General features: G+C 37.2%; 1 protein-coding gene and 1 long non-coding RNA gene across 3 annotated transcripts; one reads left to right on the top strand and one right to left on the bottom strand.

Annotated features, from left to right (window-relative positions):
* The first annotated feature begins 39,992 nt into the window (after window positions 1-39,992).
* LOC126376382 (alpha-(1,3)-fucosyltransferase 10-like) lies at window positions 39,993-52,813 on the top strand. Its single transcript, XM_050023707.1, has 5 exons — window positions 39,993-41,052; window positions 41,946-41,976; window positions 48,209-48,416; window positions 51,079-51,237; window positions 52,748-52,813. The coding sequence occupies exons 1-5, from the start codon at window positions 39,993-39,995 to the stop codon at window positions 52,811-52,813; spliced, it is 1,524 nt and encodes a 507-aa protein (XP_049879664.1).
* A 1,048-nt stretch (window positions 52,814-53,861) lies between these two features.
* LOC126375964 (uncharacterized) lies at window positions 53,862-55,750 on the bottom strand. 2 transcript variants are annotated; one of them, XR_007567661.1, is made up of 6 exons: window positions 55,313-55,750; window positions 54,862-54,996; window positions 54,643-54,777; window positions 54,407-54,541; window positions 54,191-54,317; window positions 53,862-54,074 (listed from the first exon to the last, which is right to left on the bottom strand). It is a non-coding gene; the product is annotated as an uncharacterized LOC126375964 (long non-coding RNA). The 2 variants fall into 2 exon arrangements; XR_007567662.1 differs by lacking the exon at window positions 55,313-55,750 and adding an exon at window positions 55,085-55,143.
* Window positions 55,751-72,089: the final 16,339 nt, after the last annotated feature.

The raw sequence follows: 72,089 nt of genomic DNA, 5'->3' as shown, positions 1-72,089 counted from the left end.
TTACTTGCAGTATTCTACATGAAATTCTTCAAAATAAAATAAAAAATCACAATGTTGCTCTTGCTAGTTCCCTATTGTTACATTGTACATTTAATAATATAATTTCCACCACTTTGAAACAGTCTTGCCTCCATTTATAGAAAAACTCGAAGAAAAACTACAAAACCATTGCACAAAGTCGTAATCCCGCCACAATGAAAGTGCCTGTGAAAAACTTTAACGACACCCCGATATAACCGGCTTTAAATTCAACGAGCGATTATCTTTTAACGCTTCGAGACTGCAAATTTACGACCAAGTCAGATACAAAATTGGTTGTGGCAGGAAGCTTGGGGTAGGGAATTAGCACAGAGCACGAAACCAAACCCCGCTTGGTTGCTAGAGGCGGCACTACTTTTTTTTAATATAATATGTTCGGATTTGATCCACATCCCCGATTTCCCTCAATCAGCGCTTATCGCTATCGACCCACTAGGGTCGATTAATTCTTTCAAATATTTTTTCCTCTCAGACGACTCCCTGAGCCGACGTTCGCGCCCAACTGGGTACCCTCAGGCCTGTTGTATTAAACGTTGTACCGGGTGAGAGCCATCAGCGCTCCCCGTTTGTCCGGCCAAGTAGTTAATGTCACCTGCGGCAAATCTACAATAAGCCACGTCAAATAAAAGGACCCACAGCCCCGAGACATACGTTTCAGAGGTATGTGACTAAACCCGTACAGGGCTGGTTTTTCCTTCGCGGGTTGGAAAGACAGACAGGCAGTCGCTTCTGTAAAAAACCGGAACTGTCAAATCTTCAGGTCATGTTAGCAAACCCCATGCAAAACGGGATAACGCTAGGGAGATGATGATGATCGTGTTTGACCACAGTCTTTTCTGAAGGCGAAGAATGCGGCCTAAGACATACTTATTTAACAAATTCGTATTCCTAGATACTTATTAGCTTAAAAAGTTGAAAATATTTAATAAACAGTTGTCATCATTATTATAAAACGAAGTACCTATGTATCTACTAAACTTTTTTGATATGATAGCGTGAAGTTATGTTAGGTTAAGTTTTATTTTTGTAATATATCTTTAGTTTTAATGTTGTTTATTTTTAAGTTAATTATGTTTTTTATTATTTTTATACCTACATATTATAAGGCTCAGCTGAAAATCTGCGTCTTAAGAGATTAACGCTGAGCTCTTTAAAAATTTTGTAATGAGTACATGTGAATGGGTAAATAAATAATTTATCTATCTTATTCTATGGCCGAGAGTAAATTGGTTCTGTACTCTGTGGGGAATTAGGCTGGATTCACGGCCTTTAGTGCGCTGCGTTTGAGATTTAAGCAGGTCAGTGGGTGACGTAATCTTGTAATAAATCAATTTGCTTATCTCCGTCCAGAAGCCAGTGTCCTGTACATTTACACAGATTGACAGACAACATTTAGGTTGAGTCTTAATAAATATACAGGGTGGCCCAGAAGTTCAGGATCAAAATGAAAAATTAGATAGAGGGGCTCATTAGCTACCAGAAACACCCCCATGTATGTTCAGCAATTATTTACGGTTTAGGAGATATGACCCATTTTGTATCTTTTTCTAGATTTTCTACCTTACTTCAGAAATAATCATTTTGTCGCTATCCCTTTCTTAATAATTATTTTATTTTACTTCACAACTATGCCTAAGGCTATGTACCGCTGTAAAAAAAAAGTTATCGGAAGTCAAAGTGAGAATTCGACCAAAATTGTTACAGTTGTTAATACTTCGCCGAAGAATAATAAACACATGAGATTGTCATGGACCCTAAAAGTATTTCTAAAAACTGCTCCATTTAATAGGCTTTTAGAAACATCCAAAAAAGTACCCTTAATACGGGCAAAAAACTAAGTAATTAGCCCTCAAAGGTTGCAAGACAGACAGATTTGAAGGAAAATTTGACATTCTCATACAATGTAGCTGCTACTTTCTAACGTTGTTAAAGGTGCTCAAAGACACATTTTATTTTAGTATCTAATAGTATGAATCACCAACAGTGTTTGGGGATAACTTTTTCCTTGAAATCTATGTACCTTCATTAAAATACGAATACCAAAAGTGACTGCAAGTTTTGTCTTCGGATTTTTGCTATGTCTACCCTGTTAGCGATTATAAATGATTTTTATTTACTTTTAATTGAAATGTGTCTTTGAGCACCTTTAACAACGTTAGAAAGAAGCAGCTACATTGTATGAGAATGTCAAATTTTCCTTCAAATCTGTCTGTCTTGCAATCTTTGAGGGCTAATTACTTAGTTTTATGCCCTTATTAAGGGTACTTTTTTTGGATGTTTCTAAAAGCCTATTAAATGGAGCAGTTTTTAGAAATACTTTCATGGTCCATGACAATCTCAATGTGTTTATTATTCTTCGGCGAAGTATTAACAACTGTAACAATTTTGGTCGAATTCTCACTTTGACTTCCGATAACTTTTTTTTTATACTTGATTTGACTTTGATTTATCTTTGATTGAGCGGTACACAGCCTTAGGCATAGTTGTGAAGTAAAATAAAATAATTATTATGAAAGGGATAGCGACAAAATGATTATTTCTGAAGTAAGGTAGAAAATCTAGAAAAAGGTACAAAATGGGGCATATCTCCTAAACCGTAAATAATTGCTGAACATACATGGGGGTATTTCTGGTAGCTAATGAGCCCCTCTATCTAATTTTTCATTTTGATCCTAAACTTCTGGGCCACCCTGTATAACATAACAAAGCATCACGCCAGTATCCCCGAAGGGGTAGGCAGAGGTGTATACTAAACACCCAACTCCTAACTATGTTTAAGACCCAAATAATAGGGAGTTAGCAAATAAATATACAGTATTATACAAAACCTGAACACTCGAGCTGATCTCAATAACGTCTGAATAAATTTTCATACAGTTTTTACTGCTATTGTCTGCATTTTCCCAGGACACTAACTGACTGATAAAGGAGGCCATCCAAGTCATACATACTCACAAACTCACGCCTATTTCCCATCGGGGTAAGCAGATACTATGGAAGTCCATTTGCTTTGATCCTAACATACTTCTCTTGCTTCCTCCACATTCATCAATCGTTTCATACGCGCACGCCGGTTCGGTGTAGATCTCCAATTTGGACAATGTACGTCCTTCAAGGTCTTCATTTGCCAGCCTTCGCTTTATAACTGCTTTCGTAATCCTATTATCCTTCCGCTCTATGTGTCTAAACCAACTTAATATTCAAGGCAAATCTGCAAAAATCACTTAAGCCATACCAAAGATGCGTCTTATGCTTTTACATTGGACATCTAATCTAAAACTAAATAAATATACTTTAACTAACTCTGTATCAGGGTTTACATCTATTTCATCCATCCTAAACCAATCATCATATTTCTTAAAACATATGCATCGCAACAACTGCTTTCAGTTTCAAAATTCGTCTGATTGGGACTTGTGATGTCTGCATAAAGGCTATCTAAAGTCGCTTTCGCTTCGTCAAGGCGTTGCAACCAATGACTTGCAGGATTCACAGAAAGTGTCAAAGCTGAAGTAGGTAATGGACAATCGTAATCTTTCTTTGTAACTACATTGATGCTATTGCTATCTTTGTTGTGAAGCTTCTCGCAAATAAAACACTCGAACTTATTAGTGGCTGCTTCAAAGTCAGTTTGATATGGTCGGGCTGTTAATTCTTTGATTAGCTTCTCGTTGGAAATGAGTTTTCTCGTTTTGTGCTCGAGATATTCTTCATATGCTGTGTCATTTTGCAGAAGGTAGTGCAGATGTTGGCTGAGCAGCTTCGGGGTAGGATAGTCTTCCAGCAGTATGGCTGACTTGTTGTTCGGCAGCCAGTCCCTGATCAGCGGTGAGCCGTAGTAGATCGGCACCACGCCCACTTCTATCGCACGCCATAACTTCTCCGAAATGTAATCATTGCAGACTCCATTCTCTATAGCTACTATAAACTTATACTTAGCTATGAAGTTCAACATCTTTTCATCAAATAGCAGAGACAAATATGGTTTAATACTTGTACCATCAGGGTAATATCTATAAACGTGTTCTAACGGCAAATCTTTGTTATGGATACAAAAGCCATAGGAATCTATTTGGATGTATTTCATAAGCTCTTCTACATACGCATCTCTTTCAGTTGCAGTGTCGCAATCCGATTGTAAATACATCACAGGAGCGAGATCAGAAAGGATATCGTTTTTGATTGTTGTATTTACAAAGTGTCTTGCACTCGTTACAGAGTCTAATCCTCTCAAAGACATCAATGGTAAGGGCACATCACTGTATCGGCTGATTGTTGCCGAGAAATTGAATAGATTCAAAGCGTCTTCATACATAAATATCAATTTCGAAATAGGTGATTCGTTATGTAGGAAGCCCCAAATAGTGCGGTCCCTTGGTAAAGGGAACTTGTCTAAAAAAGGAACGTAGAACAAATAAGCATCGGGATCATCCAAATACGAGCCTGGCCGAAAAACTTCACAACCATAAAATCTCGACCCGTTAAAGCAATTTATTTTATTCCTGCGACGTTTCGTGGAATAATTGCTGGCAGAATATATATCATTGTACCACACTATAGTGGGAAAATTCTTTACATTCCTGGTATAATTTTTTGAGTAGATCAAGTCCACACAGAAACCAGATTTGAGAAGCCAAATTACAAGTAAGAAGAAAACACCGAAGGCTATGAAGTATCCGATGACTTCTTGGATTACTTGTATGACAGCTCGATCGATCTTCTTTGGTCCTGGAGTATCATGTTGGATCCAAAGCATCATTTTCGAAATCTTTAAGTTAGTACGTTTATTTTTAATATCCTTCTACCGACGCACCAATGTTTTGCGTATTTCAACGTAAAAGCATAAATTTTCTTGCTTGTTTATAGAAGTTTAAATACAATCGTGATTTTCGAGTAATATTATCAACATGAATGATCAAATTATACTCCACTTTAGTTATGAAACTCAAATGATTAAACTAATTGACTCGAATGACAGAACTATAAAATTCGCGACATGACATACAATATGACATTAATAGAGAAAATAATATGTTTTATCCACAGACATTTTGTTTTGGATTTCCCCGAAGGGTAAGGCAAAGGGAACTATGCCCATACAGCCATGTCTTACGTATTTTTTTTCTTGATGATTGATGAAATGATGAAAGATGATGATGATGAAACCTAAGCCCCCACCCTCGGAGTAGACTCCTACTCCGAACCCCAAACGAATTAACTCAAAAGTCCGCATAAACTTTCGAGTTATGAAGCGGCTTCCTGGCACGAAGCGAAAATAGGCAGATACACTTTGTTTATTGAATACTTCTATATAATAACACTCGCGAATGTCTTCCGACTAAGTTAATGCGATCATTAACCACAAAACACCACTTCGTATTAATTATTTAGATCATTCAATGAAGAAAGCAACTGTCCCGTTCCCGTTTCCCGCCAAAAAGCCTTATCCACAGACATTTAATATAAAATATATCAGGGGGTTAAAAGGCCACATCGAAGCAATTCCTCTAAAAAAGCAATATTGCCGTTTGACATTTGTTTGCATTAGCTAAATTGCGTCAATGTGGACTTTTTAACCCCATGTAGTTTCATCGAACAGACATCAGACAGACATTACATACTCAGTACTTACCATTTTAACTTTATGTTTGTTTTTGGTATTCATCAACATTTCTTGAGTAATAAAATCATCCGTTCATATAACTCCAATTCCAATCTATATTATTCGTTGATTTGATACCAGTTCATACGTAGTAGCCTATTATTTTATATTATGATATATAATTTATGACAATACTTCTCACAAAAATAAAATTCCGTAGTAGATGTTATTAAAATGCTCGTTGACTGTCGAATTTGTTTTCGAATTCATGATTGGGTCATAAATGATTATCACATGCTCAGTGGTGAAGGAAAACATCGTGAGGAAACCCACATTCCCGAGAAATGCATTTTCGAAAGTATGAGACCTAACCTGTATTGGGCTGGTTTTCCCTTCGGGGGTTGGAAGGTCAGACAGGCAGTAGCTTTTGTAAAAAAACCAGACCTGTCAAATCTTCAGGTTAGGTAAGCGGACCCTGTGAAAAACGGGATAATGCTAGGGAGATGATGATATGTTATTAAAATATTCGTTGGCTAAGAACATTACAGGCTGATCACCTGATTGTCCGAAAGTAAGATGATCCGTGCTTCAGAAGGCACGTTAAGTCGTTGGTCTCGGTTACTATTTACTGATGTAAGTGAGTAATCGTTACATGAGCCATGTCAGGGGCCTTTGGCGGCTCAATCATACCAGGGTTGATGAGGTTGGTAATCTACCTCACAACCCACACGATAAGAAGAAGAAGTCAGCACCCTCACTTTTAGCTTTTTGTATACAACTTTTGTATGGTAGCTGGTGTCCTTAGCTCAGTTTTAAAACTTTTAGGGATACCAGCTGACTCATAATAATTATGTCACAGTCTGTAACTACATACTTGGAAATGTTAACTTCTTCTTCTTCTTTGCGAGTCGATGGCGATCGATACTAAATTTTTGCTGACCAATAATTGGCCACGCTTACGGCATTGTCAGTGGCTTCGTAAAGGTCTTTAATAGTGCAGGTGTTAGGGCACTTAGGACAGCACAAAAGGTGAGCCAAAGATATTATTATATACTATCACCACCAATGTAATTTTGACTGTCTTAACGTAGTGTCAGAACTTCTGATCTCTTCATAAATATTATCCACCTCTCTTCTGGCATCTTTAATATATTTTTGCCAATAATTGTTTGGACTCGGTGAGAATGTCAACGTTGATGTCGGCAGCTGACAATCGTGGTGATTCCTCGTCATCATATTGACACGATTGCTCTTTTTATCGTGGATCCTTTCACAAACAACACATTCCAACTTTTTCACGACTTCTCCTAAATCCGTTTGGTAAGGCCTTTCTGTTATCTCATCGATTAGTTTCTGGTTTGTTATGAGCCCTATAGTTTTATGCTCAAGGTATTCTTCATATGCCGTGTCATTCTGTAGAAGGTATTGTAAATGTTGGCTAAGCAGCTTTGGTGTAGGATACTCTTCCAGCAGTATGGCTGACTTATTGTTCGGCAGCCAATCCTTGACAGTTGGCGAGCCGTAGTAAATAGGTACCGAACCTACTTCAATCGCACGCCAGAGCTTCTCAGTCATATAATCTTTACAGATAGATATCTCAATAGCTATAATAAACTTATACTGCGCTATAAACTTCAGCAGTTCTTGGCCAAACATATGAAATCGATACGTTCTGCCCCCATCTATGTTGGCGTATATTTCGTGTAACGGTATCTCTCTGTTGTGAAGACAGCCACCATAGGAATCTACTGGTATATACTCCATCAATTTCTGCACATACTGGTCTCTCTCAGTAAAACTCTCGCAGTCTGTTTGCATGTACATCACAGGTGCATATTCTGAAAGGAAAGCGTTCTTAGCAGACGTTTCTATGAAGTATTCAGGAGAGGTGATATAATCCAGTTTTCTCATCCAAACTAAAGGGAAGGGTACATCACTATGTCTGCTAAAAGTTGCTGTGAAATTGAACAGTTTCATAGCATCATCGTGTACTAGCATCAATTTGTTTATTGGCGATTCGTCGTGAAGTAATCCCCAGATGGTTGCAGGTCGTCTTGGTAAAGGGACAGTGTCAAGAAAGGTGATGTAGAACAAATACGCTTCAGCGTCTTCTGGCTGTGATTCTGGTCGGAAGATGTCACATTCTAGCAATCTAGACCCGTTGGTACATTTTATTTTCCTATTTCGACTCACCCAGTTCACTTTGCTGACAGAAGAAAGTATCCCAGTATACCATACAATGGCGGGTGGTCTTAAGTTATATGTTTTCGGTGGCATAAATGGCACTAAATCGAAACAGTAACCATTATTCATTAGCCATATCATTCCAGCTACGATAATAATTGATGCAATACCCATTCCGGCAATTTCTCTTACAATAATTATTTTTTTCAGAAATGATAACCTATTATTGTTTGGTTTAGAAATGTCATGGTCCAAATTAAACCATTCTGGCTCCTGATGGTGCATTTCATTTTGCTTCGACACAGACATTGTTATTATGTTTGCAAACTAGACTGCAAAGTAATCAACAGCAATATTAATTATTGGGAAACTGAACGAGAACCTTTACCCAGAACGAGAGACTTTAGCTCAACATTGAGTCAAAACTTACCTAATTGAGCAAAATTTTGTTAATATTTTTATATCGTAACTCTCACAATATCCTTAAAAATAATCAATGTTGTTGTTGTTTAAATTCGCCTTATATAAGGCAGGCAAAGATCTGAGGACCATACAGCCTTGACTTTAGTAATTTAATATTCGAAAATCACGATCAAAATAGGCCTAAGCCTTGTCTTGACATGATGACACATTTTTGTTTGCTTTTCCCGAAGGACAAGGCAAAGAGAACTATGCCCATACAGCCATGTCTTACGTATTATTTTTTTCTTGATGATTAATGAAATGATGAAAGATGATGACGATGAATGATGAAACCTAAGCCTCCAACCTCGGAGCAGTTTCCTACTCCGAGCCCCAAACGAATTAACTCAAAATTCCGCATTTCGAGTTATAAAGCGGCTTGTTGGCACGAAGCGAAAATAGATAGGTAAATTTTGTTTATTGAATGTTCCGATATAATAACACTAATTCAAATGTTTTCCGACTAACTTAATGCGATTATTAACCACAAAACACCACTTCGTGCTAATTATTTCGATTATTCTATGAAGAAAGCAACCGTCCCGTTCCCGCCAAAAAGTCCCATGATTACACAGAGTAAACAGAAAATTGCATTATTCATTATTATGACTTGTTATGACAGTACACTGCCGTGCACTATCAGCTATACAGTTAAATACTCCTTTGTAGAGAGACTCAACGTGAAATGAGCTCAATGATCCCATTCCCCTGCCTCCCCTCATCATTATGCGGTACGCACGATCCATTTCGGTCACGTCTCCTCACTGTAATTGGTTTATTTCTTTCGAAGATGGCACACCTTCTAGTTTTCCAAATTCGGCTTTTGAATCGATTTTTCGAGGGAATCAATATTCTTATTTAAAAAGTCTTTTGATCTTAACCAAAGAAGACGGTCACACCAACGGTTTTTTGAAAATGTCCCCATAGAATTCGGACCTCAAGATTAAGAAACGAACACGCGGTTGTAGACCAAGACCTAAGCCATTGAATAAGGAATAATAATACTACGTATAGAACGGCAACTCTCCGCTCCCCACCAGCGGCTGAGCAAGGTTTACCTCACCTCCCCTCGAATATAGTTTAGACTTGAATCGTATGGTGTTAGACGTCACACACACATATATGCGCGTGTACGATAATGTCAACGTGTAGTGTTTGTGTAAAACGAGGTTGTTTGTATGAAGTGTCTGGAGTGAACCTACGCTTCTTCTTATCGTGTGGGTTGTGAAGTGGAATACCAACCTCATCAACCCTGGTTTCAGGGTTACCATTCAGTCGCCAAAGGCCCTGAATGCGACTGAATGGTAACCCTAAAACCAGGGTTGATGAGGTTGGTATTCTACCTCACAACCCATACGGTAAAAGAAGCTTAGGTACACCCCAGACACTTCATATAAAGAACCTAGTTTAACATGGCTCATGTAACGATTACTCACTTCATCAGTAAATAGTAACCGTGACCAACGGCTTAATGTGCCTTCGGAAGCACGGATCATCTTACTTTCGGACAATCAGGTGATCAGCCTGTAATGTCCTAACCAAACTAGGGACCACAAAGAATTTTTTGTGATATGTCCCCAACATTGTGATGTCCCGAACGTTGTACTGTACTAAACATGATAATGTAGTTTGCAATTGTTTATAATAAGAAAAAAAAAACGAGAATCGAACCCGGGACCTCCGGATCGTGAGCCCAACGCTCAACCACTGAAACACGGAGGTCGTTGAAATGAAAGAATTAATCAACCCTAGTCGGTCGATAGCGATAAGCGCTGAATGAGGGAAATCATAGCCACTCTTGGTCTGCAACCGGAACAATGCAATTACGCCAAATAACTCCACGTCATTTGAAAGCCCTCTCATTCTCACTCCACTCATTATAAATGCCTGGCTTGTGCTGAATTCCTCATTTAAGGTCAGGGATAAAATAAATCTGTCAAACATTCTAGGTATAGGTCACGTCCTAATGTTAAATTAAAGATACATAAGTATAACATAAATAAATCGATCGACGGATCGAGTCTGTTCAAAGAATACCAAACTGGATGGTGGCGGTGTATTAATTGCTGTATCCCGAGAATTGCTTTCATCACGTGTCGAAATTTGGGAATCGGAATGCGAGGACTTATGGGTAAACATAAAAATGCGGATTGCAGGCCAACAAAGAAATATTTCCATTTGCGCTGTGTATTTACCGTCACCTGCCAGACTGGAGACTCAACAAACTTTCTTAGACAATGTAGTAGATAGAGTGATGAACCATACGGAAACTGTTGTAATCTTAGGTGATTTTAATCTTCAGTTTATAAAATGGACGCGTGTAAGTGACAAACCTTACTTGATACCATCAAATTACGAAGGTAAGGCACTGGGATACTCATTTGTGGATTTTATTACTTTAAATAATTTGTCTCAAGCAAACCATATTCTCAATGACGAGGATAGGATTCTTGATTTAGTTTTATGCAATACAGATAATTGTTACGTTTCGGAACCCCTTGACTTGTTAACCAAATTAGATATTCGCCACCCTCAGATATTATTCACAATACCATTTTCGCAAGATACAAGAAATCTTGTGTTAAACAAACGAACAGACTACAATTTTTATAAAGCTGATTATGATTCAATTATAACTAAGCTTAATAGTTTGAATTGGCAAGAGATGTTTAACGAATATAAAGACGTTAATAAAATGGTTTTAAAGTTTTATGACATACTAAGAAAAATAATAGAAGAATTTGTTCCTAAACGCATAACTAGGTCCATAAAATATCCTAATTGGTTCAGTAACAATTTAATAAAACTATTGAAAGAGAAAGATCGAATTAGAAAGAGATATCGTAAGTTTCGTAACCCTCGAGACAAAATCGAATACGACTTGCTTCGCGATCGGTGTCATAAACTATATGAAACTTGTGGAAGGCAGTAAAAACAAAGAATTGAATCTAGTATATGTACTAACCCTAAATTATTCTTCAGATATGTAAAAGACAAACGTAAAGGTCTTTCATCACTTCCCGCTGTGATGAAAATGGATGATACCGTTGCTTCCACGGGAGGTGAAATTGCTAATCTTTTCGCGTCACAATTTTCTTCAGTTTTCGTTACTATGAATATTAATATTTCGGATTTCAAGTCTAGATAACATAAATAAAGTAAAAATATTAGAAAGTGAAGTTAATAAGGCTATTAAAGATATTAACATACAAAAAGGTTCTGGGCCGGATAATTTACCTCCTTTGTTTATTAAACGCTGTGGACCTGCAATAACACTCCCCTTGACGATTATATATAACAGTTCCCTTAGCAGTGGTATCTTTCCAGAAGAATGGAAAAAAGTAAGAATAGTGCCGGTGTATAAGAAAGGTGATTTATCAGACGTCAAAAATTACCGACCCATTTCAATTTTATCATGTCTTTCTAAATTATTTGAAACCCTCATATATCCGCACCTATATATACAAGTTAGATGTGAGTTATCAATGTACCAACATGGCTTTATAAAGGGCCGTTCAGTTGACACAAATCTGGTCTCGCTAATATCTACACTGTCACACGAAGTAGATAAAGGTCACCAGGTTGACACAATATATACCGACCTCAGTAGTGCATTTGATAGAGTGAGTCACTCAGCTTTACTGATTAAACTCAAAAGATTTGGAATCAATGGTTCACTACTAGACTGGTTTGGCTCATATCTGTCAGACAGGCCACAGGTAGTTGCAGTTGCTGGCTATGAATCACGAACCTACTTAGCTCAATCTGGAGTGCCACAGGGTTCTCATCTGGGACCTGTTTTCTTTTTAATTTTTATAAATGACATAATTAACGTAATACACCATAGCAAAGTCTCTCTGTTTGCCGACGACCTCAAAATTTATAAAACGATAAATAATTTAGATGATATTCAACTTTTGCAATCTGACCTGAATAATATCAAAGTCTGGTGCGATACTAATGGTATGAGACTAAACGCGCAAAAATGTTTTCATATAAGTTTCACCAAGAAATACTTGCCTATTAGATCTAGCTACTTATTGAATGACACCGTGCTAACCGAAGTGAATGAAATGAAAGACCTGGGAGTTACTTCGGATAGGAAACTTAAATTTACCAATCATATTGATACGATAGTCAAAAAAGCCGCACGTATGTTAGGTTTTATAAAACGGAATTCACGTGGGTTCAGAAAATTTCAAACGCGGTTGATTTTATATAATAGTTTAGTGCGCTGTCAGCTAGAATTTGCCTCTGTAGCTTGGAATCCCGTTTACAGTGATCCATCTCAAAGAATTGAGACAATCCAGCGTGCTTTTACAAGACATTTAGCCTACGTATCGCCTAACATACCAAATAATCTAACATATTATCAAAGACTAAATTTATTTAAAATCACCACCTTAAAAAATCGCCGCACAATTGCAGACCTTATATTTTTACACAAAATTTTAAATAATAAATTAAAATGTACTGAACTTGTTAACGCTATCAACATAACTGTCCCCTATAGATATCCCCGACATCCTGTTACAAAAACGTTCACATTACCACGATGTAGAACTAACTTAGGATTACATCAACCCTTATCCAGAGCATGTGCATCCTATAACGATTTGAACGCGAAATCTCTTCAACTAGATATATTTTCTGATTCACAGCGAGCTCTGAAGAGCAAACTGACAAGACACTATCTCCATCAAAAATTTGTTAAATAAGTATAGTTTATTTGTTTTTTGTACCATCTAGTGCAATAATATCATATATTAGTGTTATTAATAGACTGTTGAGAAGTTAGTCTCAACAGACTAGATGTTGTTTTCTTTTTATGGTGAATGTTGTGTTCACTTGTAATAGGCTTACACATAAGTACTGTTTTACTTTGTTTAATTATGTTCTAACTAAATGTTATAATGTGCATAGGTGTAAGTGATCCATAAATAAATAAATAAAAAATAAAAAAACACTTTGTGATCCCTAGTTTGGTTAGGACATTACAGGCTGATCACCTGATTGTCCAAAAGTAAGATGATCCGTGCTACGGAAGGCACGTTAAGCCGTTGGTCCCGGTTATTACTTATTAATGTAAGTACGTAGTCGTTACCACACCACACGATAGAAGAGAACTATATTCACAGGTTGTGAGAAGTTGCAGTAGTAATACGATTCAAAGTGTGACTATGTTACCTATTGAATAGAGATATTTTTGATTTTTTTGAATTTGAATATGTTATAGGCATAATTTGAGTCTGTCTATTTGTAACATTACTCAAAGCTCTATAGTACGAATAGAGCTCGGAATCATGTCAGTTACATCACATAAGACCCGGGACAAAGCAATTAAGATAGTACCCTCATATCCCAGAGGACATTAGCGGGTGACAAAGATAGTTGGAGTAAGTGTGATGTTGATTGTAAGCCGATATAAAAGGAAGGAGTGTTAAGTAAAAAAGTACATAAGTAATTAAAAAAAAATCTCTACCACAGTTGTCTCGACCATCATAGACGACAATACGGCTCACGAAAGCTCGGTTAGGTGTGGGTACTTAGTTCATCTTGCGATGGATTTACCTCTGACTACCCCAATTGGGATCTATATCCCATAACTCACGACTATTCGTGAGTTTATGCTGTGTTATGTAAGTTATGTAATAAAAAATATACCCGACTATTTGTCTTATAATTATATAGTAAGAAATAATATTTTGTTGAAAACAATGTAAGAATCTATATTGCATACACACATTGATAACCTCAACCTTCATCATCATCAGCCGTATGACGCCCACTGCTGGGCATAGGCCTCCCCCAAGGATCTCCACGATCCGTGTTTATACCTTATATGACGATAATTTTAAGTTATAATAGTAATTAGTTTTTTGTAATTAAGATGTTATTTTTAAATTTAAATTCTGATATTACGTAATTATTATACGTCAGGAACTGACTAAATGTGCAGATTAGATTAAATAACCAATCACATTATATCAATTTCCTTTTTTGAAGTCGAGTATAAAAAAGTTACTTACAAGTAAAATAAATGAAGAGTTTAAACGAGGCTTAGTGTGTTTGACCTTTTCAAGGCTCATTTCGATTGCTTGTTAGAATTTGTAAGAGCTTATTAGCTCAATTTACTCAAACATCATCTGAATTTTAAATTAATTCCACTGAAATGTCGAATTTACGCTTTGAAATTACAAATTGATGGAGATGTGACACAGTCGATGTAGATGTACTTAATTCTGCGCGACTACGGAAAAATTACGACACAAGAATATATTTCGTTGAAATTCTTCCTAATAGTGATGTTTAGGAGATAGCTACTTAGCAATAAGGCCGCCTATTGTACTGATTCTATTTCTTTTTTGTTTTGTATTTTGTTTTTTCCTGTTTGTGCAATAAAGTATTTGTTATGTTATGTTATAGCCGAGGTCGTATGCCGTGGTAAGCAAACTCTTAGCACAGATTGGCATTGTGGTCGAATGGCTATCTCCTAATTCGGAAGAATTTCAGGCATAATATTTTCTTGTTTCGTACTTTTCACAGTTTGATTTTTCCATAGTCAGGTTTTAGTTGTAACCTTTATCCTTAAACAATCCATAATCGTTTGTAACTTGGATAACGTTAGTCTATCACGGATTATAACATTTTTTTTTTCATATTTTATTCATTTTTGCCATTAAAAAGTATTTAAAGACTGCATTGTTAACATAATTTCTAATTTGTAGATGCTATGTACACTGTAATTGACGTAGGTATATAGGTCTTAATTTTAGTAATTGTCTTAGTTGGTAATCTTTTATGATTATATATGATGTAGTATTACTTAATAAATGAATAAATAAAAACCCAATAAAAATACACAATATACAAGCTGTTAGTGACATCGTAACGAATAACGGAGATGATTCAGACCATGATTCTGAGTTAATATCAATAGGAATTTTCCGTCGTAAAATTCATGATTTCTTTTAAGTTTTTTTTTAATTATTTTCACTTCTATACTTTAGAAAGAAAAATAAATAAAAAATCCACTTGATATTAACTTAGAATAATGAGCTAAATCATCCCCCTCAGTATTCGTTACGATGTATGGGTGTTAGTGACACTGTAACGAATACTGAGGGGGATGATTCAGACCATGATTCTGGGTTGATATCAATCCTTCAAAGTTTTCGTTAAGATGTCACTAACACTCTGTATAGTATACAGTCATGAGCGATATAATGTACCCACTTTAGGACTCTGTCGCACTAACATATTTGACATTTAGTGAGACTTACAGTTCAATTTGTCAAAAAAGATAATGTGACATGGTACCAAAGTGTACACACATCAATGCTCGTGACCGTACATGTAGTATACATGTGTAGTATAGTAGTGTGTGTGCATGTGTGTACAGTAAGTAGTTGTGTCAGACAAATGACTCCAAACTCGAGATAATCCGCCTTTGTCCACAGTCTGTATGTCGGTGTATTTAACGTGAGGTCCTACGTAACATAATGTCGCCGTCAGCTTTTGTCGTGTCCTACTCCGCAAGATAAATAGTTTGCCTAATATTTCACCAAGGCTACATAGATGTACTTCTTTTTTCATTTATTTTATTTATTTATTAATATATACACAATAATAATATACACAACACGTTACACACATAACTGTCTTATATTGGGCTGGTTTTCCCTTGGGTAGAAAGTAGAAAGCTTCTTTAAAAAACCGGACATGTCAAAACTTTAAATTAGGTAAGCGGACCCTGTGAATAGCTAGGGGAATGATGAGGAATTTATTCTTTACTAGCTTGTCACCCGCGATTTTGTCCACGTGGATTTCGGTTATCGCGCGTAGCAGATTTTTTCCCCTAAGCCCTTCCCTTTAGGAGATGATTTCTTGGATAAAAAATATTGTATATCTTCCCTTGGTATCAAACTATCTCCATAGCAAATTTCATCTAAACCGGTTCAGTAGTTTAAGCGTCAAAAAGTAACAAATAAACAGAGCTACTTTCGCATTTATTATATTAGTATGGATAATTCGTGGAAAGATGCAGCAATCCGTGTGATCTTTGCAAATTGCCCAATCACAACGCACTTAATTTAAAATTTATTATATACATATACTCACGTCCGTAATTCCATAAGACAACTTTTGATACGACGTCCTAAGTACTTAAGAGTCCAAAAGAGGAATCATAGTCTGACAAGTTTTGACGTAGATTTGACATTAACTTGGCCGAACAAATGGAGAGCGCTAAAGGCTCTCCCCCGGTACAGTGTTTAAGAGAACAGGTCTGAGGGTGCCCAGTTGGGCGCGAACCTTAGCTCAGGACGGCATATTTGAAGAAATTCTTTGTGATAACCCGTAGCCATACTTGTCCATCATGTTAAAAAGAACACAATCGCTCTGTCAGTATTCACGAGAGACGAGAAGATAAGCAGCTGAACCTGTTCTATGTTTTTTATGAGCTCCCACTCCAGCATAGAAGCAAATTTCCTCCGTCCGTTATTTAAATAAAGTCTAATAAACCCTATTTCCTGGGACCGCGTAAAAAGCTGGGGTAACCTGACCTAATCATTTTTCCCTCGCTCAAATAAAAAGACGTCTTAAACCAACACGGGACTCAATTTAAACTCAGTCTCCCAAGACGGAAGCACTACATCTCAGCACTAAGCAAACACAATGTAAAGTTAAAAAAAGAGATTCTTTTCGCAACGGATATTTATATATAGCATATGGAGAAATTCAAAAAAAAATTCAAAAATATTTATTTTTCAAAATTGTCTTACAAAGTTATTACGTTACGTTTAGTTATTAAGTTGTTAGTTATTAGTTAGGTATTCTATTTCTCTTTTGTTTTGTATTTTGTTTTTTCCTGTTTGTGCAATAAAGTATTTGTTATGTTATGTTAGCGCTTTTTGAACGTCAAAAAAATTAAATTACAAAAAAAATATTATGTAACTAGCTGAAGATAGTCTTAGAACTAGTGGTGTGATGATCCGTATCCGGGATATACATTTACATATTTAATGATCAGTCACATCTCTACTTAGAACCTAAATAGAACTTCATAAAATACGCGTAATATTCCCAAAAAAGGACTTTTTAAGGAAATATCTATATTTATTTATTATACTTTTTTAATGTGTACAAATACTCTGATGGTTAACCAACAATCTTCCGCATCATACCTACGCGCTGACAGAAATTTATGTTTTGGAATCATATTCGAAGTATGTATGTATTGTTAATTTGAAAAATTCTGATTACATCATCAGAAGAATTCAAAGCGTAAAATTGGATGGCATTCGAATTTTTCAAATAAATTAAACAGAAATCGATCTTCTCTGTTCTATCGTACCTAGTATTTAATTTTACAATCCCACACCTAGCAGATAATGCAGATAAGGGGGTCTAAAACGTCTACATTGTTGCAATTCATCTAAAAAAGCAATATTGCTATTTGACATTTGTTTGCATTGCGCACTTACTTTTATATGTGCAAATATCAAATTACGATATTGCTTTTTTAAGATGAATTGCTTCAATGTGGCCTTCTTAGCTCCCCTGCTCTTCTAAGAACGATTTAAAATGAATAGAAAAAAAACTGAGTAATCCGGACTATCTACTTATCTCATTAACATAGGCAACAGGTTCAGCAGAAAAAAAGAATCGGCTCCTCAATAATACGATTTATTTCTTATCAACTTAAGTACAATACTGCAAAGGTACTTATATAGTAAAATTACGTAATGAGGTACCTAATAAATAAATGAAAGCACACAGCTATAAACCAGTTGGGGTAGCTAGATACAGCCATCGAATTATGAACAAAAAGATCGTGAAACACCGAATTTTAGCACACTAACTTTATCAACCATAACGCTGTACGTAATGGTCGATAGTCAACTGTGTCAGCAAATATGTCGCTGTAAGACAGTCGTGAAAAAACTTCTGTAATAGACCACGGAATCTTGGGAAACCTAAGTAAAACAGACCGCACTACTAACCAAACAGAGTAGGTTTGAAACAGAGATTTTATTTTCAAAGCGGAGAGCTCTTTGCGCAAATGAAGGATGCAATTATAGCGCCCAGAGAAAACAAAGACGCTACGTACACCGCGGGCCAAAGTAAAGGGTACAGTGCTGTAATAAAATCCCTTTTGTTATTTCCCCGCGGTTTGAGTAAGTGTACGTTATTGTTACTCTTTTGTGATGCTGAACTTCTTTCAGAGGCGACACGAGTTCACAGGTTTTTGTTTTATTACAATGAAGATACGAGTATCTTTGTGAACATAATACGCAATCTTGGTGAATAACACTTGAATTGTGTTATGTTTGCTGGAGTAGTAGCTAATTATTTGAGTGAATATTTGCTAGGTATGCGTCATTCACCCTAGTCCACATCCTCACTTACCATTGGGTGAGAGTGTGGTCAAATATAAGCCTATATGCGGATTTTAAAGAAGTACTTAGTCGTAAATATTGCGTTATAGACTTTGAGAAGAGTCAACCCGAAAAACATATAGTTGGGTGAATGTGCGCCACCGAATCAATGTGTCTTTCTTTTCTATTTCCTTATTCCTTATCTGTTTACCAAATGGAACACATGCAATTTTAAACAATTTTAATTTTACAAACAACGTCTCAACAATTTTGTTATTTATTTTATTTTTGTAACATTATTTTACGTACCATTAATTAAAAACATAAGTACTGAATATTTTTATTTCTGGTACTTTCAACCTATTTTTAATTAGTTTGCGAAAATATTCAACTAATTAATTAAATCTATTCTGAAAACACGTTCATCGACAAGTTTCCCAAAAAAGGTGCATCATCATCATCCATCCTCCTGCCCATGTCCCACTCTAAGTTGGGTTAGGTTAGGTTAGACATATATTCTTCTCCTGTTCATTTCTGTCAGTCGTCATCTCAGTACTCACACTTTCCACACACATATTATGCTCCCACAAAGATGCATAAACTGGTGGTTTGTCTTCTGGGGGGTCAAAATGGCCAAATCGAAGCAATTAATCTAAGAAAGCAATATTGCAATTTGACATCTGCGCATCATCGTGCTTATAACCTCGAAGGGATGATCAGAGGTGCATAGTACACTCACTCTTCGCCAGCTATGTAAGTGTCATGTAATAGGGGGCGAGAATATTGCCATTAAATCACACACACAGACAAATCCGGGAAACAAAAGACAACTCAGTCAAAATGTTTATTCAATGCTATGCCGTTTATTTAGTGGGGAGTGTAGCACAAAGTGCTGACAAACAACGTCCGCTGCCCTAAGATAAGAGCTTCGAATTAATTATACCGTATTAGCCGCTTCTAGTACTTGTTCAATTTAAGTAAGAACTGCTCCGTTTGAGAGTGCAGTCTGAGTGGCGGCAGGTGGCGAATTGTAAGTGGGGAATGCAATGTGGGATACATTGCTTAGGGACGGTACCGAAAAGTATCGGCGTCCGAAGGACGTAATATACGATCCCGACGACCCGATTACTCTAGCCATAGATGCAGCCAATCAACTCGCGACACCAAACACTTCAGGACCCCTAAACCGACCCCGCCGGCGTGGTCGACGACTTCCCTCAATCAGCGCTTATCGCTATCGACCCACTAGGGTCGATTAATTCTTTCAAATATTTTTCCTCTCACACCACGCTCTGACCCGAGGTTCGCGCCCAACTGGGCACCCTCAGGCCTGTTGTCTTAAACATTGTAGCGGGTGAGAGTCTTCAGCACTACCCATTTGTCCGGCCAAGTAGTTAATGCCATCTGCGGCAAATCTACAATAAGTCATATCAATTCCGCGAGATCCATGCTAGTTGTATATATTTTGTCGTTGTCCTTTTTTATTGTCACCAAGTTGATGAGGCCGGTCATTCAACTCTCAACCCACAAGAGAAAAGAACAAGAACGCTTATCGCTTACAACAGTCCCAACCCAGACATAAACAGAATAAAGTATCCGTGAATACACTTAAATTGCTAGAAAGTGTATGCTTGGGAATGGTTTAGAATGTAATTTTCTCGTAATTATAAACTAAACGATATTTTTGTCTGGTGTTTTTTGTAATGTTAAATATTTATTCCTTTATAAATAAAACAAGAAATAATATTATGCAAACGTTTGTTTTATATCTTAGCCCGTGAATTAAGAAAAGTGCTTTTAAATTGAATTATGTACTCGTAATTATGAAAATGAGTTATTAACTTAGTGCAGTTTTCACGAACACAGTTGGCTCGACCATTATAGACGGCGATACGGCTCACCACCTAACACGTTGGTCTTACAGAAAGCTCGCTGAGGTGTCGGTACTTAATTCATCCTGTGATGGATGTGCCTCTAACTCTTCTATTCTTCTATCGTGTGGGTTGTGAGGGGGATTACCAACCTCATCAATCCTGGTGTCAGGGTTACTATTGAGCCGCCAAAGGCCCCTGACATGGCTCATGTAACGACTACGTACTTACATCAGTAAGTAGTAACCGGGACCAACGGCTTAACGTGCCTTCCGAAGCACGGATCGTCTTACTTTCGGACAATCAGGTGATCAGCCTGTAATGTCCTAACCAAACTAGGTATCACAAAGTGATTTTTGTGATATGTCCCTACCGGGATTCGAACCCAGGACCTCCGGATCGTGAGCCCAACGCTCAACCACTGGACCACGGAGGCCGTTAGTTACCTCTGACTACCTCAACTGGAATATAGTGGTGATTTTATGTTATGTTAATTATATAATATTGGGGTATTTTGTAATGCTATGTCAGCGGGTAACTTCGTTCCATATTCATTTTTTTTATTAAGGGGCTTTTAACAAAGTTTGTTATGCCAGCCCCGTCCCTCAAGACTGTCCAGAACTGGTAAAAATCTCATTGTTCTGCAATATATCTGAGCACGACACGTCTGATAGAGGAAAACGAAAAAGACAGACCCCAGAAACGGCTAATTGGGCAGTTTCCTAGATCAAAGATAAATTATGAAATTCTGATTACTAAATGGAAAGGGGAAGTGGTTCGTATTGCCCCGATACCAACCCCGCCGGCATGGTCGACGATTTCCCTCATTCTGCGCTTATCGCTATCGACCGACTAGGGTCGATTAATTCTTTCAAATATTTTTCCTCTCAGACGACGCCCTGAGCCGAGGTTCGCGCCCAACTGGGCACCCTCAGGCCTGTTGTCTTAAACGTTGTACCCGGTGAGAGCCATCAGCGCTCCCCATTTGTCCGGCCAAGTAGTTAATGCCATCTGCGGCAAATCTACAATAAGTCACGTCAAAAAAAACAAAAAAAAAGGTCCGTATTGCCCTATGCTAAACAAAGACAGATCTAAAGGTGACAAAAACGTTTTCTTTTTTCTAATTAACTTACTTATAAATTTTAATAAAGAAAGAAGTAATAATAAGTGCGACATTTTATCACGTTTTCTATGACGTCACAAGTTGTTTTTTCATACAAATTACATAGTAATTTCGTGTTTTGACGTTTAGTAAAAAGCAACTGATTTGACTAGTTGGAAACTACCCTATTACTAAATGTCAATGAAAGAGAAGCAGGTAGGTACTGTGTCTGAAGAAAACCACTTAAGTACCACCTAACTAGCGTGACACTTTGCGATTCAAATGCGGTTTCTCAAACGCCCGCCGTCGCGTCGCATCGCCTTAACTATGTAGAGACAGACAGAGAATAGGATAGGAAATACCTTCTATTCCATAGCGTTGCTTAAATATAGACTGAGGTCTGAGTTCAGACTTGCAAACGTCCAAAGTGGTAACTATCTTTGATATAATATAAGTTAACATTTGACATGTAAAATTAATTTTTTTATGAATAAATGAGTATGAGTCAAGGCTAGATTTCCAGTTTCAAGAAACGTATTTTGGTTTAAATTGAAATACAAAAAAAGCCAAGTGTGAGTTCGACCTTCCTTCTTGCCAAATAGGTACCCCATAGAATTTGATTCCCCTGCGAAATGCAAATTTATTAAAATATGGACAAAAAATTACGTATCTTTAGATTGCAGTAAAATTCTAGCTTCTAATTCGAGGCAGACACAATTATTAAGTAGATGTAAATTTCAACTTGATAACTCGACGTGTTCCCGAAAAAAGGGTATTTACAATACAATACAATACAACACAATACAAATACACTTTATTGCACGAAAATAAAAACAAATCATTACAAAAATACTATTAATTAATTACATGGCAAATGGTGGCCTTATTGACAGACAGACTGACGGACAACAAAATGATCAGGACCCTAAAAATGCTTCTATGCTTGACCTTACCTCACGCCTGGGTCTAAAGTTGTCTTCTAACTTCCCCAAGTTCCACAAATGTGACTTTTATATAGGTACCTACTGTATAGATACATACATGTATAATCTTATTGTAATGATAATTATATTGTACCAATTAACACGTTCACTGTATAACTGTGAAAATTACATATCAACCCCTCACGTGCAATGTTATATCTTGATAAACACATTGGAATTTATGTACATAGACACACTATGGGATGAAAACATGTGCCCCACATATGGGCCATGCACGTATGAGTTTCAATTTTTTTGCCCCATATGTGGTTCATACACATTGCGTGTTAATACTATCATTGAATGGAATTCGGATCCTTCCAGCAAACATTAAATCGCTGTTTTACTCTTGGCACATTGCCCAGTGGACAATATTACGTAGATGCCATCTCATTAAATGGGGTTGGCATTTGCCAGAATTGTCTAAATTTTTATCAGGATTAAGCAAGTTACACGTGTAACAGACGGGTACGAACACATGAATAGACTGAATTGATATTTCATAATCATAGCAATTTATTGATAATAATAATTACACGTCACAGCTATTACAAAATTCAATTAAATTCATTTGATATTAAATATTATTACGGAATTATGGTTATTGAATAAAGAATAATATTACGTTAGAACGGTATTACGTCGAAGAGTCGTGGTAGCCCAGTTGGTAGAACGGTTAACTCTCAATTTGAGGTCGCAGGTTCGAATCCGAGAAGGCTTAAACCAATTGATTTTCGAATTTGTTTTCGAATTCACGTTTGATCATAAATAATTATCTCGTGCTCAGCGGTGAAGGAAAACATCGTGAGGAAACCCATATTCCTGAAAAATGCATTTTTGGTACGGTATGTCCTGTGTGTTGGCATCCAACAAAATATAATTTTATATTTTAAGTACGTCAATACATGCCCCTTGGTGGCCCCGTGGAGGTGTTTTAACGGCGAATAGCCTGGACCAACGGCTTAACGTGCCCTCCGAAGCACGGAATCATCTTACTTTTTCGGACAATCAGGTGATTCAAGCCTGAAAAGTCCTTACCAAAGAAAGGATAATCTCACAACGTGATTTCGACAATGTCCCCATCGGGAATCGAACCTGGACCTCCAGATCGTGAGCCTAACGCTCTAACCACTAGACCACGGAGGCTGTGACATTAAATTAAGTTTATCTTATTTTATTCACTCTTATGGTGGTATTAATAAACTAGTCTCAGCTTCGAGACTGCCCTCAAGATCATGTCAATGTGACAGTTCTCATATAAAAACAGAGACTTGAGCATGATCTTGAGGGCAGTCTCAGCTGAGATTCGTTTATTAATACCACCCTTAGTCCACCTTAGGAGGTAATACACGTGTTAAAGTCCTACATTACATGTAGAGGTATAAAATTATAACATTAGCATCTAAGATCCCTCCAGAGATTTCTAAAGCGATAAACTTGCAAGTGGTTTAATATCGGAAGCCCCTCTACTCTAGATTTCCTCCGACAACTCAGCATCTCTTTAGATCTGAAGTGATAGATAAGACTCGCCCAGATCCTAGCACTTGATCTCACAAAGGCGACATTATGAATGAGAAAAAGGCTTCGTTAATCAAAATTTCACTAATAAAAGCTTCCGAATAAAGAACACTTAGAAATCCCAATGCCGTGTTATAACATATTAATTCAACAAGTAAATATAAAATAATCATCATCATCATCATCATCAGCCGTACCACGCCCACTGCTGGGCATAGGCCTCCCCCAAAGGGGGGGTTTGGACCATAAGCCCACCGCGCTGGTCCAGTGCGTGTTGGTGGGTCGCCAGAGCCTCTTTCGTTGAACAGCAGGATGTACCGCGTGCAGGCGAGGTTGGCTTGGGCTCCGAAAGGTGTCATTTGGAGCCTCTTACATCCTATAAAATAATAATAATAAAAAATAACAGCCTCCGTGGTCTAGTGGTTAGAGCGTTAGGTTCACAATCTGGAGTTCCGGGTTCGATTCCCGATGGGGACATTGTCGAAATCACTTTGTGAGACTGTCCTTTGTTTGGTAAGGACTTTTCAGGCTTGAATCACCTGATTTTCCGAAAAAGTAGGATGATTCCGTGCTTCGGAGGGCACGTTAAGCCGTTGGTCCCGGCTATTAGCCGTAAAAACACCTCCACCAACCCGCAGTGGAGCAGCGTGGTGGAGTATGCTCCATACCCCCTCCGGTTGATTGAGAGGAGGCTTGTGCCCAGCAGTGGGATGTATATAGGCAGTTTATTATAATAATAAAAATAGTTTTTATAAAATATTTATCTTAGATACCTACTTATATATTTTGCACTACATACTAAATACTGACATATAAGAATACAAACATTTTTAGTTTTTTTTTTTAATATATATTTAATTAATTAGAAACTTCAAAATATGCTTAGACTTCGTGTCCATTTTTTTTGTATAATGTGTTACCTGATTACCTTATCGGTTCCAACTGAAAATCAGCGTCATAGTAGGCTATGGCATTATGCTGAGGTGGAACCGTTTCGGCACACATTCATAATTGTATTATTTTGTTTTAATATGTGAAACCAATAAGTATGTCGATTAAATATTTTTTCTTTCTTTCTAATAAAATAAGGTTTTTTTTTTTACAACGTCACCTTATAGTAAAAAATCACATACCAATGTGATTTTCTTAAAAAAAAACGCGATTTTGTAAATTAATTTTAATCCGGGTAAAACGACTACAAATTTTGACCTGGATTAAAGCAACTGCAGCATTCTCCACTCTTGTTTATCAAGAGTCAATTCTTTGAGTTCCTTAAATTCCTTATATATACGTAAGACACGACGTTCGCCTTCTCTTTAATTTGTTCCATGTGAGCTCTTCTTAGTTTTCCTTATTCCTTTCTTTCATTCTATCTTCTGTTCTATGATGTTTTTAATAAATTCGTCGTGTCTTATTAAGTGTCAAATCACCTTGCCTCTTCTGTCCTTAATGACTCTCAATATTCGTTTACTCTTTCTAGCACTTCTTCATTAGTAACCCGTTCCGTCCAATTAGAATCCTATCAAACAAAATTAATTTAAACAAATACGTAAACTTGAAGCAAAGCGAATCTTCCAAGATAACTCTTTAACTTCCAAACCCACGGAATCAATCAAGTGTTAAGAAACCTTTTCGGGTATATATCTCAAGCTGAAACCTCAAGTTAAATCTTCCATTAGAATAAAAAGGTTCTCGACATTCAGCCCACATTGCGTCGAGTTTTACTTAGATTTTTATCAAAATCTTTTCACACGGTTGGAAAATAAAAGGAGAAAGATATATTTATCGTGTTGCGGATAAAACCGTTTATGTACCTATTGTTTTGCAAACAGAGACTATGGAATTCCATTTATAATTAATTTTGATATTTGGGGATATTACTGATTGTGTAAGAAACTGGACACCTCTGCCTACCCCTTCAGGGATACATGCGTGATGCTTCGATATGTTATGAGTAACGTCCTCCGTGGAATAGTAGTTGAGCGTTGGGCTTACGATCCGGAGGTTCCGGGGTGGAATCCCGGTGGGGACATATCACAAAAATCACTTTGTGAGCCCTGGTTAATTAGCACATTGCGGGCTGTCAGCCTGTGCTGGATTCGAACCTGCGACCTCAAAGTGAGAGGCAAGCGTTCTACTAACTCCCAGCTGGTTGACAACTTGGTCGAAGTAAGTATATAAAGTAATCTTCGCTTCATATTTACCCTCTCAAGAGGTCTCAAGGCTCGCCCTCCATTAGAACTATCCTTGACTCTGTCGACCTCAGGCCTCCCTCCGAGATACAAGATCGATCGTTATTTACTTCCAATGGCAATTGCACGTGTCTTCGCGCTGTTCCTATACCGGGGTCGGCAGAAACCATGAATCAGGAGAATTTGATGATCAGCCTGCGTTATAGATAATGCAGGGTGTTAGTGACATCGTAACGAATACTGAGGCGGATGATTCTGACCATGATTCTGAGTTAATATCAAGTGGAATTTTCCGTCGCAAAATTCATGATTTTTTTTCGATGCTATACTTTTGCGATGGAAAATTCCACTTGATTTTAACTCAGAATAATGAGCCGAATCATCCCTCTCAGTATTCGTGTCACTTACACCCGGTATAAATACATACAGGTAACCAACTAAGTAGGTATGGGTGTTAGTGACACTGTAACAAATACTGAGGAGGATGATTCAGACCATGATTCTGAGTTGCTATCAAGTGGAATTTCCTGTCGGAAAATTCATGAAAATTTAAGTGTTTTTTTTAATTAATTTCAGTTCCATACTTTTCCGACGAGAAATCCATTTTGATAACTCTCAGAATGATGGTCTAAATCATGCCCCAAAGTTTTCGTTACGATGTCACTAACTCCCTGTAATTATGCGGGTAATTATGGAACGTTCCTCAGAATAACTAACTTTACACATCATAGAGCAAAAGGATATTCCATCGTGCCTTTTTAAAATGTAATCAGTAAACAAATAACCAATCTGTCATTTCATGAAGCCTCCAAGCGGAATGAAATGTTGCCAACGCGAACGGGAAATGCGCCGTGAAATTGTTGTGGAACCCGATAAGCTGTGATTGCAACGTCGTCGCTCGAAATTTTATTTGTCTTCACTCAACATCTATGGTTGTGTATGTCAATCACATCATTCACAACGGTCTCCGTGGTTTAATGGTTTGAGCGATGGGCTCACGAGATCCCAGGTTCAAATGTCCCGGGACACATCACGAAAATCACTTTGTGATCCCTAGTTTGGATCCATTTTCGGAGGTATGTGACTTGACCTGTATTGGGCTGGTTTTCCCTTCGCGGGTTGGAGAGTCAGACTGGCAGTCGCTTCTGTAAAAAACCGGACCGGTCAAATCTTCAGATTAAGTAATCGGACCCTGTGAAAAACGGGATAATGCTAGGGAGATGATGATGACTCATTCCTGGATACCTCCACGCTCATCAGTCTTCATGCATGCTCGCCGGTTTAGAATACCCTTGACCTGGCCTTTCTTTTAAACATCCTGTTTATATTTAGTAGAACATTACAGGCTGATCATCTGATTGTCCAAAAGAAAGATGATCAGTGCACGTTAAGCCGGTGGTCCCGCTGACTTCAATGATGTAAATTAGTAGTAACGACTACTCATGTAACAGGGGCCAATGTGTCAGGGGCCTTCAATCAATAGTAACCCTGACACCAGGGTTGATGGAGTTGGTCCACCTCACAACTCACACGATAGAAGACATCATTCACAGTGTTTCTGTGGTTTCAACCTTTCTAGGAGTTGTCTTATGGTCCATTTCCCAATAGCCAGATACGAGTAGCATCCATATACGTTGAATATCATGAAGTGTCAAAGGACAATGCTCAAAACCCAAAAACAATTTTCACTTATGCCAATCAATGAGTTATAATAATATCATTTATTTCAGATTTAAAATCCATACATTAAAATAGATACCACAAACGATTAAAATAGTAAAAACAGTTATAATGAATTATGAAATCAGTGAAAGTAACACGATTGAATCCATGGGGTTTAGAAGGGAAAACCAGCCCGATGGCTGGCCCGATGTGATAAAATTATCGATCGATTCAATCAATTTTTCGATATCGATAAGTTTGTTTTTTCCCTAACATGAGTGCCACGTGATTTTGTTCGTATTTTGACAGAAGGACATGTCTTATTAGAGGTCACATATTAGCACCAACCGACAAAACGACATAATTATATCGTCAGAATCGATAAAATTACCGTGACAAAATTGTATCACGTTGCCCATATATACTTATCCTGATCCATAAAATCGATGCAAGAAAAACTTAATAAACAATCTAGAAAATTCACAAACATGCCTTCGTCTAGTTCTAAATTCAAAACTCAGCCCTCCCAAGCGCACTTTAACAATGTGAGGAGGGAAGGCACTCCCTGCTTTGTTTTGTGAGCCCTCTGTCCTCCGTGAGGACTCTCCGTGTGTCTAAACAAACCAAGTGAAGGCAAATGCAACATTGGACCAGTGCCAAATGAGGGGAGTTACTTTAACGACCTTGCCATATTTTTTTTATAATATAGGGAGCAAACGAGCAGACTTATCGCTTGGTGGTAAGCAAATGGGTAGTTTCCTAGGTCAAAGATAAATTATGAAATTCCGATTACTAAATAAAGACAGATCAACAAAAAATGATTTATTTTTTCTATTTAACTTATTTATAAATTTAAATAAAGAAAAATGAAATAAAATGTGTGACATTTTGTCAGTTTTTCTATGACGTCACAGGTTTCTTTTTCATACGGATTCCAAAGTAATTTCGTGTATTGACGTCTAGAAAAAAGTAACTGATTTGACTAATTGGAAACTACTTTACTCCCATAGACTCTCGCAACACCAGGGGCCTTTCAGATGAGAGTACGCTCTTTTTGTTTAATTTGTTCAATATAAGTATTACAGCATAGAATAAGGTACCGGAAATCTCCGATCATTTATTTTGGGCGCCTCCATTGTGTATTTAATGTCTGTAATTATTTGTTTTTTTGTTTAGTTTTTTTTTTATTATTTCTGTAATTTAAGTTTGTAAATGTGGCGTCCAATATGGAAATAAATATTTTCTTTCTTTCTTTCTATTTGGTATTACATTATAATGAATGTACACCATTAACACATGTTTATGGAACACGATGTTCGTGCGTCACCCAACAAACAGGGTCCACATAATATCAGCGTCGTGGTTCACGCCGCGTCTTGTGCTGAGTGAGGCCCTTTTATCTCAGGACGTCCACCACCACCTTATGATCATTTCGACAAACATCCGTCTTGCTTTTTTTGTATTAATTGTTTAGTGGTGATATGATGTTGATTGTCTTTTTTTTGTGTGTAAATTTATAATAAACTATTTCTATTCAATGAAAGTTACCTATTTTGTCAAATTCCCCTTCCGATTGATTTACGGGAGGCATGTGCCATAATTAATCCTATATTGATTATAACAACTACCTTTGCTATCATATTTTAAACCCTAATTTCCCTAAACGACTTATAAAATTTATCGATAAACGCTCAAGCGACGAAATTCCCGGAAAGCTCTTTTCTTCGGTATAAGCCCAGCGTAGGAGCACATTGCTGGCAAATTATGACTAAGAAGCACAGAGCCTTTCAATTTTATCGTATTACGGTGTGTTAGACAAATAAAAGCGACTAAACAGCAGTTTTCACTAAATTCAGTAAAATTTTCACCAAATATCCGTTTTGGCAGTCTCAGGTACACAAGTTTGGTTCCGTGCCAATTCCTAGCCACTGGTGGTTGGCAGTATCCAAGAAAACCGAATGTAAACTGAGCTAATGCGAAGATATCTACGAATATTAAAATTGATATACCTTCGTAAGTCTCTTCTTCTCATCGTGGTTATGAGGTGGATTAACAACCTCATCAACCCTGGTGTCAGGGTTATTAAGCCCCATTACGGCCCTTGACATGGCTCATGTAACGACTACATACTTACATCAGTAAGTAGTAAACGGGACCGACAGTTTAACGTGCATTCCGAAGCACGGATCATGTTACTACCTTCCGGCCTTCGTACTTACGTATGTTACGTATGTTGTTAAGATGAAGGTAGTTACCCTCATCTTCGAAGTACTTACAGCGTGGGCGAACCCACAAATAATCAGAAAATAAATAAACAGGGTGTTAGTGATACCGAAAGAAAAACTTTGAGACATGATTCAGATCTTGATTCTGATTTGATATCAAGTGGAATTTTCCGTCAAAACAAGTATTTTGCGACGGAAAAACCCACTTAATGTCGATATTGTCGAACGTCTTATCCGCCTAAAACTATTGCAGCTTCTTAACGTGCATAATTGAGGAAAAGTAGCTGCAAGAAAAACATCAGCACAGGGCTCGCGTTATTAAAAACGTGGTAATACAATTTCAGGAATTTGTCTGACCTGGGAAAATCTGTCGCTTTACGCGCTCTGTTTTGCTGTGCCTTCATTCCAGCACCAGCTAGAAACACTGTTTCATAATGTTACTATACCTATGTACAGTCATGAGCAATATAATGTACCCATTTTAAGACTCCGTCGCACTAACATATTTGACATTTAGTGATACTTACAGTTACCACCTCCGGTTGATTGAGGGGAGGCCTGTGCCCAGCAGTGGGACGTATATAGGCAGTTTATGATACTTACAGTACAATTTGTCAGAAAAGTTAATGTGACATGGTACCAAAGTGTATACATATTAATGCTCGTGACCGTACCTACTTTTTAGGACCCTTTCTAACTATGACATAGGTTGCGCCGCCAACGGGAAAAACTTTAGGATTCGGTTGCCGGCAACAAAGTTGCGTAACCAGGGGCATACAATAAGGAATAATACTACGTACAGAACTGCAACTTTCCGCTCCACCAGCGTCTAAGCTAGGTTTCTCCCCCCCCCCCCCCCCTGTTGCCCGCTGCCTCTGTTGCCCGCTGATTGCCCAACCTGCAACCTGCGCAAACTGCGGGGGAACACACCCGGCGAACAGCCTTTCCTGCCCGGTCAAACTGCGCGAGCTGCGCAACACGAGGGCGGGTACTGGGCCCTTGACCAGGACAAGAAGAGCCGCACCAGCAGCCCCCACTGCGGTGGATTATTCCAGCGACCCGACCGCGCGGAACTCGTTCATGACCGCGGCGAACGGCCCAGACCACAAACCAAACTTTGCAGGCGCCACCTGGGTGTCCTAGTGAGATATAGCCCTTACGAAAAACTAATTTACAACGAAAAAATCTTCGCACAACTAACTTAATAAAGTGAGCAGATAAATTCAGGGCGTATTATGTTACTTTCTAGGTTTCTGCCTTTTCAGAAATAACCAGGAATGTACTTAATTCTCCGGGAAGACTAATTTATAACCGGTGAAATCTTCTGGCGACGAACTTAATAAAGTAAGTTGATATATTCAGGGGGTTGATATACTAAAGTCACCGACATAGCTCGAAGAATTGCAAAGCTGAAGTGGCAGTGGGCAGGACACATAGCGAGGAGAACCGATGGCCGATGGGGCGGAAAGGTTCTGGAGTGGCGACCACGTGTCGGACGACGCTCAGTGGGTAGGCCCGCTACAAGGTGGACCGACGATCTGGTGAAGGTCGCGGGAAGCCGCTGGATGCGGGCAGCGCAGGACCGATCGTCGTGGAGATCCTTGGGGGAGGCCTATGCCCAGCAGTGGGCGTCATACGGCTGATGATGATGATGATATTCAGGGCAACCTAGTACTTGCTAAGAACTCATTCTCGGAAATATATTATTCTTGTTCCCTTTTGCGTGCAATCTATCACCCTTGGATAATAAGCACTTCTTGTTGTGTATCGGTATCCTTTTAGGTAAGCGACCAGTGTTTCTATTTTGGGCCCTAGTTGGCTAGATCCTGCGGCAGCCTTAATACAATACAATACAAATCCACTTCATTGCACCAAAATAAAAAGAAATAATTACAAAAATACTCTTAACTAAGTACATGGCAAATGGCGGCCTCATCGCTGAATCCGATTTCTTCCAGACAACCATATGTGGAGGAAAAATTAAAAAAATTGAAACATTGCGGGTACAAACTATAAGTACGACTTACCAATAAATATATGCAAATAAATTAAAACACATAATAACGGGTTCTTACCGCGTTTAAATGGGGATATGAGACTCCCGATATTTCGACACTGTTGCAAGTGCCATGATCACGGGATGACTGATGAGATTGGAGTGGAGTAGGTAGATCCATAATTTTCTACGGGCAGACATATCTGTCTGTTTTAATTATGATAATAACCGCGTAAACTTAAAACAATGTATATGCAAATAAATATATAACATACATACAAATATGTATACCTAACCTATATATCTATATATAAGTATACCTACTTACATAAATAGAACACACAAAATACCTAATAATAAACAACTCAAGAGCCACAGAATACAGCTTCCTTCTTAGTGTTAGTTGTGTGTGGAAATAAATAAACCTAAATTTATATAGAGGTGATACAAGCAGTGTTACGGCACACACTGGACACTCCATAAAAAAATCTCATTCTAAACGCGTGCCTTAGCGCATACGCGTGCGTGAGCGAGATAGTCCGCGCGCTCCCACTTACTTCTTAGCGACTTACGACCACTTAAAGTGAGACGCAGAGGGGGTGAGGTAAATCTAACTTGAGGCGCGAAATGATTTGGTGCGGAGCGGAGAGTGTCCGTTCTATACGTGGTATTATTCTATGGTCCTGAGTCGGGAAGCGAGTGTTTGTGTAAAACCCCGATTGAGGCGCGCTAAGATGTAGGTTGTATATATCCTTGCCTTATAGTGAAAAACACAACGGCCTCTGTGGTCCAGTGGTTGAGCGTCGGTCTCACAATCCGGAGGCCCCGGGTTCGAATCCCGGTGGGGACATATCACAAAAATCACTTTATGATCCCTAGTTTGGTTAGGACATTACATGCTGATCACCTGATTGTCCGACAGTAAGATGATCCGTGCTTCGGAAGGCACGTTAAGCTGTCGGTCCCGGTTACTACTTACTGATGTAAGTATGTAGTCGTTACATGAGCCATGTCAAGGGCCTTTGGCGGGTCAATAAACCCTGACAACAGGGTTGATGAGGTTGTAATTCACCTCATAACCAACACGATAAGAATAAGAAGAGTGAAAAAAACTACTTAACGCCTTTTTGAAAACGTAAAACACGTTTTGTTGTTACATATTATATTTAGTGTAGGAAAGAAAGCTAATAGACCCCAACAACAATTCCTCAGTCGACGAGACTTAATTAGCACATTACAATTATTATACTCATTAATAATTAATTGGCATAAAACAAGTATAATTGCTATACGAATTCAACAGACAATTATTATTTTATTAAATATCAAAAGAAAAGAACTGTAACATTAGACAAACATTATAAAAAAAAAATATTACACATAAAATCTTAGAGAATGTATATCTTATACTTCCTTCAAGCGAAAATAGAAATAAACATACTTTATAAATATCCAAAAAAAAATGATACCGGAAGTTAAGTATTTTTACCTTAATTCATAAATCCTTCATATCTTTCTTCATAAAAATGCTTAATCTAATTTTCTTCGCCAGGAATATCCATGTTAAGTATGAAAATAATTTGTGAAATATACAAAAAATAACGGGCCTTCCCTATGGATGGATAGGGAGATCCTACCTTCTTTCTCCCTATCCATCCATAGGGAAGGCCCGTACGCCAGCAGTGGGGACGTTAATGGGCTGATGATGATGATGACAAAAAATAATAATTATGTTATTTTAATGTAACTTACCTCGGAAAATTGCTCAGTCAAATATTTTCACTGGATATGCGTTTTATTGCTATTTTATACTTTCAATATAAAAATAAAAACAATATACTTCTATTTATTTCTACATTTTTCAAAAAATTATGTACTGAGAAATTCAACGCAATATATTGAGGTATTTTTACTTTCAGGTAACTTCCTACTAATAAACATTTATTTCCACTTGTGTTTTTTAGGATTTTTCTATACAAGTTTCACATAATCCTAAACTACAACCTACATATTATGCTTCTGCCATTACATTGTATTTTGGAATAATTAATTATGTACCCGAGTAATGAGAAAATAGGTAATTATCACGTTAAAACAACGCCATCTCTATTGTTTTTGGAGAAAGTAGCCTGGAAAATCCTTAAACGAGGTTTTAATGTAGAAAATCGCATCAGAATGTGATTTTTCAAAAAGGCTGTCACACACACACACACACACAAGGCGACGATATGTGAAAGTGTATTTACTTACAAACGCGAACATTAGAAAAATTATAGGTTTAAAAGTAACATCGTTTATTTGGAAAGTACTAGGTACTTTATACACAGAGGACTACTTTAGAAACAGGTTACCAGCCCGATAGGTATAATAAATCCATCTCGTTAGACAAGCATATTTATTACATATTATTTATATTATTCGAGAATATAAACCACCAAAAAAAGCTCAATTACATCCCAAATCGTCAATTTGAAAGCTTTAGCGCGAGAAATTATATTCCACGGTAGACAGAGACGAAGAATGACGCTTTTCTGAAGTTGGAAAAGGATAGAGCACACTGAAAAGTGGCGGGCCGTCAAATTGTGGGGCTCAATTCAATTCCACAAGCAATTTATTTAAAAGACAGGTATAATTTGTAATACACAATTATTTATTACGTGGTTTGATGGAAGTTAATAAAATTTTGTCGTTTGAGTGCGCGGCCCTTGTTGAGAAGGAAATTAAGGCCTAGTTCAGGGAGATGCGAGTCGAGCGGCAAGAGGGGTAACGGCGGCGCAAACAAACATATGGCGATGTATATGAGCTTTCCCGCCACCGACACTGACTCGCTGGCGGCGTGGTGGACAAATTCCCTTATTTATCTCTTATCGCTATCCTCCCACTAAGGTCGATTGATTCTTTCAAATATTATTACGCTCTCAGACGGCGTCCTGTGCCGACGTTCACGCCGTACTGGGCACTCTCAAACCTATTGTCTTTATTTATTTTATTTATTTAAGATACACCATCGGTATATACATAAAAAATACATGTTTAATTCAACAGACAATGACCGTATGTTATATATACCATCATCTTTGCGAGTCGATGTCAATCGATATTAAATCTTTGCTGACCAGTAATTGGCCACGCTGGCATTGTCAGTGGCTTCGTGAAGTTCTTTAACACTGCAGGTGTTAGGGCATTTAGGACAGCATAAAAGGTGAGCCATAGTTTGTGGCGATACTCCACACTCACACTCATCGCAACCATCAGCCAGGTATCCCACCTGCAGAGATACCATTACAGGCGTATACAACATTCAAGTTAAAGTTTTAAACAAATAATAAAACAACACGTACACGTCTTAAATTTCTGTACCGGTTGAGAGTCATCAGTGCTTCTCATTTGTCCGGCCAAGTAGTTAAGGCCATCTGAGGCAAACCTTCAATAAGTCACGTCAAAAATAATAAGAATCAAAAGTAGATTTTTATGTTGCTTATGGTTCTATCTACCCTAGTAGCGATCAGGGGGTTGACTTTATAAAAACATTTAAATATCTATTCGAACCAAGGGGTGACTTTATGTAAAACTACATAATATTTATACGTACCAATTATGAAATGACTTATGTTGTTTGTGTAATAAGTAGGTAATTTATGTTTTAATTAAAGCACATAACAACGGGTTCTTACCGCGTTTAAATGGGGATATGAGACTCCCGATATTTCGACACTGTTGCAAGTGCCATGATCACGGATTATGATAATAACCGCGTAAACTTAAAACAATGTATAATTTATGTTTTTATTAAAAATACATAGTAATAAAATCATACTAAATTGTCACGTGTTTTCTGATTGTGAGATTGTTTGTTTAACAGTTTACTCATTTTAGCCGTATCACATTAGATTTTCTTGGAATTATCCCCTTACAAGATCTTCATATTTATTATCTCTCGTAAACAGGGCGCATGTAATCATGGCATATTTATTATACGCACTCCTGCTGGGAACGAATACACGATCTCCATGGATTTATATGGATAATGAATGACATCCTATCAAAGCATATTGCGGCAAACTTCATATATTATATTATTGAAGATAATAGCCGCGAGCGTTAGGCTCACGATCTGGAGGTCCGGGTTCGATTCCCGACGGGGACATTGTCGAAATCACTTTGTGAGACTGTCCTTTGTTTGGTAAGGACTTTCAGGCTTGAATCACCTGATTGTCCGTAAAAGTAAGATGATTCCGTGCTTCGGAGGGCATGTAAAGCCGTTGGTCTCGGCTATTGGCCGTAAAAACACCTCCACCAAGCATTGGAGCAGCGTTGTGGAGTATGCTCCATACCCCCTCCGGTTGATTGAGGGGAGGCCTGTGCCCAGCAGTGGGACGTATGTAGGCTGTTTATGTTATGTATATGTATATATATATATATATGTATGTATATGTATAACCCACACGATAGAAGAAGAAGACTTACTTATTATGCACAAAAGTATATATCAGGTGTGATCTTATGTGTTGAACAACTGCAGATTGTATTTGTATTTGCTATATCCTTTCCTGAAAACCTTACCTGAAACAAATATAAACGCAGTATTAGTAAAAGTCAATAAAAAAATAAAGACTCCGGAACACCAAACCTACAGGGTGTTAGTGACATCGTAACGAAAACTTTGAGGGATGATTCAGACTATGATTCTGAGCTGATATCAAGTGGAATTTTCCGTCGCAAAAGTATGGAACTGAAAATAATTAAAAAGACACAAAAATTTTAATGAATTTTCCGTCAGGAAATTCCACTTGATATCAACTCAGAATCATAGTCTGAACCATTCCCCTCAGTATTCGTTACGGTGTCACTAATACCCATACCTACTTGTATGGCTACCTGTATGAACTTGTATGGGGTGTAAGTGACATCGTAACGAATACTGAGAGGAATGATTCAGCTCATTATTCTGAGTTAATATCAAGTAGAATTTTCCATCGCAAGAGTATAGAATTTAATTAATTTAGGCCTAGCACCGTAAGCACGCGACTCTTTCTCGCCACAACAGAGATCGTCTGTCTCTTTCTGTGCAGTTCTGTGTGAGATTGACGGGTGACGTATGTCGAGGCGAGAAAGAGTCGCGCGCTTACGGTGCTAAGCCCTTTGGCGTCGTATGCGCCACATCAATAGCGATATAGAATCAGAATATACAACAAAAAATCTAAAGGGTGTACATCACCCTTTCTACGACATAGTAGGTAAGTAAGTACAGAAGAATTTGGTGCGGTTTTGAATATTGTACTAGCGCTCCGCTCCGGCTTTACGCGGTTAATTACCGAATTATACAGGGTATTAGTGACATCGTAACGAATACTGAAATGGATGGTTCAGACCATGACTCTGAGTTGATATTAAGTTGAAATTCCTGTCGGAAAATTCATGACTTTAGTGTTTTATTTAATTATTTTAAGTTTCGTACTTTTGCGACGGAAAATCCCACTTGCTATCAACTCAGAATCATGGTCTGAATTATCTCCTTCAGTATTCGTTAAGATATCACTAACACCTGTATACTAAAACCTTCCTCTTGATTTACTTAATCTATTGGTGAAAACCGTATGAAAATCCGTTTAGTAGTTGTTGAGTTTATCGCGTTCAGACAGACAAACGCGGCGACTTTGTTTTATAATATTTATTAGTAAGTAATATTACAAAAACGTTTTATTTAAATATAAGAACTCTCCAAAAGTAAACACGACCGGAGATAAGTATTTAATAGGATCCAATATAAATATTATAAAATATCACAACGAGATGAAATATTGAGTGCCTGCAAACAAGATAAACCGACCAAGTTAGATAATTTCCGAGATTGGAAAAGTTTAATGCTCTGCCGAAATATACGGCGAAAAATATACAGGCAGGTAACTCTTGGTATCTTCACCATAAGTCTGAATTTACAATGTCTAATCAAATCATTGTGTGTGTATGAGTACATATTTGTGTATAATGTAATCCTGTTTACGTTTTAGTTGCAAAACACAAGTATTACATAACATACTATAACATTATCTCACGCCTTTATTCTCATTATTGTAGTGAGAAGTATATCTATCGCAAGATGAACTAAGTACCCACGCCTCACCGAGCTTTCTGTTAGACCAACGTGATAGGTGGTGAGCCGTATCGCCATCTATAATGATCGAGCCAACTGTTAAAAGATAAAAAAAAAATATTGTGTATTTTAGGAACAGTTATAAATAAATGTTGCAATTATAGTTACGAATTACGTCTCACAAAATGTTTGCTTTGCAGGCATATATACATTTTACACATGCAATGGAATAACATACCTCATTGGTAACTAATAATAACAAATCAATATAATATACCTAATAACTCGGTGGATAAATTAATATCTCACTGGTGCAAGTCCGGTACCGGCGCTCCCCGTTTGAGAAGCAAGCCTGTGTACAGGACCATCATCATCAGCCCATTAACGCCCCCACTGCTGGGGCACGGGCCTTCCCTATGGATGGATTGATAGATCGGGCCTTAAACCATCACGCAGGCCCAGTGCGGATTGATGGTTATTAACGACTGCTAATGCAGCCGGGCCCAACGGCTTAACGTGCCTTCCGAACCACGGAGGAGCTCGAGATGAAAACTTTTTTTTGTAGTCACCCCTTCTATGACCGGCCTTTGCGAAAGTTGCAACTTCAACAATCGCAGACCAAGCGCGTTTACCGCTGCGCCACCGAGTTCCTCACAGGACCATAATGACTAGTTTTAAACATATCAGCTGAAACAGGAGCTAAAAAATGTAAGCGGCAGCACTCTTGAATGTTCCTAAATATTGACAGCTATCATGTGGAGCAACGTGAAGAGTATCCCGTCTGAAGCATGAGTTACGAAAAAGAAAAGCAGTCACTAGGAAAATAGCAGATTTGATTGAATATTTAGTTTTTCTAGTTCTTTTTCGATCTTTAGGGAATAAATATAACACTACAATTTTGCATTTAAACGCTGCGCAAAGAGTTATAGTGTAAAAATATAACGCAACAATATGTTTGTTTACTCAGCAAAAAGTGGCAAAAGGACGTATGTCAAACCTTAATTCCAAAAATGATTAAGATGACCAAAGACTAGGCTGTATGGGCTAAGTTCCCTTTGCCTGCTCGAATGGGCATAAAAAATAACATTCAACAGTAGCGACACATGGGAGAAATATGCAGTTTTCAGTGATAGAGATTTTAATCATCATTTTATTCTAAGTTCGAAGAAGCATCTATTTGTCTACTAATGTCATGCCATCAAAACATAGAGCAACACGGACCTTCGCGGACCGGCACTAAAGTCACTATTAATCAATGTCGTTTTATAATATTTTTCGAATATCGTGATTACATATACAAAAAAAAATACTTTAATAGATAGGAACAATGCTGCCCTTCCATTGAAGCTTATCCGCTTATACGAAAAACAGAGTGCGTTCACTGAAGGATATTAAAGTAGACGTACCTACTCCAAGATTTTGAAGAGGATGCTTTGGATTCAACACGATAGTCCAGAACCAAAGAAGATCGACCGAGCTTTCATACAAGTGATCCAAAAAGTCAGCAGGTACATCATAGCCTTCGGTGTTTTCTTGTTAGTTACGATTTCGCTTCTCAAATCTAGTTACCATGTGGACTTGAACCATTCAAAAAAATATACCAGGAATTTTAAGAACGTTCCGATTATAAAGTGGTATAACGACAGATATAGGTATTCCGTCAGGAATCCCGTAACCCGTCCCATGAACAAAATAGCTTGCTTTAACGGATCAAGGTTTTTTGGGTGTGAAGTGTTCCAACCGGGCTCACGAACAGATGATCCCGATGCATTGCTGTTCTTTGTTCCCTATTTAGACAAGCTCCCTTTACCAAGGAACCGTACAAATATTTGGGGCATCCTACACAATGAATCGCCTACGACTAAAGTATTGTTCATGTATGAAGAGACTCTGAATTTGTTCAACTTCTCGGCAACAGTTAGCAGATACAGTGACGTGCCTTTACCATTGATGCCTTTGAGAGGATTAGAATATGTAACAAGTGCACGATACTTTGTAAGCACGTCAATGAAAAATTATATGCTTACTGAGTTTGCTCCCGTGATGTACTTACAGTCGAATTGTGATACTTCCACTGAAAGAGATGCGTATGTAGAGGAGCTCATGAAGTACATCCAAATAGATTCCTATGGTTATTGCCTCAATAACAAGGAGTTATCTTGGATTAAACGTGGAACTTCGTATGATATTTATGATGACAAGCTGATGAATTTCATAGCAAAGTATAAGTTTGTAGTGGCTATTGAGAATGGAGTCTGCAATGATTACATTTCGGAGAAGTTATGGCGTGCGATAGAAGTGGGCGTGGTGCCGATCTACTACGGCTCACCGCTGATCAGGGACTGGCTGCCGAACAACAAGTCAGCCATACTGCTGGAAGACTATCCTACCCCGAAACTGCTCAGCCAACATCTGCACTACCTTCTGCAAAACGACACAGCTTACGAAGAATATCTCGAGCACAAAACTAAGAAACTCATTTCCAACGAGAAGCTAATCGAAGAATTAACAGCCAGACCATATCAAACTGACTTTGAAGCAGCGACTAATAAGTTCGAATGTTTTATTTGCGAGAAGCTTCACACCAAAGACAGTAATAGTGTCAATATAGTTACAAAGAAACACTACAACTGTCCTTTACCCTCTTCAGCATTGACACTTGCTGTCAATCCAGCAAATGATTGGCTGCAACGCCTTGACGAAGCTAAAGCGGTTATCGATGAACTTTATGAAGACATCAGAAGTACTAATCAGACGAAACGTGAAACAAGAAATATATTTTCCGGTAAATTTGTAATATTCTATTTGACTAATTAAGAATGGTTTATTTGATGTAAAGCCTAGGTGTAGGTTTAAGTATATAAAGTTAAAGTATGATGGTAAGCGATATCCTTATTAACTGGTGGTGTTTTAAGCCCAGTTTTAAAACTTTTAGGGATACCAGTTGACTAATACTGATCATGTCGCAGTCTTTTTATTAAATAAAAACATTACCTTCATAAGTTACAAGCGTATGGGACAACTCGGCATATAGGATATATTTCTTGCCTTGATTTATTGTTTGGATTTGAAAAGAAGAGAGAAAGAAATGTTTATTATAAAGGGACACCACAGTAACAAATATAAAACAAAACACGTAATAAGATCAACTTACACAAGAGAGAACAAATAAATAGACAGTAAGCATCAAGGCATTTGACTGGGATGGCTTTCAGTATTTACCCGACTGCGGCGAAGCAAAAGGGAGAGTTATGTATTTGACAGCTATACATATATATACAGGGTGTTAGTGACATCATAACGAATACTAAGGGGAATGACTCTGATTCTGAGTTGATATCAAGTGGAAATTCCTGTCGGAAAATTCATTAATATTTTAGTGTATTTTTTTAATTATTTTCAGTTCCATACTTTTGCTACGGAAAATTCCACTTGATATCAACTCAGAATCATGATCTGAATCATCCCTTAAAGTTTTCGTTACGAAGTCACTAACACCCTGTATGTACGCGTGTAACCTGAAATCTCGACTCTCTTGAATCTTGGGCAATCTCTTAAAAGCAAAAGGTAAACGGCCTAAGTGCGAACGTCCAAAAGTGTGTTTAGTGTCAGATGATCATTCTACAACCTCTCCAGAGGCCTATGTCAACACAGTTGACCAAAAGCGGTCAGCAACCCTAAGGGCCGCCGACTAAACTAACGGAATAGCCAATGAATGGGTGAATGGATTTGATAGGCAAGTATATACAGGGTGTTAATGACATTGTAACGAATACTGACTGAGATAATTTAGCTGTTCAGTGAGCAGGGAGGTTTAAAAAGCCATTTTGGTGCAATTCTAAAAAGGAATATTGCATTATGACATTTGCGCTTACAAAAATAATTGCGCAATGTGAACAAACGGCAAACAGCAATAATGTTTTTTAGATGAATTCAGTGCAGGAAAATAACAGCATCCCTAGTGTAGTGGTAAGAAAGCTCGGTTCGATCCGGAGGTACTAGGTTTGATTCCTGGTGGAGGCATGATTATGTCCTTTGAAAGGCAGATTAAGCTGTTATCGGTAACTATTTCGCTATGAACCTTTATACTACAAGAAAACCGCTATAGAAATATAAACACGAAAATTCCCACTTTGGGAGCATTTTCGAGAACGACACACCTCTGTAGCCAGCTGTGTTGAAATTACTGCAACAAAGGTAATTGAGGAGCTCGTTTCATCGAAATACTTCAATTAAGTACTTATTAATCAGTTGCACAAAGGCAAAAGTACTCGTTAACAATAAATGGAGAATGGCAAATGTTCAACACCTCCCATAATAATGTAGATTTGTAGGGTTAACGCAACGTGATATTTGTCACGGTCATTTTATCGATTCTAACGATATAATTATGTCGTTTTATCCATTGGTTCTGATATGTGAACCCAAATGAGTCATGTCGTTCAGTCAAAATACGAAGACATATCGCTTACCGCGTATTTTGGGGAAAATAATACTTATCGATTTCGACAAAATTCGTCATCATCATCACTAATTTAAGAACCACCTCCACCTTCTGACCCGCAATACACTGTCGGGTAATGCAGGACGGAAGGGGTAAGTCACAAGGACCGTAAAAGGACCGTAACCTGGAACCTGACCGAGGGCAGCAGTAACTGTCAGTACTAGTCACGGACGAATGACAGGAGTCCTAGTACGGCTTTTAAATACAAGGAAATACACTACTCTGGGCGCCATCTCACTCAGATTTGGTACATAATTATTTATAAGAGGGTGAGTGACTTAAACAATAATAGGGCTGGCAGCTATTTCTGTATAAAACGGACCTGTAATATCTTCAGGTTAGGTAAACGGACCCTTTGAAAACAGGAAATGCTAGGGAGATGAAATAACTTTTAAAGGTTGTTTCTGTAAAAAACCGGAATGGAAGGAAAACCTTCTTTTCTTCTCTTCTTCTACCTTCTTTTAAAAATACTTGCGTAACATACTCGTTCATAACATACCTTCATACAAACTCACCCTTACACCCACACATACTTATATTCACATACATAAATTGGAAAAACGTACACCCTCACACACATAAAATTATCCTAACTCTGACCCCCACACATACACTCTCACATACATAAATACATATGCACTTATTTTGATACTGACTTATTATTGTTATGATTACTTCTACTATTACACTGGCATACACTAAACTCGTATACTCACACATTCATATTGCTACTTAACACACACCCTTCGCTCTAATACTTAGATGTAAGTTTAATTTTAAGTTTCCTTTGGCAAACTATGCGCCAATATCACATGTACCCATTTTTTTACGGTTTCCCAAGATACAGGCTCCGCCTAGTTTGGGAACCTCTGTTCATTTGGATATATTTTTAATATAAGTACTCATCCTATTTTATGTGCCAATTTGTATTGTTTTCTGGTAATAAAAACATTTTTCATTTTCATTTTTCATTTTTTTTCACCAGCCCAACACAGGTTAAGTCACATACTTGCGAAAATGTATTTCTCGGGAATGTGGGTTTCATCACTGTTTTTCTTCACCGTTGAGCACGTGATAAATTAAAAAAAAATCAAAATGCTTATTTTTCAAAATTGGCTTACAAAATTAGCACTTTTTGAACGTCAAAAATTAAATTACACATTATGTAACTAGCTGTAAAACTACTACCACATCGGAATCTGTAACGCTGACGGAAAGACGTGGCCAGAAAACATCCTAATCATTTAAGATCCAAACATGAAATCGACAATCATTGGCACCTTTAAAACTTTAAAAGTAAAAAAGAGAGAAGAAACAACAAAGAGAACAAGAAAAAGAAAGAGATAGAGAGAGAGAGAGAAGTGTCTCTACTACTTAAAACCTCTGTTAAAACACGGTTACACTTACAATGAGGGACTTTCCATGCTACGTTCCCAAACAACAATATAGATGGCGCTGTTCAGATTTAACGAGATAATTACCTATTTTCTCATTGCTCGGGTTACACAACTATACAAAATTGTAATGTAATAGCAGAGGCATATATAAACATAATTGTTGCTTGATATTTGCATCAGATACGTGTAGAATGATGTTGCTACCTATATTTCTTCTCTTTATTTTCATCAGAATAATAATGGGTGGAAGAAGTGTTGTGCCTAGGTGTAATAACAAGGGTCATTATTTATACCCATAAAAAAAAGTTAAAGTTATCTGTGCGGGAATCTCAGGCGTTTTCAGCAATTAAAAGGCAAAAAGAGCTTGAAACGATGTAATGTGCGATGCACGATACAAGAAGATAATTATAATACCTTACAATAAAAAGATGACGATAGGTATGAAGCAATATCGACATTTGTAAGCTTTGCTCTGCTAATTTGAATAGGCGCTTGCGTTATAAAACGTGAACAATTTTTATTTATCGACATTATCCATGAAATTAGAAGTTTAAACGATGACAAGACTGTAGAGCGCCATCTACAATTTTTTTTGAGGAAAGTAGTTTTTCACGTTTGTCAAAGAGAAATGAAGACAATTGCCGTCTCGTTGCCTTCATCGGCACAGTTCTAGTTATTAATCACCTGTACAAAGAGACGTCGATTCACTTGTCTCAGAGGCACTACCTTTGAAACAATAGCCTTCCGCCTGCGGCTTTAATAATACTTGCTTATTCATTTCTTTTACCTTCTAACATGAGTTATAGTCTGATTTGCCCCGGGTTTTACAAGACACTGTAAGATATTTAAAACACCAAATATCAAGCAACAAATATTTTTATAAGTATATATAAAATCAGAAATCAGAATCATTTAATCAACGTAATTATCACGGATAAACTTGTTGAAGGTCAATGTAACATTTTTGAATTTACGTCATTTCGCAAAGTGTTATGGCTGAGGAGAAGAAATGACAAGAAACTGCAACAGCAACACATCTTTTAAAAACCAATGAGGGTGTACATTACAAGTTGTTTAATAACTAGAGGAACACATTCAATATCAGACATTTTTATCATTTAGGTAGTCATTAATCTTATAATAAGCTTCTTTACATAAAGTAAGCTTCACATGAGCTTTAAATTTATTTTCTGTCAAATTTAAAATATTATCTGGTATTTTATTGTAAAAACGTATACATAGGTAAGTAACCCCAAAAAAGATGAATTTAATTTACTTAATCTAGAATTTTGAATAGCAATTTTATTTTTATTCCTTGTATTGTAAGTATGCCTTTCACAGTTTCTCGGAAGGAGAGATATATTTTTACGTAATTACATACATAATGGTGCTAATTCCTGTAAATACCATCTAACTTTATTTTAAGTTATATCTGTCATTTTCTTATCCGCCGAAAAGGAAAGGGATGGGTAATCGACAAGCATAAAATTTATGGAACACACTTCAATTTTAAGCACAAATCTAAACCAACCGTCTAAAAATTTTACATCAGTCAATAACCCGACAGAGTTAAGTAGACAGCACGTCAAACGGATTGCATACCAGCGACGTACCTTTTTGATCCGCACGGGTTATTCATTCATTTACTCATTCTTCCTAAAATTAAGAGCTGTGAATCATCCGTCCCTTTCCTTTTCGACGGATATGAAAATGACGGCTATAACTTAAAATAAAATTAGGCGGTGTCTGCAGGAATCGGGGCCTTGTTTTCATAAATATATTGACTTGCGACCGTCAGTATATTTATTTCTTTAAAAAGCTCCCTCAAAGAGTCCCAACGACTATATAATTATGCTTTCTGCTTTGCTGAGAAAATAGGTAATTATCACGTGAAATCTTGATAGTGCCATCTATATTATTCCTGGGGAACGTAGCGTGGAACATTCCTCATTATAATATCGAATAAAATTTAACAGTGTTACTACAAAACACAAACTAAAAATAAACTAGGTTTGAAATAGTATTTCGCGCCACGAAAGAAGTGCGGCGGATTTTAATGAAACTAACTTGATAAGTCATAATAATTCTTTGCAGAATCTGCGACAGTAGCGCCGCGGCCTTCGGGACTTCTTTCGTATACGGATTATATTTTAAACATAGTTTATCTTTTAGTCTTTGTTTTGTAGTAACACTGTAAGTGTCTACTCTTTCAAAAGACATTTATGATCTGTAAAAAAATATAATAATGACTTGGCATTATGGGCAACGATCCCTTTGCCCTTTCTTGCTTTAACAAAAAAAAAAACAAAAAAGACATCAACGAATATTTTCAATCAAACAAGATTTTTGTTCATATGATTTAATTACAAGAATCAACTGGAAATGTTGCCTGTCGTGAAAAGCTCGAGAAGTCCTACTCGAATATTTTAAGTGTAGGTAAACCTTCCCAAATGTTGTACTAGGCAACATAAAAAAATGTCATTCGAGGAACGCAATCCAGGGGTAAGATACTCTTATTTTCCCTTAAAATTATTTCTGTAGGTAGCGATCGATATCCAAGGCAATAGCAGTGTCTTTTCGTTGGACCTTACATTCACAAATTTTAAACTATTCGGTGGCAGAGCAAAAATGACATAAATTAACAAACACTGTTTTATTTTCCTACAGCTTTGACAGAAGCAGGAATAATGTATGGATGATACGAGCAGGTACTAGGATAGTTTCGGTTATAGAGACAAATAGTATTATTAGAAAATGAAGACTGAAGAATAAAAACTAGGTTTAAAATATAGTCCGCGCCACGAAATAAGTCCCGCTGCTTCGGTGCCATTGTATATTCTGCATATCATACCGGTTGTTAGTGACAACGTAACGAATACTGAGGGGGATGATTCAGAGTTAATATGAAGCGGAATTTCCCGTCGCAAAAATAAGGATTTTTTGCTTTTTATTAATTATTGTCAATTCAATACTCTTGCGATGGAAAATTCCACTTGATATGAACTCAGAATAATGATGTGAATCCCCCGGATTTTTACAGAAAAGAAGGCAATATTATCCTTAAAGCCTACATTATTTCGTATGCGTTTCGGTGGTATGTGACCTACCCTGTATTGGGTTGGTTTTCCCTTCAGGTTGGAAGGTCAAACAGGCAGTCGCTTGTTGTAAAAAAACAGAAAATCTTCAGGTTAGGCAAGCGGAGATATGACGCTAAGGAGATGAAAAACAAGCCTTCATTGTCCACAGCCAGTACCGTTCGTATACAATTTTCCCGATGGATTCTATGCAGGCGACTACTTCTACACACAGGGTGACACACTTCCCTATGCGAACCGGTGAGCCGTCAATAGTTATCATCTTCACAACTGGGGGGTTAAAAAGACCACATCGAAGGAATTAATTTAAAAAAAGCAATATTGCAATTTGACATTTGCGCAATGCACACAAACGTACATGAATTGCTTCGGTGTGGCCTTTTTAACCCCCCAGGGTCGCTCCACAGTCGTTAGCATAGAATAAAGAATAATACTACGTATAGAACGGCAACTCTCCGCCCAGCACCAATTGGTATCGGGCGCCGATTTTTATTTGGCAGACAAATAAAAATAAATCTGGAACTTCAACTTAAAAATAATAATACTTAAATCTCCATTTACCCAAGAAAATCCTCAGCACAAAGCCAAGGGCGTTCTGAAATATATGTTGTACCACATTTTCAGTAATTTGACTACCTAATTCCAAGTAGTGAAGGAAAACATCGTGAGGTATGTAACCTAACCGGTATTGGGCTGGTTTTCCCTTTGCCGGTTGGAAGGTCAGACAGGCGTCTCTGTAAAAATCCTGTCAAATTTTCAGATTAGATAAGCGGACCCTGTGAAAACGGGATAATGCTAGATGATGAACTGCCTAATTCCTCGAAGTAGTCAGTTACCTTGTAGTAATGTTTGTTCAAAAGCTTCTGTTTAGTTATTTTAAGATTATAAAACTGTCCATTCCAGCTTCGCGATAAACCTGCAAATCGGTCCGGAAACGGACCCTCGGGACGACATAGCCCTCCACGTTAATTTTAACTTCGCAGAAATGCATGTGATCCGCAACTCTCTTGAAGGGGGAGAGTGGGGTATGTGTGAAAGCTACGGAGGCATGCCTTTAGAACAAGGAGCCCCCTTCGACATAACGATAGTGTGCGAGATTGAATGCTTCAGAGTAAGTCATAAACCTCGTATAACAAATAATAATTAAATAATAATTAATTTTAATTTAATTTAATTTTTATTATTTTTTATTGTTTTTCATGTTCATAGTCTTATTTTTCGTTTTGTTTCTTTTTTCATTCATTGTTTATTTTGTGTTATATTAGTTTTTATATTGTCTTTTTTTCTCGTCATACAGCGCATTGGATTACACTGTAATGTTGTATGTACCTTTATAAATAAATAATAATAATAATAAAAATTCGGTCCAACACACGCCTTCCGAAAATCCGGGACTCCATAGTCCCGAGATATGGAAATGACAAACATAATAATAATGAAATGTATTTATTGTTCCTAACAACTTAATAACTAATTGGTACAATTATATGATAATGCTAGAGGGTAACAATTTTAAAGCACTGCTGGCACTTACAATAGGTACAACCTGTGCTATAAGTACCAGCTATCTTCCAATTGTACAGTATTATATATTCTTGAGTTGAGCGGAGTTCTAAAACAAGTCATAGAAATAGACAACCAATCCCTGTAAAAAAGTGTCCGCCGCGCACCTTGTCACAAGCAAATTCAAATTCAAAAATATCTTTATTCAGTAGGTAACATAGTTACACTTTGAATCGTCAATTTTTACATAACGAACGTCTCATCCGCCTAAAACTACTGCAGCTTCTCACAACCTGTATAGCCGGGGAAAAGAAGCTGCAAGAAAAACCTCGGCACAGGGCCTTTACACAGGGCGTTCTTTAAAAAAAAAATAAAAAAATTAAGTACTTTCCAATCGACGTTTCCCCAAACATACGATAAATGACGTTCTTCACTTTTAACGTGATAATCACCTATTTTCTCATTGCAAACTAATTGTTGCTTGATATTTTGATCACACTATGTATAGAATGATGTTGCTATCTATATTGCTTGTCTTTATTTTGATCAGAATAATAATGAGTGGAAGTTGCAATTGTACTTTGGTGTAGTAAAAACGGTCATCATTTGTACCCAAAAAACAAGATAAAATATGCATATGTCTGTTATCCATGGAATTAGAAGTTTAAACGAAGAAAAGACAACTCAACGCCGTCTATCGTGTTTTTAGGGAACGCCAATGATGGTGTGATGAATGATGGAAAGTTTTTTGAGGTTCAAATCCTATTTTCGAATTTTTGGATCATAAATGATTTTATCATTTTATTAGCGGAATAATAGAGTTCCTTTGACCACCTTCCAGCTCCATCTTCAGACCCTGGATATCATTTAGCACTTTCGCAGCTTATCAAGACAAATCAAGCCAGTGTGAATTATTTAAAAACGTGATTATTCATTCAGCCATAACTTTTTAGAATTATGACATTTATATTGGTATTTATTACTCAGTATTTAGTGGTATATTTCGATACATAGTTCTCGTTAGTGGTGGATATTTGGACCAAGTTCCATACAATCGGTCAATCTCCTTTATTTTACCTTCAATCTCAGTAGATCCATTCTCCAGATCCATCATAGATTTAGTGTAAATTTTTTTCTTAGTAGATCTATTTTATGTTAAACTTGATCTAATGAGAATTTTTATTGGAAATAGATCTATTACAAAAATATGTTTAAATTGATTGGATCTATTGATTCTGTTCAGTGTCACTAGATAGAACGTGAATTGAATTAAATGAAAACCAAATCAATTTTAAAAATGAGATTTAATTATTTGCGTAATTTTTCCAGAAAGTGGCCAATGCCAATTTCGTCATTTAAGAGCTGCATTTGTGCGAATAAAATGCAATCGTCATTTTGGACGCTTATTTTGCGGCGTTTAGGTGATGACCTTTTCTTATATCTTTCCCAACGGTCACAATTGAGTGAAGTCAGTGATGATTCTTAATATCAAAACATTTGATCTACTGCAACAGAAACTTCCCTAAAGCTCCCTGACTGGATCTAGTGAGAAAGAAATTTCTCAGTAGCCCTATACATGAAAATCTTTGAAAATCTGAATTTTGTAACGGATCTAGCGAGAAAAAGACTTGTCAGTAGATCCTCCCTGTTAAAAATGGGATCTACTGAGAAAAAAAATTCACACTAGATCTATGATGGATCTGGAGAATGGATCTACTGAGATTGAAGGTTATTTTACCTTATTGAAGAAATAAATAACTTTTTAAGCTATTGCATAGCTTCTATCGCGGGCCTTGAGCGCGGGGACCGAATCCAGAAATTCCGTAACAAAAAACCTCACGCTCCCCACTCCGACGGACACGGAGGTGTGGCTTAAAGGCCGTGCATCGTCTAACGTCGTTTTAGTTCGGCAGTCTTCGACACCGCGTTGTGTGCTTGCGTGTAACTTGAATTAATATCAAAGAAAAAGAAATACTGCATGAATAAAAAAAAAATAATTATAATTGCATAAGTTGATACAAAATGATATGCAATAGCTTTACCGCGGCAGTCCCCGAGTGCCACACGTCTTTTTATCTTAATGTTACCTATTTGACATATAACTTTCTAACGTTCTATTTTAATTTTATTTGTAATTTAATAATCTGTTATGTTTTAAATTCGTATACTTACCGAAAGGTGCGACTTAGTGCGACATATGTATTATATTGTAACAACCCTTTTACCTATGTTGACGAATAAATGAATTTGAATTTGTTTCTTCCCCCTAGGTGGAGTGCAACGGTTACCATTTCTGCGATTTCGTGCACCGAGTGCCGGGGCTTATCGGCTACATAGCGATAGACGGCGACGTGGTGATTCACATGTTTGGCGTAGACAACTTGGACCACCCCGCCTCCGGTGCCACTACCGATCCGGCGGGCTATCCGGTAGGTTTTTTTTTTAATAATATAGGCTCGCGTTTGACCACATATCACACCTGATGGAAGTGACAATGTGATCTAGGGTGGATCACACGTTCCTAGCAAATACATTGTTTTAAGTTTACGCGGTTATTATCATAATTAAAGCACATAATAACGGGTTCTTACCGCGTTTAAATGGGGATATGAGACTCCCGATATTTCGACACTGTTGCAAGTGCCATGAAAGTGAGTGTGTGTGTGTGAGTGAGTGAGTGTGCAGTGTCGAAATATCGGGAGTCTCATATCCCCATTTAAACGCGGTAAGAACCCGTTATCATGTGCTTTCCTAGCAAATGCCTATTCACTATTAAGTAATCATAACATAAAGGTAACCCTTACTAGTGTTACCAGTGGCTTTCTTCGCGTCTTCTTCTATCGTGTGGGCTATGAGGTGGACCAACCTCATCAACCCTCGTGTCAGGGTTACTATTGAGCCGTCAAAAGCCCCTGACATGGCTCATGTAACGATTACTTACTTACATCAGTAAGTAGTATCCGGGACCAACGGCTTAACGTGCCTTCCGAAGCACAAATCATCTTACTTTCGGACAATCAGGTGATTAGCCTGTAATGTCCTAACCAAACTAGGGACCACAAAGTAATTTTTGTGATTTCTCCGGATAAGCCCAACGCTCAATCACTGGACCACCGTGGTCGTCCTAATTTAAACCCGTCTTCCCTATTGAAATTTGGCACTTGTAACAGTGTTGAAATATCGGGAGTCTCATATCCCTGATTTTAACTCGGTAAGAACCCGATATTGGTGCTAATTCCTGTAAATACCATCTAATTTTATTTTAAGTTATATCTGTCATTTTCTTATCCGCCGAAAAGGAAAGGGACGGCTAATCGACGAGCATAAAATTTATGGAACACACGTCAATTTTAAGCACAAATCTAAACCAACCGTCTATAAATTTTACATCCGTCAATAACCCGACACAGTTAAGTACACAGCACGTCAAACGGATTGCATACCAGCGACGTCCCTTTTGATTCGCCCGGGTTATTCATTCATTTACTCATTCTTCCTAAAATTAAGAGCTGTGAATCATCCGTCCCTTTCCTTTTCGACGGATATGAAAATGACGGATATAACTTAAAATAAAATTAGGCGGTGTCTGCAGGAATCGGGGCCAATATGTGTTTTAATTATGATAATGTAAACATCAAACGGAGTATATATAGTAGTAGGTAAATTTGTGTGCTAGCCCTAAGCATTCATGATTTATCATAATCCACGTCAGTGGCGCAACTCAAGTACATACCCATACATACATACATAAACTCACGCCTATTTCCCACCGGGGTAAGCAGAGACTATAGAATTCCATTTGCTTCGCAACACAAGTATTATTTCAAAATCTACGAATGAATATAAGCTTAAGACTATGTTCCAAATTGGGGCGGGCAGTCAGACCCATCCATCGCAATACATACTAAATACCCACGTATTACCGAGCTATGTCTTAAGGTGTGTCCAAACATCGAGCGGCAATCGAGCGCGGCTGCCGCGCGCGGCCCGCCGCGCTCTGTTTAGACGACAGCCGCGCGCGAACGCTTCTGGCTAGCTGCCGCGCGCGAGCATTCTTAGTCAACATTCGGCAGTAATTGTGTTTGGACGTATTTCTGCGCACAAACATGATTCTGATGCCAACAGAAGCGCGCGGCATATCTTGGTTGTGCCGCGCAGTACTGCCGCGCAAACATTAGTTGGCTTTGTCCAAACTAGAGCGCGGCAGAAATGTGTCCTACAAATGCCGCGTGTTGCTGCCGCGCTCTTGTTGCTCAATGTTTGGACACACCTTTAGACCAACGTAATAGGTGGGCCGTAGATATAACTTCAATCATAGAAATGCAGTTGTAGATATATGTTTTTATCATTTCAGGCTGGAGCGGCGGCGGGGGGCTTGTCTGGCGGACCGACAACTATGGGTGACAATGGCCCGGATTCCTGCAGACACCTCCTAATTTTATTTTTAAGTTATATCTCACATTTTCTTATCCGCCGAAAAGGAAAGGGACGGGTAATCGACAAGCATAAAATTTATTGAACACACATCAATTTTAAAGCCTATAAAAAAATTATATTGGCTAATAACCCGACAGAATTAAGTTGACAGCACACGTCAAACGGTTTGCATACCTTTTTGATTCGCCCGGGTTATTCATTCATTTACTCATTCTTCCTAAAATTAAGAGCTGTCGATTGACAGCTCTTAATCCGTCCCTTTCCTTTTCGGTGGATAAGAAAATTACAGATATAACTTAAAATAAAATTAGATGGTATTTACAGGAATTAGCACCAATGGTTGCATAAAATTATGCTAGATTTTCCTATAGTTTATTTAATTTACTTAGTGTCCTCCACCACCCATGCGCAACACCCACAACACAATACAACACTTCACAACTACAATGCAATGATGCAGCTTTATATTATACTAACTAGATGGTGCTAAGTGCGCTCGCTGCTAAAGCAGCTTCGCGGGCGTTGTACGTGGATTGACGTTTTCGTATAGTTTGTTTCGCATCACAGATTTGTAATAACTATTAAGACAGACACAAAAAGAAATAAAAAAAATGTGTAGGATATTGTTGGTTTATTTTATGTTATCAAAAAATAAAAATATAACATTATATTCTCTCTCTCTCTCCCTTGCATTGTTCCCATATGGTGGTGGGGTCTTTATTCCGAGTCTTTTCCTTCCACTTCGCTCTGTTGGATGTATCGTCTGCGGAAACATTGCAGGAACAAAGATCTTCTTTGATGACATCTGCTTCTTTGCCTTCTGTATTTCCTGTTAAAAATAAAATAATATTAATTTATTTATAATAACGTATAGGTATAATATCCTTTTCTTAGTCGATAGCGATACGTTTTTGCCAAAGTGGTCGTGGTCGTCATGTAACGTACTTCGATATTTTGTAACTTTTGATTGCTGGCTGTCACACTGCTGCGTGCATTGAAGGACTTCAGGCTTGGTCGATTTTATTCTATTGCAATCATAATCTCCTACACAGTTTATTACACTCTGCATTTCCTGTGAATAAAATATAAATATTACATTTTTATCCTTAGTCTATAGCGATACGTTTATGCCAAAGTAGTCGTGATCGTCATGTAACGTACCTCGACATCTTGTTACTTTTGATTGCTGGCTGTCACACTGCTGCATTCTTTGAATGAGCGGCCAACATCAGGCTTGGTTTATATAATACTATTGTATTAATGATCTCCTACGCAGTTTTTTGCCTTCTGCATTTCCTGTAAATAAAACATATAATTAAATATTATATGTAATTTATTTTCCTTAGTCGATAGCAATACGTTTTTGCAAAAATAGTTGTGGTCGTCATGTAACGTACCTCGATATCTTGTTACTTTTGATTGTTGGCTGTCACACTGCTGCATTCATTGAAGGAGCTGGCAACATCAGGTTTGGTTTATATAATACTTTTGTATTAATGATCTCCTACGCAGTTTTTTGCCTTCTGCATTTCCTGTAAATAAAATATATAATTTATTTTCCTTAGTCGATAGCGATACGTTTTTGCCAAAATAGTCGTGGTCGTCATGAAACGTACCTCGATATTTTGTAACTTTTGATTGTTGGCTGTCACACTGCTGCATTCATTGAAGGGGCTGCTGACTTCAGGCTTGGTCGATTTTATTCTATTGCAATCATGAACTCCTACACAGTTTATTGCCATCTGCATTTCCTGTAAATAAAATATATATTATTATTTTTTTCCTTAGTCTATAGCGATACGTTTTTGCCAAAATAGTCGTGGTCGTCATGAAACGTACCTCGATATCTTGTAACTTTTGATTGCTGGCTGTCACACTGCTGCATTCATTGAAGGGGGGGGGGCTGCTGACTTCAGGCTTGGTCGATTTTATTCTATTGCAATCATGAACTCCTACACAGTTTATTGCCATCTGCATTTCCTGTAAATAAAATATATATATATTTTTTTTCCTTAGTCTATAGCGATACGTTTTTGCCAAAGTGGTCGTGATCGTCATTTAACGTACCTCGATATCTTGTTACTTTTGATTGCTAGCTGTCACACTGCTGCATTCATTGAAATAGCGGCCAACATCAGGCTTGGTAGTACTATTGTATTAAAATCTCCTACGCAGTTTTTAGCATTGTGCATTTCCTGTTAAAAAAAAATAATGTTAATTTATATATATTAACTTTTATTTATAAATATATACATATATATATTAGGTGATTTCCAAACTACCCAGGAGGTACACCCAGTAGCTCGCTTTTTTTCATGTGGTTCCCCCGCTAATCGAGGCCGCATCCACCTACTTATATGAGAAGTAGGTTCTATCTAATGAGTTAGCAATAGTCATTCAATAAGCAGAGAAATGTGAAAGAAAAAGCAATTTTTAGCTAAGGAATTTAAAATAAAAAGCAATTTTCAGCAATTAGCATGCAATAAGCAAAGCAATTACTCAGTAATTGTCAAACATAAGCGAGTTGTATAATTTAAAGATATTATTGACAATAACAAACACGTACCGAGTTTGTTAATACTTACATTGAGTTATCATCGCTAAGTTGACCAAATTATTAGTACAGGTTATCACATTCACTAAATGAAAATATGTGTTTTTATCAATTGTAACAATGCTTGCATGACCTAACCAACCGTTGGTGTTGTGGACGCCAATCTTCAAGAGACAAGTGGACGGGTGTGAGGAAAACTGGCAAGATGAACACGTCGGTGTGGGTGCGACTGGTGCACGGGAGAGAAGTGGAGCTAGTTGGCAGATGGAATTAGGCATCACTCTCTTGCTTCAGTTAAGTTCCACTCAGATCAGGTGGGTTGTCGCATGGATGAACATCGCATGGGTTGGAGTAATTCGGAGTAGAACTGTCCATGTTGTTCCCTTCATCGTAGGCACTTCAGTGGACTGTGGGTCGATCAACAATAGTTACGTGAGTTGGCTGTCAAACCGATATGACGTGCCAGCCGAATCTAGCGACCAGGTATGCAGGGGATGGAGGTATCCTGTGGAGTAATCATATCAGCAAAGGTGAAAATGTCGGTTGGGAGTGAAATGGAGGGAGAAGGAGAGCTGCAGTCAGCGGTCACGATCTTGCTGTAAATAGACTACATGCTCAGTTTACGTGTAGTTGTAACTGTTCGAAGTTAATTGAAAACGATCGATATGCAAATTCCTGTTTAATGAAACAAGTAATAAATGAACAGGCAGGTGTTTTTTCGGTATTTAAACGCTAAGACCGTTGTTTGTTTATTGATTAGCAGTGGTATGATGAATCTTGGATACTGATGAATGCTAATAAGCTAAGTATTTAAAACAAAATCACATTCAGAAGCACTAAAAACACATTAAATTAAAGAACGAAATAATACCGTATGAAATATTATTTAATATAATATAAAGAATGGAAAGAAGAAATGACAAGAATGCTATTTAGCGTGACATGGCTCTAAAAAGATCCACTGGAAAACATAAAACAATATAAAACCTAAGTTTTAGTTTAGCTCATACACGATATTATGTTTTTTGAGGAACCGTGTCATGCGAAACAGTGTTCTATTGGAAAGAATAGTAAAAAGAAATACAAAAAACACCATTTAGCGTGACATAGCTCTAACCAGATCCACTGGAAAACATAAAACCATGTAAAACCCTAAGTTTTTGTTTAGCTCATACACGATATTATGTTTTTTGAGGAACCGTCTCATGCGAAACAGTGTTCCATTGAAAAGTATTGTAAGAAGAAATGTAAAAAACACCATTTAGCGTGACATAGCTCTAACCAGATCCACTGGAAAACATAAAACCATGTAAAACCCTAAATTTTTGTTTAGCTCATACACGATATTATGTTTTTTGAGGAACCGTCTCATGCGAAACAGTGTTCTATTGGAAAGAATAGTAAAAAGAAATACAAAAAACACCATTTAGCGTGACATAGCTCTAACCAGATCCACTGGAAAACATAAAACCATGTAAAACCCTAAATTGTTGTTTAGCTCATACACGATATTATGTTTTTTGAGGAACCGTCTCATGCGAAACAGTGTTCTATTGGAAAGAATAGTAAAAAGAAATACAAAAAACACCATTTAGCGTGACATAGCTCTAACCAGATCCACTGGAAAACATAAAACCATGTAAAACCCTAAATTTTTGTTTAGCTCATACACGATATTATGTTTTTTGAGGAACCGTCTCATGCGAAACAGTGTTCTATTGGAAAGAATAGTAAAAAGAAATACAAAAAACACCATTTAGCGTGACATAGCTCTAACCAGATCCACTGGAAAACATAAAACCATGTAAAACCCTAAATTGTTGTTTAGCTCATACACGATATTATGTTTTTTGAGGAACCGTCTCATGCGAAACAGTGTTCTATTGGAAAGAATAGTAAAAAGAAATACAAAAAACACCATTTAGCGTGACATAGCTCTAACCAGATCCACTGGAAAACATAAAACCATGTAAAACCCTAAATTTTTGTTTAGCTCATACACGATATTATGTTTTTTGAGGAACCGTCTCATGCGAAACAGTGTTCTATTGAAAAGTATTGTAAGAAGAAAATGCAAAAAACACCATTTAGCGTGACATAGCTCTAACCAGATCCACTGGAAAACATAAAACCATGTAAAACCTAAGTTTTAGTTTAGCTCATACACGATATTATGTTTTTTGAGGAACCGTCTCATGCGAAACAGTGTTCTATTGAAAAGTATTGTAAGAAGAAATGCAAAGAACACCATTTAGCGTGACATAGCTCTAACCAGATCCACTGGAAAACATAAAACCATGTAAAACCCTAAGTTTTTGTTTAGCTCATACACGATATTATGTTTTTTGAGGAACCGTCTCATGCGAAACAGTGTTCTATTGAAAAGTATTGTAAGAAGAAAATGCAAAAAACACCATTTAGCGTGACATAGCTCTAACCAGATCCACTGGAAAACATAAAACCATGTAAAACCCTAAGTTTTTGTTTAGCTCATACACGATATTATGTTTTTTGAGGAACCGTCTCATGCGAAACAGTGTTCTATTGAAAAGTATTGCAAGAAGAAATACAGAAAACACCATTTAGCGTGACATGGCTCTAACCAGATCCACTGGAAAACATAAAACCATATAAAACCTAAGTTTTAGTTTAGCTCATACACGATATTATGTTTTTTGAGGAACCGTCTCATGCGAAACATTGTTCTATTAAAAAGTATTGTAAGAATAAATGCAAAGAACACAATTTAGCGTGACATAGCTCTAACCAGATCCACTGGAAAACGTAATACCATATAAAACCTAAATTTTAGTTTAGCTCATACACGATATTATGTTTTTTGAGGAACCGTCTCATGCGAAACATTGTTCTATTAAAAAGTATTGTAAGAATAAATGCAAAGAACACAATTTAGCGTGACATAGCTCTAACCAGATCCACTGGAAAACGTAATACCATATAAAACCTAAATTTTTGTTTAGCTCATACACGATATTATGTTTTTTGAGGAACCGTCTCATGCGAAACAGTGTTCTATTGAAAAGTATTGCAAGAAGAAATACAGAAAACACCATTTAGCGTGACATGGCTCTAACCAGATCCACTGGAAAACATGAAACCATGTAAAACCCTAAGTTTTTGTTTAGCTCGTACAAGATTTTATGTTTTTTGAGGAACCGTCTCATGCGAAACAGTGTTCTATTGAAAAGTATTGTAAGAAGAAAATGCAAAAAACACCATTTAGCGTGACATAGCTCTAACCAGATCCACTGGAAAACATAAAACCATGTAAAACCCTAAGTTTTTGTTTAGCTCATACACGATATTATGTTTTTTGAGGAACCGTCTCATGCGAAACAGTGTTCTATTGAAAAGTATTGTAAGAATAAATGCAAAGAACACCATTTAGCGTGACATAGCTCTAACCAGATCCACTGGAAAACATAAAACCATGTAAAACCCTAAGTTTTTGTTTAGCTCATACACGATATTATGTTTTTTGAGGAACCGTCTCATGCGAAACAGTGTTCTATTGAAAAGTATTGTAAGAAGAAATGCAAAGAACACCATTTAGCGTGACATAGCTCTAACCAGATCCACTGGAAAATATAAAACCATGTAAAACCCTAAGTTTTTGTTTAGCTCATACACGATATTATGTTTTTTGAGGAACCGTCTCATGCGAAACAGCGTTCTATTGAAAAGTATTGTAAGAAGAAAATGCAAAAAACACCATTTAGCGTGACATAGCTCTAACCAGATCCACTGGAAAACATAAAACCATGTAAAACCCTAAGTTTTTGTTTAGCTCATACACGATATTATGTTTTTTGAGGAACCGTCTCATGCGAAACAGTGTTCTATTGAAAAGTATTGCAAGAAGAAATACAGAAAACACCATTTAGCGTGACATGGCTTTAACCAGATCCACTGGAAAACATAAAACCATATAAAACCTAAGTTTTAGTTTAGCTCATACACGATATTATGTTTTTTGAGGAACCGTCTCATGCGAAACAGTGTTCTATTGAAAAGTATTGTAAGAAGAAATGCAAAGAACACAATTTAGCGTGACATAGCTCTAACCAGATCCACTGGAAAACGTAATACCATATAAAACCTAAATTTTTGTTTAGCTCATACACGATATTATGTTTTTTGAGGAACCGTCTCATGCGAAACAGTGTTCTATTGAAAAGTATTGCAAGAAGAAATACAGAAAACACCATTTAGTGTGACATGGCTCTAACCAGATCCACTGGAAAACATGAAACCATGTAAAACCCTAAGTTTTTGTTTAGTTCGTACAAGATTTTATGTTTTTTGAGGAACCGTCTCATGCGAAACAGTGTTCCATTGAAAAGTATTGTAAGAAGAAATGCAAAGAATACTATTTAGCGTGACATAGCTCTAACCAGATCCACTGGAAAACATAAAACCATGTAATCCCTAAGTTTTTATTCTGCACTTACTATGTATATTATATTATCATTGTATATTCATGGTAAGTTGGATTTACTGTAGGTGTATGCAAATTAATAACAAGCATAGTTGTTTGTTATTTGCGTCATTATAAGTAAATAAATAACGAATGTAGACTTAAAAAATAAAACGTAGGTAGTATGTTGGTTATGACTGTACACATATGAATTAAACTATAAGCAGTTACTTTCATTTCTAATAACATTTGGTATATTTGGTAACATTTAAAACTAAACAATTTTACCAGAATATATAAAATATGACTCGCTTTCTATTTTTTTAACTAAAGGTGTTTTCTTTTACCTTTCAATTTTTTTTGTTTCAGCCATATTTGATTTGAAAATTTGAATATCAAAGTTTCACGTTGTTAGGTAGTGCTTTATTCTCCAATTATTGTTTTTCCAAGTAGTAGGTATTTTCTAGCAATTTCACTTTATTTCGCCTGTATACATGTATTAATTACTTTATGTATGTTTTTGTATCGATGAGTGATCATTCTTCTGTCAATACTGGTGAGACCCGCTTGTGGGAGGCCAGAAATTAACATGATCAAATTTGTTTTGAATTTGCTTAGAATGGTATAGAACATTCATTGTTGATTATAGGCTTAATTATTTTTACATACACCATTAAAGGTAAAGCATGGTCGTACTTAAGATCCTCCTGCGGCTTAGATTTTTAAACACAATAGCGAAACAATGGGATTTGGTTTCAGGACTTTTTTCATGTTTAGCCCATCTGACAGTCGTCATATTTACCCATGTTTATGAATGAAATTGTTCGTCACTGCCAGATACAGGTAATTATTGACCTATTTTATTCCACAACACAATAAATAATGTTCTAAATAACACTTTTCATTTATATATTTGTAGCCACAAATCTGTGCAATTGATGATGCGTCTTTGCTGACACAATGACGATGACGATTCGTACACCATTGAATGCTAATGTATAATATACTGTACTGATTCGACGTACCATAACACATATTCTTTATTCTGTCCGTTCCATTACAGGACACGCGAGTTTTACTATGTAGCGTTTATGTGTACTCATTAATCGATTTCCAGCTTGGCATTTGTTTAAGTTTTTGAATCTTTCTTCGAGCAGACATTTGTAGTAATGTTATTTCTTAAAGTTTCCTTGATAATGAGTAAACAGGCATCTGGATAGTTTTCTTTCTTCCTTATATTTATTATTTTAAGGCGTATATTTTTTTGTTTGTTTACTTAATTCTAACTTAAGTTACTAATATACGCTAGTACAATTTTAATGTAAATTATAATTTTTTACTCATCAATATAATTTGCAAATGTTAAATACATTAAAATGTATACACAACACAAATTTAATCGGTTATAAAAACTTATTTTCCATTGTACATTTATTTTCCTGAATTAATGCATGAAAATATCAAAATGCGTTTGTGTTATTAAATAGCTACTCCAACTTACCATGAATTTCGTATTTTTTTTTATTATTTTAGTAAATATATTTTGTTTACTGCTTAGTGAATGATAAAAAAATAGGTGACTAAAATGACAAAGATAAATTTTACTTAATGTAAGTTAGGTATTGGGTAAAATGCTTTTGAATGATGATTTGTTTAAATATACTCGTAAAAGTATAATTACTGCATAACTTATTGCTGTAAGTTGTGAAAGTAGCATTTAGGAGAAAAATGTGTCAATAAACATCATTCATCGAAATATTTTAGTATTAATTTATTGTTTATATACGCACTTCAATTTGGTAACAATGTTATTTGTATAGCGTTATAAAGTAAAAAAAATAACATCAATAAAATCATAAGTTTGCTTACAAAAAACAAACAGTTTTAGCGCTTAAACACTGAAACAGAATTCTTTTCAAATAACTTCGAACAATTACCACTTTAATACACCTAAACTAAACATTGTCCATGTACAGCGAGATCCTGAATACTGATTACAGTTTCCGTACTCCCTCCTTTCCAGTCCTAAGCGACATTCAAACCTTCACTGACACGATCATTCCACAGGATACGTCCATCCCTTGTATCCCAGATCGCAAGAATCGGCTAGCACGGCATAACAGCTTGACAGCTAAAACTCACGCAACCATTGTTGATCGACCTACAAAATCCACCGAAAATGCCTACGACGATGGGAACAACACCGACAGTTCTACTCCGGATCATTCCAACCTGCGACATTCATCCATATGACAGCTTACTTGATCTGAGTGGAACTCAGCTAAAGCAATCGAGTGATACCTGCCTCCATCTTCCAGCCAGCTCCACTTCACTCTCATGCACCGGTCGCACCCGCAGCCAAGTGTTCATCCTGCCAGTTCACTTCACGCCCGTTCTCTCGTCCCCTAAAGATGAGCCTCTACAGCGTTAACGGCTGGGAAGGGCATGCACACATTGCCAATTGATTAACACACATTTTAATTCAGTGATTGTGACTAATAAAATGGTAAACCTAGCTTTGAAATTCAATGTAACCATCATCAAATCGAGTTGCAAGCTTGTTAAAGTCAGTTCTATCGTTAAATTATACGAAAAGAAGAAAAAACAAGATAGAATGAATATAAATAATAATAAATAATTCGCAATATACGATAATTTCAACACATGATTTAACCGATCTAAAAAAACCCAATAAGCTTAATAACAGAGATGAACTGTTCAGTCTTTTCAAGAAGTGCCACCCTAAATAAAGTTACGTTAAACTTAAAAGTTCTGATATGATAACGTTATTCGAGAAAGGTTGGTCATTTTCGATTCGGTGCCTGGGTAGTAGTACTTTTATGTCACGTCTTTCGCGAACGCGACCTAAAGCTACATACAGTTGACCGTGACTAAACATATCAGATCTAAGATCGACCCCAACGCGACTAATCGTTTGACCCTGGCTCTTGTGAATAGTCATTGCATAACACACCTGCAATGGGAATTGACGGCGACACATCTCGTAAGGGCTGTTATGTTCTATAGGCGCTTTAAAAAGAATTCGAGGGATCAAATAATCTCCTAGTTCACCTTGTTTCCGAACTTTAATAATATATGGAGATGTTTCAACAACTATTACTTTGGTGCCATTTACTAAGCCGTCCGCGAAACTAAGATTACGCGTGATTACACAAACACATTCTAATTTTAATTGCAAATCGAAATCTGGAACACCTTGTGGTCGAAGTGTATGTAAAAATTCGGGACTAAAATATACTTGATCAGCGTTGTCGCTTAAAATTTTGTCTATGGCATAAAAATGTAATACTTCTCCTGGTAGTTTGTCTAAAATAACGGCATTAATTTCTCTAACTGCATCGTTACGGGTGCATAGAATCGCTCTGAAGGAGCATACGCCTGGCTCAGTAAGAGTAACTTCTGGGAATACAAAATCAATTAAATCTTCTAATTCAGTAACATAATCAATGGATTCAAGTTGGACTAATTGCAAATCATTATTATTTGTTTCTAATCTAAGAGTAGGTAATAAATTTGAACCCAGTTTTAAAAGAAAATCTGCATACTGTGCGTCATCCTTACATCTCTGTGAAGTTACCAAACTAAATTTTTTCAATTGTTTCCAAATAGGTGAAGTTTTTAGTGACGCGTTTAATATATCAAAATTCGTTCGTGCTTCTGGGACTACTGGAGGAATTTGACGAAAATCTCCTGCAAAAATAATTATTTTAGAACCAAAAATTTTGTCTGACCTCATCAAATCCTGCAATGATCTATTTAATAAATTTATAAGGTATTTATGAGCCATCGGCGCTTCATCATACACAATGAGATTAGAATTATAAATCAATTCAGCTCTTTGAGTACCATTTGAGATGTTCCAGTATCCGCTATCATCTAATAGATGTAAAGGAAATCTAAACAAGGAATGAGCCGTCATTCCGTTTGTGTAATTTTGAGCAGCAATTGCAGACGATGCACAGGTTAAAGCTATACCTTTAAGGTTACCGCGGATATATGCAGTTATGACCTTCAATAAAAGCGTTTTTCCGGTGCCGGCCGGACCATCGATAAAAATCGCACAGTTGTTGGATTCTCGGTAAACACTATCAACGCAAAGCTTTTCCACGTAATCGAATACGGCACGTTGATCGGGAGATAACTGTGGCAACCACTCTTCTACGTATGATTTCAAACTATCTAAATCATATTCAGTGCGTTCCCTATCTAACTCCGTTGACCTATAAATTACTTCCGGCAAACCTTGTTCTATTAACGAAGTTCCGTGTCTGCGTAGCATTCTATCTATTTGGATGAGGCACATGTTAAACGCGTTTTCTTCGTCATCTGGCACCCTATAAAGGAAATCTTCGGCCAATTGACGTTTATACGTGTTCCACAGTGACGCCACTGAGGCACCATTAACAGCCAGCGTTACAAAAAAGCTACGAAGTCGTGGTCCGGTTAAAAAAGTGGAAGCTTCTTCCATAGCCCGTTCATATTCGACTGCGTCGTCCGCAAGTCCTACGAATTTGGCAGCTTCTTGAAAAGTTGTGCAATTTGGACCTCCAATTTGAAGTAAATCCGCGAAACTACGACAAGGGTAAACACTTAAAAGAAGTCTTAAAAAGAACTGTTCACCTCTGTTCGGCGCGACCCAAAATAGACGCGCGACGAGCTCACCCCGCATTCTACGTGTAAGAAATTTGCCGTTTTGCATTTGCACCGCCTGAACTGTCTTTAAACATGGATCTTTCGCATGAATGTTATAATTTTCAAAAAAGTCTAAGTAGGATACCCGATCAAACTCCTCAGTTAAAGGCCTACTGAAATAGTCTAAAAGATCTGAACCTGCATTATTAACTGCCTCGTTCGCGTGGCCAGGCTTAAAAAATACCGAATTTTGATCGGGCAAATGTACTGTTAACATTTTTACCGTAGGGTTCCTAGCTACAATATCAAATTCAAGAACACGCCACGCTGCTTCGCTAGAACTAATATATCGCTTAGTGACATATTGTTCGATTTCATCCTCACGATGTTCTTCATCAACAACGGCAATACGGGCTTCATCAGGTCCTTTTGTCATATATTTAAATAAATACTTAATTATAGCACGCTGTGTGGACACTTCTAAATTTATGTGAGCATCATATTTTAGGAGAAGAGCAGGATTATAAGGAACGACCCACAAATCATTAACTATTACGTCTCTGCCGCGATATTTAATAATCGCCTGATTTTTACTATTGCGACGTAAATGTATAAAACCTCTATCGTCACTGAAGGTGACTGGTGTTTCTTTTTTTGGAAAATATTTTAAACAGTTTTTTTTCTCACTATTCCAACACGGCAAATTAGTTCGGTAAGGAGGGCCGCATGGACCGTGTATCATGTGATCCATGACAACTTTGTATAATAAAGTTTGTGCTGGATCGGGTATGGTAGCTCGAACAAACTTATCAATATCCAGACTTTCTACTGGTCCACCACCTTCCACTCTAAAAGCAATATGCGCATGTGGTAGTCCTCTTTTTTGGAACTCTATAACATGCATTATATAAACAATTTTTCCGAACCATTTACCCGATTTTAAATCTTTTAATAACTCTCCGAGTTTTAAGTTGAAAACTCGAGCACAAGTAAGGGGGTCTTTTGATCGACCTGATAATGTTGAATTTTTTATTTCAGGCCAGTTGGGGTTACATGTTAAAGTTAAAAAATATGATGGTGGACCTAACCTGTTTACCATTGCTATAGCATCCAGGTATTTCTTTTTCATGTACCGTGGACCCCCTGTGAATGAGCTAGGTAAATAAATTTTACCAGGTTCTACTCCACCTTCTCCTAAAATAAACTCGTCATTAATTAATTCTTGGAGTGGAGCTACTCTTAGCCTGTTTTGTTGTTTTGTTTGGCTATTTTTCAAAAACCGCAAGCGTTCTTCTAAAACTCTACAAAACATATCGACTAACCACTCTTCAGATAAACGACCAAATATGCTAAATCGCGATTCGGATAAAAGTAAACAACGGACATATTTAACCTGATTAAGCTTATTACCCTTATTATCTCTCATATCTGGATGCCAACCAGTATTTCCGTGAGGATATAAGAGAGGATACTGGAAAGTCTCGTATAAGGAATCCATTATATCTATTGTTCGAGGCCTACCGTCTGCTATCTTTTTGACTACAATACAGCGTGGAGAAAATTCTTCGCGGTCTGTACTAATAATTGCGGCAATTTCTTGACCAATAGGTTGATCTCCGAGGATGTTACCGTGAGTCGCACGAGTAGTTTTTTCGAACTTCAAGAAAGCTTCTGATGATACCTCTAAACTTAATCTTCTAAAACAATTTATGTATGGATTAACTGTGTGCATGAAACCTGTAATCATTCGAACTACCGATTTATCTAAACTTAATTCGCCAGCTAAACTTTCTCTTTCGCTACTGTCATTTATGTAAAAATTTATATTATTCGGACTTTCATTGTAAGATAAATCAAAGATACGGTGGTAAATACGTCCTTGAATTTTTAGAAAAGATATACCTTCTGGATGATGGTAACCGTGGGAAACACCTAATGCCGAAAATGCAAAAATATTATTGTAAGCGCGTGGTCTATTTAAAAAAGCTGGATTTGTATAAAATTCTTCGTTTAAGGGGAGAAAATTCTGAACGTTATAGTCACCTGAATGACAACACCATTGCCGACGAGATTTCTCTTCTTCGAACAATGGAGCATTGCATCTTGGACATCTATATGTTTGCTCAGAAAGAAGCGACGTATTTTTTAAATTATATAAGCGAATAGTGCTGAGTTCATGTCCCTGTTTTTCACCTATTAAATTTTTTGAATATCTCAGCGGTGTTTCTATGTTACGACAATTTTCTGTATATCTTTGTGCTGCTTTTTTGTTAATTTCGGGGTGGAGCTCGTAATAACGTTGAACGGCCGCGCGATGAACGTCTGGGTTGTTCTCGTTATAACGTTGAACGGCCGCGCGATGAACGTCTGGGTTGTTCTCGTTATAACGTTGAACGGCCGCGCGATGAACGTCTGGGTTGTTCTCGTTATAACGTTGAACAGCCGCGCGATGAACGTCTGGGTTGTTCTCGTTATACCGTTGAACGGCCTCGCGGTTAATGTCTGGATTGCGGTCGTTATACCGTTGAACTGCCTTGCGATTAACAGCGGGGTTTTTCGTTGTATATTTCCTTACAGCTTCGCGATGCGCATTTTCTTTATTCGGTTTTCGTCCGCGTTTCTGTTTTTTGGGTCGGCCGCCTTTATTTTTAACGCATTGGTTTTCGGCTTGATTACCAATTCTTTCTAATAGGACAACTGGTTTTAAAATTGACAATTTCAAATCATTTGTAGTGTCATAAACATCTACAGGATTTGTATCAACTTTCAATTTACTATCTAAATTTTGCACAGAGGTTTTAATCGGGGTCAGTGTTGACTGATAGTTTATCAAAATAGAATCTAAAGTTTGATTCACATGTAATGGTGATGATATTAAATCTCTTAAAATGGACTGTGACGTTTCGGAACTAACCTGGGTTTCATTTTGCCACATAAGGTCGTCATTTAATACTCTTAATCGAGTTAATGAGTATTCGGATCCGTCGTAAATTTCATTCGCGAGTAAAAGTTTTGCTAGCGCTTCGGTTGAATTACATTTAAATAAACGTGCTACGTAAGGACCGTCCTCTGGTTTGCCCCTTCCTATGTTAATGTTTTTGCTGTTAACCGCATGGCTGTTAAAGAAATAATATTCACCATTAAAGCGCCAAAAACTAAAAGTATAACCCTGACCCGTAAACAATATGCTATCCGTACTGTCGTTGTGATTTGAATTGTTTACATTATAAGCAAATTCTGAATCAACAGTATAGTCATTAGTATTAAAAAATACTCTGTTGTCCAAAATATTCTTTAACGTTAATAAACCTACGTCTTTATTCGCGGGAGTTGTAGGATACGTATTAGAAATGATCCAGTTGTCCTCCATGCTAACTATATTTACGACGTTACTCCCGACGCGAAGCTCATTGGGTAATTCATCTGGCATAAAATAACTGACACCCCTCTGAAGTAAATATTTTAACTGCATGTAAAGTGCATCCCCCATTTTTAAAATTTCATCAACTTCGGCAGTAGTGAAACATGCGCGATTATGGAATACAGAATAAATTGAAGCGCATGCTGAGATAACCGTACATTGCGAATTATTACCTTCATACACATCGGAGCCTTGGTGTGTTAGACCTAAGGAATTAGTAAACGTTAGATATTAATTTATTTAATAGATAAGGCAATACACCCTATTTTTGACATCCCTACTGTCTTTAGTAGGAAAAAAATAAGATAATTTTGATATATTCCATGCTATCTAAACAAAAATATGGTCCTATCTGGTTCTAGGTAATGGACATTTTTTTTTAAAAAACCATTTTAAACGCCTTAATCTCAGTGCGAACGTTAAAATTTGACAAATGATTAGACTGTACCAATAATTTAAGGTGCTAATAATTAGGCAGTTTACCCTATATACTTAAATTAAAAACCAATATTTATCAATATTATCATTCTCCAATAATGTAATTTTTTAATAAAAAAATAATTCACAGATATAATTACAGGCAATGCAATAACTATTATATGACCATTAAATTACCTATTATTAAAAAAAGAAATAAAAACCTACGCATATAAAATTTCAGTCGGATCAATAAACCTAGGTAGTAATGTTTATGCCTTACGTATAAAAATACACAATGCCGCCTTTACATTGTAAACGCAGGCTAAACCCTACAAGATTTATCAAAATAATGTACTAAGTATTGTACACATTAAAAAGGTCCAAAGAAAACTCCGCGATGGTATATGTGTATCTCTTATGGATATCTTTAGTATTCATCTACGGATGAATACGAGCTTATACTTGGAAGAGTTACAATCAAAAATTCAACAACTGGAACAAAAACTGGAAATAGCAGAGAATGAAATTGAGAATTTGGTATCTGAAAACTATGCACTTATAAAGAAAAATTCTGACTATGAACTAAAAATTAAACAGCTACCTAACGCAAATATGTAAAACTACACCAAGCCAAAGTGCGTCTAAGATAAAACTTCAGACCCTTAGTCTAAATTGAATTTCTCGAGTTTAGCTAACAACCAACCAATTGTTCCACCTATGATACGGAGTACCACGAAAGCGAAATTAGCGCCAACCACCACCGAGAGTGTAAGCAAAAATCAGTGCAACGTTAACATTCAGACAAATCGCACTTATAGTAATTATATTTAAGTACCTACATAAGGTTAGATAAAATTAGATTTAATAAAAATAAAATAAATAGGTAAAAAGTAAATAAGTAAAAATGTAGTGTATGAATTTAGATATTCCAAAGATAGCAGTAAATCTCCATGGTAAGTATAGGGAATGTTTTACTCCAAATTTAACGTGTGCATGTCAAGAGCAGTAAAGAATAAATCAAAACTACTGGATCGATTTTATACACTTCTCATCAAAAAAATCGAAACACTTCCGTTTTCATTGTTTCTGTCCGAATTTAACACAAAAAAGAATTCATACGATGAAAAAAAATACATAAATGTATAGCTGGCAGTTTGGCCATTACAGTAATAAGCGAAAATTCTAAATTCAAAATTAGAATTTCATTTGTTTATCTTATAAACGAAATGAATCACTGTTTTGAGACAAATGTGTGTTTAGGGTTGGAGTACATTTAGCGTTTAAAAACTAAAAATTGGCGCCTATCCTTAAACTTTTTGTTTTTTATTTCAATACTGTGACTTTGGGACGTCTGAAAAAAGGTTTTTTTTCTAAAACGTATGGATACTTCGCCCACAGAAGCCGCCCAAGTTGTGGCATTGCTGGATTCTGGCCTTAGTCAGCGTGTTGTGGCTGCAAGACTGCATCTAAGCCTGTCATCTGTTCATAGAGTCTATAAACGTTATCGGGAGACTGGTTTGTTCACGCGCCGTTCAGGATCTGGCAGGAATCGGGTCACTTCTGAGCGAGATGATCGATTTATTGTAACAACTTCTTTAAGAAATCGACGCCTTAACGCTTTTCAACTGCAGCAGCGGCTTCGTGTTGTACGAAGGGTGGCTGTAAGTGACTCTACAATTAGAAGAAGGTTGAAGGATCGTGGACTGGTACCGCATAAGCCAGCAAATGGGCCGAAATTAACTGCAGACCATCGAAGAGCGCGCCTTAACTTTGCACGTGAGCACCTAAATTGGTCATACCTACAGTGGAGCAAAGTTCTCTTTTCTGATGAGTGTAAAATTATGCTGTATGGTAACGACGGAAGGAACAAGGTCTACAGAAGAGACGGAGAACGCTATGCACAATGCTGCATTGAAGAAAAGGTCAGCTATGTTGGCGGTTCGTGGACGGTTTGGGGAGGAATCAGCGCCGACGGTAAGACAGAGCTTGCTTTCGTGTCTGGGCCACGTCTGCCTGCACTAAACTGTCATCGGTACGTCGAAGAGTGTCTCAAGCCTCATGTGATGCCCTATGCACATTTTATTGGCAACGGCTTCATATTCATGCACGACAATGCTAGGGCTCACACCGCGGGCGTCGTACGAGATTATCTTAACGAAGTCGATATCTCTATTATGGAATGGCCAGCAAGAAGCCCGGACATGAATCCCATTGAACATCTGTGGGATGAATTAAAGAGACGAATTCGAGCAAGAGATCCTGCCCCAGAAACACTTAGCCAGCTGCAAGATGCAATCCAAGAGGAATGGGACAATATACCACAGCATGTGATCGTGACTCTCATCCGATCGATGAAGAACCGTATGGAAGCAGTAATTAGAGCTCGGGGAGGGAATACAAGTTATTAAATAAACGTTTTTTAGCTTTTTTTTTCATTTACGTGTGTTGTTTTATCCATTTCCTTTATACTCCATACGGAATAAAAATGACTCATTTAACAAAATACGAAACCTATGAAAAATTCATTTAAATTTAGAACATTAACATTAAGATTTGATAAGCTCATATTACTCACTATTAAACGACATTTAACATTTATTCCTAAATGTACACATTTTTCTGATAATCCTGACAAAACGTAAACTTGCAAGGTGTTTCGATTTTTTTGATGAGAAGTGTATATGCTATATATTTTATACCCATGCAAAGCCGGAGCGGGCGGCTATGTTTTTATATATAACGTTCACAGTTTTTCTGTAGTGTATTTAGTATCAGCATTGCACCCGAGCGAAACCGGGGCGGGTCGCTAGTGGTATTTAAAATTAAAAACTTATGAAATACTGCCATAAGTCGTTAAGCCGTTGGTCCCGGCTATTAGCCGTAAAAACACCTTCACCAACCCGCAGTGGAGCAGCGTGGTGGAATATGCTCCATACCCTCTCCGGTTGATTGAGAGGAGGCCTGTGCCCAGCAGTGGGACGTATATAGGCTATTTATGTTTATGTTATGTTATGGAATACTGAAACTATGAGCTTATGATAATCAAATATCATTCTAAGCAACTTTCTCGAAAAAATACATACTTAAGAGTACGCCTATTTCCCGTTGGGATAAGCAGAGACCACGCAATTCCATTTACTACGATCCTGACACATCACTTTGCTTCGACCACTCTTATCAAAGTCTTAATGCACGCTCGCCGGTTCCCAGTACTATTGACCGTGGCTTTTCTTTAAATATCCTGGAATTAATCGAGGTATGTACTACCTAGGCCTTCCTCTTCCGATTCTACTAATTATACTACTAAATAAATCTTGTCCATGTCCAAAATATCTAAGCATTCTTTTATCAATTCTCT

This window comes from Pectinophora gossypiella, chromosome 20 (assembly GCF_024362695.1).
Source record: "Pectinophora gossypiella chromosome 20, ilPecGoss1.1, whole genome shotgun sequence".
Classification (NCBI taxonomy): domain Eukaryota; kingdom Metazoa; phylum Arthropoda; class Insecta; order Lepidoptera; family Gelechiidae; genus Pectinophora; species Pectinophora gossypiella.
The sequence above is the reverse complement of the archived record's forward strand: the minus strand, read 5'-3'. Positions and strand labels throughout refer to the sequence as shown.

What these genes read in the sequence shown, in the direction of transcription:
- LOC126376382 (XM_050023707.1), top strand. Translation starts at nt 39,993, where the DNA reads ATGAACAAAATAGCTTGCTTTAACGGATCAAGGTTTTTTGGGTGTGAA. An exon ending in ACTTTATGAAGACATCAGAA is followed by an intron (nt 41,053 to 41,945) that starts GTACTAATCAGA and finishes CAACCTCTCCAG; the next exon opens with AGGCCTATGTCAACACAGTT. An exon ending in AACACAGTTGACCAAAAGCG is followed by an intron (nt 41,977 to 48,208) that starts GTCAGCAACCCT and finishes TGTCCATTCCAG; the next exon opens with CTTCGCGATAAACCTGCAAA.